This window comes from Rhinopithecus roxellana, chromosome 2 (genome assembly GCF_007565055.1).
Source record: "Rhinopithecus roxellana isolate Shanxi Qingling chromosome 2, ASM756505v1, whole genome shotgun sequence".
Taxonomy (NCBI): Eukaryota; Metazoa; Chordata; class Mammalia; order Primates; family Cercopithecidae; genus Rhinopithecus; species Rhinopithecus roxellana.
Genome location: NC_044550.1, coordinates 15,498,002 through 15,570,090, shown reverse-complemented (window position 1 = coordinate 15,570,090; position 72,089 = coordinate 15,498,002). Strand labels below are relative to the sequence as shown.

At 38.8% G+C, this 72,089-nt stretch overlaps 1 pseudogene; it reads right to left on the bottom strand.

Moving 5' to 3' along the window:
- Positions 1–41,753: 41,753 nt before the first annotated feature.
- On the bottom strand, positions 41,754–42,776 carry LOC104664900 (annotated as a pseudogene).
- Between the last annotated feature and the right edge of the window lie 29,313 nt (positions 42,777–72,089).

Here is a 72,089-nt window from a genome sequence, read left to right as displayed (position 1 = left end):
TGTGATTTGATGAGTTTTTATCATTGAGTCTAAAGTGAACTATTTAGTTATGACTGTAAAGCACTTCACATAATTAAAAAAATAGAAAATTTTCTCCACATGATGGAGAATGAATGAAATGTTTTAACACTTAGTATTACTAAAGTCAAAAGCAGGTTAAGTAAAAGAAGAGGAATTGAATAAAAATTCTTGACTTTCAGCAAAATATATACTAACAGATATATCAGAAGCATATCTTATTGGCCTGTGAAACTAAATTATTTCTACTTATCTCTTTATCATCTCCTTTAAATAAGTATGCCTTCCCAATTTTCCTTACCTTTCTGACCTTCCAGACTGTGTAATTGCATTTTCTTTTCTTTCCTCTTAGTCTCCTACACTCAATTTTTTCTGTCTGCTGCTTTGTCCCTGTATCAGATGGCCTCACTCTCTCCTTTTCCTTAATCCAAGGGTCCTTGCCAGGTCTCCAGCCAAGCTTCCTTCAACTCACACAGCTCTGGCTGCCAAGGCCTCTTCAAGGTGGCTGCTTTCTCTGCCTCCATTGTCTTTCCACTTCCCACTCACAATTGATCATGTTCCAAACTGCTGATATAAACTGCCTCAAATATAATTTTTATAATATTGTTTTCCGGCTTAAGTATCTGTAGTCTATTCTCTATTCCTCAATTTTGACAACTTTTTTTGTCTCCTGCATGGATTTGCTTGTAGCAGCCATGGCTACCCAAAGAGGTATGTGTAAGTGTCCTCTTAGCCAAGAGAAGCAGAGCATAGGAGATGAAGACCAAAAGACTCAGGAAAAGGTGACAGTGACACATTTGTATAAATTGGATGAGTTCCAACTATTTTGTGAAAGTGCATTATGCATGCTTGTTTGTTAAAAATCCATACTCTAGCCTGTTTCAATAAGAAATCCTAATTTGTCAGAAAGTAATAATGTCATTGTTTAGGTTCATAACAGATAAAGAGGGCAAATTTGAAAGTCTGAAACTCTAAAGGTGAATTCAGTCCAAGAAGGTCAGACATATAAATAAAAAATCTTGACCAAAAAACTGGCTTGCTAGGCATAGTAGAAAAACAAAAACAATGTTGCTACACAAGAAGAATTCTAATATATTTAGATTTTTAAAAGCACTTATACCAAAGATATATTAAAGCACAATATCACGCTGCAAAAATGGTGATAGGAAGGTAAAATCCATTATGAGCTAATTGGGAAGACAGCTCAAGACCACAAAAACAAAGCTTTTTAACATTCTTAGAAATGGCTAAAGAACAAGGGAAGAATAGGTCTGCTTTGAGAACAAATGGTCTCTTGTGACATTTGTTGGCAGTGGGAAAACATCTCAGCTTTATCCTTTTTTTCTCTGTCCATAAGATCACAAAACTGACAGTATAAAACCTACTAGCATGCAGAACTCAAAGCCAAGAATAAAAATTCAAGAGAGCATTTAGCACTCTAAAATAAGTGCTAGGATCCTGGTTAGGCAAATTACAGTTCAGGACTTAGAGAAATTGAAAACAATACCATTGAAATAGAAAGCCCCTAAGGGAAAAATTCTAAACATACATGCATGTGACCACCACCCGGGCTTACACAAACAACTTATCTGGAAAACCCCCAGCCGTTTGAGGTTGCGAAAAAGGCGGGAACCAGCCAGAAACTGCCGAATGTTCAACTTTAAATACTAACCAATAATAAGCTTGTAACTACTGTTTCTCTGTGACTTGTTTGTACCTCGCTATAAAAGAAACCCTAAAACAGCAGCCGGGGCCTCTCTGTTTACCTGCCATTGTATAAAGCGGAGAGGTCCGGGTTCGAACTCGTAATAAAGCGACCCGGCTATTTGGCTTTGACTCTGGACTCTGGTGGTCACTTACTGGGGTCTCGCGACTTCGGGCACAACACCATGAAATCTTTCTCTCTCTTAGCTCTTTGGTCATGTAGCATACCTTATATACAACTGAAGAGAAACAGATTGAGCACAGATTTATTGTGATGCCAAGACAAAAAAAAAAAAAAAAAAAAAAAAAAAAACATTGAATGGAAACATCTAATATAATGGTAAATCAATCAGTTGTCAGATAAAATACATCTGCCAGTTTTTCTCATTATTCCTCTGAAGGAGATAGTGGTGAACTGGGTTCCTGAAAGAGGTAAGGTGGAATAGAGCTATAGCATTCTTCCTAAACTCAGAACACACACAGAGAGAAACTATATGATGGCTTGTGACCATTAAGTGTGAAAAGGCATTTCAACCCCATGTCAACTTTTTGGGGATTTATACTAATAATGCATTTATGGACATAAGTCAAATTTTAATACATGCAAAATGTCAGGCCTCTGAGCCCAAGCCAAGCCATCGCATCCTCCATGACTTGCATGTCCGCATCCCCTGTGACTTGCACGTACACGCCTGTGAAGAATCACAAAAGTGCAAATGCACTGCCCCACCTTAACTGATGACATTCCACCACAAAAGAAGTGAAAATGGCCAGTCCTTGCCTTGAGTGATGCCATTACCTTGTGAAATTCCTTTTCCTGGCTCATCCTGGCTCAAAAAGCTCCCCCACTGAGCACCTTGCGACCCCCACTCCTGCCTGCCAGAGAACAACCCCCCTTTGACTGTAATTTTCCTTTACGTACTCAAATCCTATAAAACGGCCCCACCCTTATCTCCCTTTGCTGACTCTCTTTTGGGACTCAGCCCGCCTGCACTCAGGTGATTAAAAAGCTTTATTGCTCGCACAAAGCCTGTTTGGTGGTCTCTTCACACGGACACACATGACACATATAATGTATAATCATCAACTCAGGGTAATATCTATTACATCAAATATTTATCATTTTTTTGTGTTGAGTATTCCAAACCTTTTCTAGCTCTTTCGAAATATACAATAAATTATTGTTAATTATAGTCACCCTACAGTGCTGTTGAATGCTAGAACTTATTCTTTCTTTCTAACTATATTTTTATATCCATTAACCAACCTCTCTACATGCTCCCTTCCCCCTATCCTTCCCAACCTCCATGAGATCAACTTTTTAGCCCCCACATATGAGTGAGAACAAACAATATTTTTCTCTCTGTGCTTGGCTTATATCACTTAACAAAATTTCCTTCAGTTCCACCTATGTTGCTGCAAGTGATAGGATTTCATTTTTTATAATGGAATACTATTCCATTGTGTATCTATACCACATTTGGTGTATCCATTTATTCATTAATGAATTTGTTCCATATTTTGGCTATTGCAAACAGTGCTGCAATAAACACAGAAGTGCAGGTAACTCTTCAACATAGTGATTTCAGTTTCCTTGGATATATACACAGCAGCAGGATTGCTGGATCATATGACAGTTCTATTTTTAGTTTTTTGAGGAACCTCCATACTGTTTTCCATAGTGACTGTATTAATTTACATTCGTACAAAGTTCCCTTTTCTCTACATCCTTGCCAACATTTATTTTTCTCTTTTTGATAATAGCCATTTTTACTGGGGTGAGATGAGATCTCATTGTGGTTTTGAGTTGTATTTCCCTAATGATTAGTGATGTTGAGCATTTTTCATATGTCTTTTGGCCATTTGTATGTCTTCTTTTGAGAAATGCCTATTCAGATTATCTACCCATTTTAAAAATGGATTATTTGATTTTTTGCTATTGATTTGGTTTCTTATATATTCTGGTTATTAATCTCTTGTTGGATGGATAGTTTGCAACTTTTGCTGTGAGACAGGCCTGCAGAGCAGTGTTGAGCTAAGGAAGGGCATGCTGACTCCCACAAGCTAAAGCAAGAAGGGATTTATGCAACTAATATATTGATCCTTAACTCTAAAATATCACAATGAAATTATTTTTTGTCCAATTTCTGATTTACATTCTTTGACAAGGCTTTCTTCCTCATTTTTAACTAGATTTTAAACTACATTTCCTATTAACTACCTCTCTAGGTACTTTTGGTCATCCAGACTTAGTCTAACACATTTTAAAACTTAAAACTTATATCCAAATTCAAATTACCTCTCTCCTTCTGCCAGTATAGGTCTTGTGGCCTTCTGTGCTATATAGAAAGGAAGGGGCAGCCTATTTGTATAACACTTCACTCTCTTTTTTATTTCTAGGTTTGAATGGACTCATTATTGGGGTAGGTAGAGGAATTCTGTAATATTTCAAACATCTTGACTTAGCTTCATGAGGTCATGTAACTCTTCCTCTAGTTCATCAGTGCTCTGGACTGACACTGACAGCTTTTGTGTCTCCTGTATGGCATGTTTCCACTCTCTCTCACATGAGTTGAGTATGAGTACTTCAAAAGAGCCCTCCCTGCAGGGACTTCCTGCTACAGAGCTTCCTAAAGTGAAAGATCATTTTCTTTCATCATCTCAGCTCTGCACCCACCATCCACCCATGCCCTGGCAGTCTTCCCTCTTTGGTGTACTTCTGGTAAGTGAACTTGCACCTAACTACCATCTGCACTATCCATGAAATTTCTAAGAAACTCATACATCTTTGCCAATCTGCCTTTGTCCCTTCCCTTCTCTCTCTAATACTCCTTTTCCCTCATCCAATAGCTACAAAAATAGATCAACCAGGCCACTCTCTAAGCATATGAGATCCAGCCAGGAGATTATTTACCAGATTAATTTTCTTACAAGCGTTCCCAATTACAATCAGCAATTTCTCTTGGACCCACAGCCCATTCTCTTTGCTTTCAAAAGGAATGGGAAGAACCTATCACCTCAAGCACTGCACTCCCTACTGAAGTCCATATTCTAGCATCCTCCCTTTCTCCTCCACAGACATTTTCTTGTGTCTTGTGGGCTGAATGAGGTAGAGGTGCAAAATGGTTTATCAGAGAAAGGTAAACCCTGATAAACCCTAGGGAAATTATGTCAATTTTTCTTCTCCTTGATAAACCCTAGGGAAATGATGTCAATTTTTAGTTACTTGGGGGGTAGCTTTTGATGCAGAAGTTTTTGCTCCTTAGTTCAGCTAAAATCAGGCTTTTGTCACGTGACCAGGAAAGATTAGGCATGCAGACACATCGAAAGGTGAGGAGAGTAGAACTTATTTTTAAAAAAAACTCTCAGTGAAAAAAGAAGAGGTCCTGCTAACATACTCTCACCTCCTAGACTGAATGCCAGGCCACCATACACACTCATGTTTAAAAGAGAAAGAGAGCATGAAGTTTTGGGAAATTTGCAGCCTGACCACATAGTAGAAAATAAAAACCCATTTTCCAGGAAGGAATTCAAGCCAGTTGCAGAAATTTGCATAAGTAATGAGTGTCAGGCCTCTGAGCCCAAGCTAAGCCATCATATCCCCTGTGACCCGCATGTATACATCCAGATGGCCTGAAGTAAGTGAAGAATCACAAAAGAAGTGAAATTTAAATGGCCTGTTCCTCCCTTAACTGATGATATTACCTTGTGAAATTCATTCTCCTGGCTCATCCTGGTTCAAAACCTCCCCCACTGAGCACCTTGTGTCTCCCACCCCTGCCTGCCAGAGAACAACCCCCTTTGACTGTAATTTTCCACTACCTACCCAAATCCTATAAAACGGCCCCACCCCTACCTCCCTTCACTGACTCTTTTCGGACTCAGTCTGCCTGCACCCAGGTGAAACAAATAGCCTTGTTGCTCACACAAAGCCTGTTTGGTGGTCTCTTCACACGGACGCGGGTGACAATTGGTGCTGAAGATCCAGGACAGGAAGACTCCTTTGGGAGACCAGTCCCCTGTCCTCGCCCCCACTCTGTGAGGAGACCCACCCACGACCTCTGGTCCTCAGACCAACCGGCCCAAGGAACATTTCACCAATTTTAAATTGGGTAAGCGGCGTTTTTTACTCTCTTCTCCAACCTCTCTCACTATCTCTCAGCCTCTTTCTCCTTTCAATCTTGGTGCCATCTTTCAATCTCTCCCTTCTCTTAATTTCAGTTCCTTTCCTTTTCTGGTAGAGACAAAGGGGACGCATTTTATCCGTGGACCCAAAACTCCTGCACCAGTCACGGACTCGGGAAAACAGTCTTCCCTTGGTGTTTAATCACGTGAGGACGCCTGCCTGATTATTCACCCACATTTCAGAAGTGTCTGATCACACGGGGACGCCTCCCTTGGTCATTCACCCACATTCCCTTGGTGGCAAGTCAATTGCAGGGACGCCTGCTTTGGCTGTTCACCCACATTGCAGCCCAGGGCTGCTCACCCAACCCCTTCTCTCCGTGTCGCTACCCCCTCTTTTCTCCCCACTTTCCTGGGGGACAAGCACCCTCAACCCCTTCTCTCCATGTCTCTACCCTCTCTTTTCTCTGGACTTGCCTCCTTCACTATAGGCAACCTTCCACCCTCCATTCCTCCTTCTTCTCCCTTAGCCTGTATTTTCAAGAACTTAAAACCTCTTCAACTCACACCTGACCTAAAATGTAAATGCCTTATTTTCTTGTGCAATGCCACTTAACCCCAATACAAACTTGATAATGGCTCCGAATGGCCAGAAAATGGCACTTTTGATTTCTCCATCCTACAAGACCTAAATAATTCTTGCCGTAAAATAGGCAAACGGTCTGAGGTGCCTGATGTCCAGGCATTCTTTTACACATGGGTCCCTCCCTAGTCTCTGTTCCGATGCAGCTTGTCCCAAATCTTCCTTCTTTCCCTCCCACTTGTCCCTTCAGTCCCAACCCCAAACGTCTCTGAGTCTTTTGAATCTTCCTTTTCTACGGACCCTCTGACCTCTCCCCTCCTCCCCAGGCCGAGCGAGGTCGTAATTTTTCCTCAGCCTTCGCTCCCCCATCCTATAATCTTTTTATCACCTCCCCTCCTCACACCTGGTCTGGCTTACAGTTTCGTTCTGTGACTAGCCCTCCCCCACCTGCCCAGCAATTTCCTCTTAAAAAGGTGGCTGAAGCTAAAGGCATAATCAAGGTTAATGCTCCTTTTTCTTTATCCCACCTCTCCCAAATTAGTTAGCGTTTAGGCTCTTTTTCATCAAATATGAAAAACCCAGCCCAGTTCATGGCTTGTTTGGCAGCAACCCTGAGATGCTTTACAGCCCTACACCCTGAAAGGTCAGAAGGCCTTATTATTCTCAATATATATTTTATTTTATTACCCAGTCCACTCCCGACATTAAATAAAGCTCCAAAAATTAAATTCTGGCCCTCAAACCCCAAAACAGGATTTAACCTCGCCTTCAAGGTGTACAATAATAGAAAAAGTTACAATTACTTGCCTCCACTGTGAGAGAAACTCCAGCCACATCTCCAGCACACAGGAACTTCCAAACGCCTAAACTGTAGCAGCCAGGCGTTCCTCCAGGACCACCTCCCCTAGGAACTTGCTTCAAGTGCTGGAAATCTGGCCACTGGGCCAAGGAATGTCCACAGCCTAGGATTCCTCCTAAGCTGTGTCCCATCTGTGCAGGACCCCATGGAAAATCGGACTGTTCAACTCACCCAGCAGCCACTCCCAGAGCCCCTGGAACTCTCTGGCCCAAGGCTCTCTGACCGCCTCCTTCTCAGATCTTCTCGGCTTAGTGGCTGAAAACTGACACTGGCCAATCACCTTGGAAGCCTACAGGACCATCACAGACGCTTTGGGTAACTCTTACAGTGGAGGGCAAGTCTGTCCGCTACTTAATCAATACGGAGGCTACCCACTCCACATTACCTTCTTTTCAAGGGCCTGTTTCCCTTGCCTCCATAACTGTTGTGGGTATGATGGCCAAGCTTCAAAACCCCTTAAAACTCTCCCACTCTGGTGACAACTTGAACAACATTCTTTTATGCACTCTTTTTTAGTTATCCCCACCTGCCCAGCTTCCTTATTAGGCTGAGACATTTTAACCAAATTATCTGCATTTTAACTAAATTATCTGCTTCCCTGGCTATTCCTGGACTACAGCCACATCTCGTTGCCACCCTCCTTCCCAACCCAAAGCCGCCTTTGCATCTTCTTCTCGTATCCCCACACCTTAACCCACAAGTATGGGATACCTCTACTCCCTCCCTGGCAACCGATCATACGCCCTTACCATCCCATTAAAACCTTATCACCCCACTCAACACCAATATCCCATCACACAGCACACTTTAAAAGGATTAAAGCCTGTTATCACTCACCTGCTACAGCATGGGTTTCTAAAACCTATAAATTCTCCTTACAATTTCCCCATTTTACCTGTACAGAAACCAGACAAGTCTTAGAGGTTAGTTCAGGATCTGTGCCTTATCAACCAAGTTGTTTTGCCTGTGCACCTCGTGGTGCCAAGCCCATATACTCTCCTATCCTCAGTACCTCCCTCCACAACCCATTATTCTGTTCTAGATCTCAAACATGCTTTCTTCACTATTCCTTTGCACTTGTCATCCCAGTCTCTCTTTGCTTTCACTTGGACTGACCGTAACACTCATCAGGCTCAGCAAATTACCTGGGCTGTACTGCAACAAAGCTTCACAGACAGTCCCCATTACTTCAGTCAAGCCCAAATTTCTTCCTCATCTGTTACCTATCTCAGCATAATTCTCATAAAAACACACGTGCCCTGCCTGCCGATCATATCTGACTAACCTCCCAAACCCCAATCCCTTTTACAAAACAACAACTCCTTTTAGAGGCCCTAAAAATCACAAACTATGCTCAACTCACTCTCTACAGTTCTCATAACTTCCAAAATCTATTTTCTTCCTCCTACCTGATGCATATACTTTCTGCTCCCCAGCTCCTTCAGCTATACTCACTCTTTGTTGAGTCTCCCACAATTACCATTGTTCCTGGCCCAGACTTCAATCCGACCTCCCACATTATTCCTGATACCACACGTGACCCCCATGACTGTATCTCTCTGATCCACCTGATATTCAATCTATTTCCCCATATTTCCTCCTTTCCTGTTCCTCACCCTGAACACACTTGGTTTATTGATGGCAGTTCCACCAGGCCTAATCACCACTCACCAGCAAAGGCAGGCTATGCTATAGTATCTTCCACACCTATCGTTGAGGCTACCACTCTGCTACCTCCACTACCTCTCAGCAAGCTGAACTCATTGCCTTAACTTGGGCCCTCACTCTTGCAAAGGGACTACACATCAATATTTATACTGACTCTAAATATGCCTTCCATATCCTACACCACCATGCTGTTATATGGGCAGAAAGAAATTTCCTCACTACACAAGGGTCTTCCATTATTAATGCCTCTTAAACTTTTCTCAAAGCCACTTTACTTCCAAAGGAAGCTGGTGTCATTCACTGCAAGGGCCATCAAAAGGCATCAGATCCCATCACTCAGGACAATGCTTATGCTGATAAGGTAGCTGAAAAAGCAGCTAGGGTTCCAACTTCTATCCCTCATGGCAGTTTCTCTCTCCTTCTCATCTGGCCACTCCCACCTACTCCCTCACTGAAACTTCCACCTATCTCTTCCCACACAAGGCAAATTGTTCTTAGATCAAAGAAAATATCTCCTTCCAGTCCCACAGACCCATTCTATTCTGTCGTCATTTCATAACCTCTTCCATGTAGGTTACAAGCCACTAGTCTGCCTCTTAGAACCTCTCATTTCCTTTTCATCATGGAAATCTATCCTCAAGGAAATCACTTCTCAGTGTTCCATCTGCTGTTCTACTAGTCCTCAGGAATTTCACAGGCCCCCCTCCCTTCCCTACACATCAAGCTCGGGGATTTGCCCCCACCCAGGTCTGGCAAATTGACTTTATTCACACGCTTCGAGTCAGAAAACTAAACTATCTCTTGGTCTAGGTAGACACCCAACATTGGATGGGTAGAGGCCTTTCCCACAGGGTCTGAGAAGGCCACCGTGGTCATTTCTTCCTTTCTGTCAGAAATAATTCCTTGGTTTGGCCTTCCCACCTCTATACAGTCTGATAATAGACTGGCTTTTATTAGTCAAATCACCCAAGCAGTTTCTCAGGCTCTTGGTATTCAGGGAAATAGTGGTCTTTTAAAAACACAAGCTCAGCCACCAACTTAAAAAGGACTGGACAATACTTTTACCACTTGCCCTTCTCAGAATTCGGGTCTGTCCTCAGAATGCTACAGGGTACCACCATTTAAGCTCCTGTATAGACGCTCCTTTTTATTAGGCCCCAATCTCATTCCAGACACCAGACCAACCTGGACTGTGCCCCAAAATACTTGTCATCCCTACTATCTTCTGTCTAGTCATACTGCTATTCACCATTCTCAACTACTCATAAATGCCCTGTTCTTGTTTATACTGCCAGTTTATACTCTTTCTCCAAGTTATCACAGCTGATATCTCCTGGTGCTATCCCCAAATCACCACACTTAACTCCCTCTTAAAGTAAATAAATAATCTTTGCTGGCAGGGCTATGCTGAACCTCCTTAAGCACTCTCTAATTGGATGTCCTGGGTCCTCCCAATTCTTAGTCCTTTAATACCTGTTTTTCTCCTTGTCTTATTCCGTTCTTTTTTCAATTCATACAAAACCGTATCCAGGCCATCACCAATAATTCTATATGACAAGTGTTTCTTCTAACAACCCCACAATATCACCCCTTACCACAAAATCTTCCTTCAGCTTAATCTCTCCTACTCTAGGTTCCCATGCTGCCCGAATCCCGCTCAAAACAGCCCTGAGAAACATCGCCCATTATCTCTCCATATCACCCCCCAAAATTTTCACTGCCCCAACACTTTAATACTATTTTGTTTTATTTTTCTTATTAATATAAGAAGACAGGAATGTCAGGCCTCTGAGCCCAAGCTAAGCCATCATATCTCCTGTGACCCGCATGTATACATCCAGATGGCCTGAAGTAAGTGAAGAATCACAAAAGAAGTGAAACTTAAATGGCCTGTTCCTCCCTTAACTGATGATATTACCTTGTGAAATTCATTCTCCTGGCTCATCCTGGTTCAAAACCTACCCCACTGACTACCTTGGGTCCCTCACCCCTGCCCCTCACAGAACAACCCCCTTTGACTGTAATTTTCCACTACCTACCCAAATCCTATAAAACGGCCCCACCCCTACCTTCCTTCACTGACTCTTTTTGGACTTAGCCCACCTGCACCCAGGTGAAATAAACAGTCTTGTTTCTTACACAAAGCCTGTTTGGTGGTCTCTTCACATGGAGGAGTAACAATGAGGAGCTGAATGCTAATAGTCAAGACAATGGGAAAAATGTCTCCAGAGCATGTTAGAGACTTTTACAGCAGCCACTCCCATCACAGGCCCAGAGACCTAGGAGGGAAAAATGGCTTTGTGGACCCAGGGCCTTGTTACTCTGTGAAGCCTCAGAACTTGGTGCCCTGCATCCCAGCCACTCCAGCTACAGCCATGGCTAAAAGGGGCCAAGATACAGCTCAGGCTGTTGCTTCAGATGATGCAAGCCCTAAACCTTGGCAGCTTCCATGTGGTATTGGGCCTGCAGGTGCACTGAAGACAAAAGTTGAGCTTTGGAAGCCTCCACCTAGAGTTGAGAGGAGGTATGGAAATGCCCAGATTCCCAGGCAGAAATCTGCTTCAGGGGAGGAACCCTCACAGAGAACCTCTACTAGGGCAATGCAGAGGGGAAATGTGGGTTGGTACCCCCACACAGAGTCTCCACTGGAGTACTGCCTAGTGGAGCTATAAGAAGAGGGCTACCATCCTCCAGATCCCAGAAAGGTAGATCTACTGACAACTTGCACTGTGCAATTAGAAAAGCTGCAGACACTCAATGCCAGCCTTTGAAAGAAGCTGTACAGGCTGAACCCTGCAGAGCCACAAGGACGGAGCTGCCCAAGGCCTTGGGAGCCCACCCCTTGCATCAATGTGCCCTGGATGTGAAACATAAGAGTCAAAGGAGATTTTGGAGCTTTAAGATTTAACGAGACCCAGCGCAGTGGCTCACACCTGTCATCTCAGCACTTTGGGAGGCTGAGGCGGGCAGATCACCTGAAGTTAGGAGTTCAAGACCAGCCTGGCCAACGTGGTGAAACCCTGTCTCTACTACAAATGCAAAAATTAGCTGGGCAGGGTGGCAGATGCCTGTAATCCTGGCTACTCAGGAGCCTGAGGCAGGAGAATTGTTTTGCCCCAGGAGGCGGAGGTTGCAGTGAGCCGAGATCACGCCATTGCACTCCAGTCTGGGCGACAGAGTGAGACTCATCTCAAAAAAAAAAAAAAAAAAAGATTTAATGAGTGCCTTGCCAGGATTTGGACTTTCATGGGGCAAGTGGCCCCTTTGTTTTGGCCAATTTCTCCCATTTGGAATGAGAACATTTACCCAATGCCTATACGGCCATTGTATCTTGGAAGTAACTGAATTGTTTTTTATTTTACAGGTTCATAGGTGGAAGGGACTTGCCTTGTCTCAGATAAAACTTTCGACTTGCACTTCTGAGTTAATGCTGAAATGAGTTAAGACTTTGGGGAACTGTTCAGAAGGCATGACTGGTTTTGAAATGTGAAAGGAACATGAGATTTGGTAGGGGCCAGTGGTAGAATGATATGGTTACGTTCTACGTCCTCAGTCAAATCTCATTTCAAATTGTAATCCCCACATATTAAGGAAGGGTCCTATGGGAGGTGACTGGATTATGGGGGTGGTTTCCCCCATGCTGTTTTCAGAATAGTGAGTTCTCACAAGCTCTGATAGTTTAAAACAGTTTGGTAGTTCCCCCATTCTTGCGCTCTCTCTCTCTCTCTCTCTCTCTCTCTCTCTCTCTCTCTCTCTCTCTCTCTCTCTCTCTCTCTCAACTGCTGCCATGTAAGATGTGCCTTGCTTCCCCTTCCGCCATGATTGTAAGTTCCCTGAGGCCTCTTCATCTATGCAGAACTATGCAGTTAATTAAACGCCTTCCTTCATAAATTATCCAGTCCCTGGTAGTATCTTTTTTTTTTTTTTTGAGATGAAGTTTTGCTCTTGTTACCCAGGCTGGAGTGCAACGGTGCAGCCTTGGCTCACTGCAACCTCCACTTCCTGGGTTCAAGCAATTCTCCTGCCTCAGCCTCCCAAGTAGCTGGGATTACAGGCACACACCATCACTCCTGGCTAATTTTTTGTATTTAGTAGAGATGGGGTTTCACCACATAGGTCATGCTGGTCTCAAACACCTGACCTCGGGTGATTCACCCGCCTCAGCCTCCCACAGTGCTGGGATTACAAGCATGAGCCACCACAACTGGCCCCCAGATAGTATCTTTATAGTAGTGTGAGAACAGACATTTCTCCCTAAAAGAGAATCAGTGTTTTGCCTAGCACACATCCATGTGAATGACAAAGCTAGGTTTATCCTCTTTGCTATCTTCTTTCCTCTCTGCTACTTAAAGATTCTAAATTGTTAATAGATACCTCCACCTTTAGTCATGGTACTCCCAAGACCCTTATCCTTGACAATAACCAAATCTGGGACTAAATCTTCAGACACTGACAAAATTGAAAAATCAGTATCTAAATTAAAGGGAAAGCTACTTGCTTATATATATAAGAAAAATACAAATAAACTAGGAACATGATTTTATGATATTCTAAGTCTACAATCAGGGCTTCATAGTTGCTTTGCAAACTCTAATAGTAATCCTTGTCTTCATCTTGGTGTTGCAGTATGCAAGTGTGTCTTAAACACTGTTGTGCAACCACTATTATAACAGATGCTCATTCTAACAAAAAGACCAAGAAACCCGGCCCTGACACTATTAGATATCAAAATGACTCACAACCCATTGAATACCAATATACATCTAGTTCAATCACATATCCAGAGATAATGGCTTTTCCCTTAGCTTAGGCTAAGGAGGGAGGGACACTGGAAAATAAACAGGAAAATACAGGAAACAGAGATAGTAAAACTATACTGTGACTCTCAAAACAGCTAAACATCATTACAAGACTAACCACAGTATACAACACAGAAGACATAAGGTCACTTTAACACTTTTAACACAAACTTACACTGGATTCATATGTTTCAACAATAGAAACACCACTCCAGCAACTTGCCTAGTTTATAAATTTGTTAACCAATCCCTGCCCAGACCATTGTAAGTATTCTTTTCAAATTTCTCCCTTTTGAGGAAAAATTTAGTCTTCCTACTGAGACTTTACCAAAGTGATGCTCTCCCTTGCCCAGGAAATTTATGGGATAAACAAGTTTTTCTAGTGTTCTGTTGCATGGGAACTCCAAAGGCTTACAAACTCATGGAATCAGGAATCAAACATTATGGGCCATTGTTATGGCTGAACTGTGTTTCCCGTAATTTGTATGTTGAAGTTCTAACCCCCTAGTACCTCAGAATATGACTGTATTTGGAGATGGACTCTTTAAAGAGATAAGTAAGTTGAAATGAGTTAATTAGAGAGAGTCTTAGTCCAATATGACTGTTGTCCTTATTAGACGATGATATTAGGATACAGATACAAACTAAGGAAAGAGACATAGAAAAGATGAAGATCTACAAACCAAGGAGAGAGGCTCAAAAGAAACCAACCCTGCTGACACCTTGATCTTGGACGTCCAATCTCTATAATTGTAGGAAAATTAATGTCTACTGTTTTTGTGCCATAATCTGTGGTAGTTTGTTATGACAACCCTAGCTAACCAACACAGTCATGTTAAAACTTGTAGCCTCTATCCTAATTCTAATTGGAAAACATCTGAAGTTTCACCCTAGAAGAAGAGTGGGTAGTAATCTGATCTTCAAAATGTTTTCAAAATTTACATTTTGAAAACATTAGTTAGACAGCAAAGTGGAAAACAGATTGGAGAGGTCTAGACTGAATTGTGTAGACCAGTTAGAATACCACTGCAAAAGTCTAGGCAATCAGTAAATGTGTCAGGCTAAAGGTAATGATGGTGGTGGTGATGACGACAAGGATGAGAGTGGAAAGCAGGGAGAAAAGGACAGATTTAAGAAATACAGGATAAAAACCTGAGAGAATTTGGCACCGATCTCCCACAGTGTTTCTTAAGATTTAGATTCTGGTTCATTTAACAGAAAACCAAAATGGCTTAAACAAAATAGAAGTTAATTTCTATTTCATTTAAGTCTGGAGATAGGTAGTACAGAAATCTAGATTTCTTCTATTGAACCTTTGATATGCTTATCTCATTACTCTTCATCCAAGATGGTAGTTCGAGCTCAAGCCACATTACACATAGCAAGCAGGAGGGTAAAAAGAAGAAAAAGTATGTGACCTCTTGTTTAAGAAAACTTGGGAAAATCCCATATATCAGTTCTACTTATATTTTATGAGTTAAAATTTAATCATGTGGCCACATTTAGCTGGGGGAAAAAAAAAACCCTAGGAAATGTTGAATTTTAACTGAATTCATTGTAGCTCCAAATATGATTAAAGGGCTCTCTTTTTTTTTTTTTTTTTTTTTGAGATGCAGTCTCACTTTGTCACCCAGGCTGGAGTGCAGTGGCATGATCTCGGCTCACTGCAAGCTCCACCTCCTGGGTTCACGCCATTCTCCTGCCTCAGCCTCCCAAGTAGCTGGGACTACAGGCACCCGCCACCATGCCCAGCTAATTTTTTGTATTTTTTAGTAGAGATGAGGTTTCACCATGTTAGCCAGGATGGTCTTAATCTCCTGACCTCGTGATCCGCCTGCCTTGGTCTCCCAAAGTGGATTAGAGGTCTCTTGATAGAGAAGAAGAGAAGAATGGATGTTGAGTTTGTCCCTAGTGAAGAAGTCTTTCCACCACAACAATTCTGAGCAAAGCAATAAGTTATTTTTAATTTGGTTCCCTGGTCACTGACTTTTACTGCCATGTAAAGGAAATAGGGGCCAATGAAACACTCAGTTTAAACCAAACACTACAATATGTCAAAGTATATGCCTTATTTTGAGAAGTTAGTAGCATCATTCTTATATAAGGAAGGATATTAACAATAACAATAGATCAAGGGCCTACTAATACCTAAGTCATTGTATTAGTCTGTTTTCATGCTGCTGATAAAGACATGCCCGAGACTGGGCAATTACAAAAGAAAGAGGTTTAATTAGACTCACAGTTCCACATGGCTGGGAAGGCTTCACAATCATGACGGTCGGCAAGGAGGAGCAAGTCACATCTTACATGGATGATGGCAGGCAAAGAGAGAACTTGTGTGGGGATATTTCTGTTCTTAAAACCACCAGATCTGTTGGGGTGATCAGTCCCAACCACCGGCCATGGGTACCCGAAGTCCAGTGGTGACAACGGAATGAGAAAAGACAAGTTAAGAGTAAAAGCAGGTCCAGGAGGCCATCTACTAGAGTGAAGACTGCAGAAGGCCCAGAGCACCGGTTTCCTGAAAATTTACTGAGTACAATATTTTTGATCTAAGAAGCAGATGGTACGGTGTGAAACGGTGAAGGTGGGTGAGCGTGCATCATTCGAAAGATGTATAGCAGTGGTAGTTAGGTGAATTTCCTTTAAGCTCAAAGTGTATGTCTAACTACTATGATCATCTTTAACTTATCAGGCTGCAGTTGGTGGGAGTTGGTTTTACAAGGAGCCAGGATGTCTGGTCACATTCCAATGCTTCAAGGGAGTGTTTCAGCCCAGATCATTCTGTGTAAAGCCACAGAGTAGGTCATGGGGGGCACATGGCTTGGGGGCACAATGGCAATAATGAGGTGTTTCTTCTCAGATGCCCCCTATGGTGTTCCATAGGTGTCCTCCACAGGGATGACTGACTACACTGGCACCCCATAAACCCTTCCACCAGCAAGATCTCATAAAACTTATTGACTATCATCAGAACATCATGCCCCCATGATTCAATTACCTCCCACCAAGTTCCTCCCACAATACATGGAAATTCAAGATGAGATTTGGGTGAGGACACAGCCAAACCATATTATTCCACCCCCGGCCCCTCCCAAATCTCATGTCCTCACATTTCAAAACCAATCATGCCTTCCCAACAGTCCCCCTAAGTCTTAACTCTTTGCAGCATTAACCCAAAAGTCCGCAGTCCAAAATGTCATCTGACACAAGGCAAGACCCTTTCGCCTATGAGCCTGTAAAATCCAAAATAAGTTAGTTACTTCCTAGATACAATGGTGGTACAGGCATTGGGTAAATACAGTCATTCCAAATGGAAGAAATTGGCCAAAACAAAGGGGCTACAGGGCCCATGCAAGCCTGAAATCCAGCAGGGCAGTCAAATCTTAAAACTCCAAAATGATCTCCTTTAACTCTATGTCTCACACCCAGGTCATGGTAATACAAGAGGTGGGTTCTCATGGTGTTGGGCAGCTCAACCCCTGTGGCTTTGCAGGGTACAGCCTCCCTCCCAGCTGCTTTCACCAGCTGGCATTGAGTGCCTGCAGCTTTTCCAGGTGCATTGTGCAAGCTGTCAGTGGATCTATCATTCTGGGGTCTGGAGGATGGTGGCCCTCTTCTCACAGGTCTACTAGGCAGTACCCCAGTAGGGACTCTGTGGGGGCTCTGACCCCACATTTCCCTTCCACACTGCCCTAGCAGAGGTTCTCCCCCTGAGGGCACCACCCCTACAGCAAACTTCTGCTTGTGCACTTGCAGGCTCAACACCATGTGGAAGCTGCCAAGGCTTGAGGCTCGCACCCTCTGAAGCTACATCCCAAGTTCTACATTGGCCTTTTTCAGCCATGACTCGAGCTGGTGGGATGCAGGGCACCAAGTCCCTAGACTGCACACAGCATGGGGACCCTGGGCCCAGCCCATAAACCACTTTTTCTTCTGGGGCCTCTATGGCTGTGATGGGAGGGGCTGCCGGCAAAGGTCTCTGACATGCCCTGGAGACATTTTCTTCTGTCTTGGTGATTAACATTCGACTCCTTGCTTATGCAAATTTCTTTCACCACCTTGAATTCCTCCTCAGAAAATGTGATTTTTTTTTTCTATTGCATTGTCAGGCTGCAAATTTTCCAAAGTTTTATGCTTTGTTTTCCTCTTTAAACTGAATGGCTTTAACAGCACCCAATCACCTCTCGAATGCTTTGCTGTTTAGAAATTTCTTCTGCCAGATACGCTAAATCATCTCTCTCAAGTTCAAAGCTCCACAAATCTCTAGAGCAGGGGCAAAATGCCATCAGTCTCTTTGCTGACACGTAACAAGAGTTACCTTTGCTCCAGTTCCCAACAAGTGCCTCATCTGCATCTGAGACCACCTCAGCCTGGACTTTATTATTCATATCACTATCAGCATTTTTGTCAAAGCCATTCAACAAGTCTCTAGGAAGTTCCAAACTTTCCCACATTTTCCTGTCTTCTTCTGAGCCCTCCAAATTGTTCCAGCCTCTGCCTGTTACCCAGTTCCAAAGTTGTTTTCACATTTTCGGGTATCTTTACAGCAGTGCCCCCACTCAAATGGTGCCAGTTCACTGTACTAGTTGTTTTCACGCTGCTAATAAAGACATATCCAAGACTGGGCGATTTACAAAAGAAAGAGGTTTGATTGGACTCACAGTTCCATCTGGGTGAGGAGGCCTCACAATCATCGTGGAAGGCAAGGAGGAGCAAGTGACATCTTGCATGGATGGCAGCAGGCAAAGAGAGCTTTTACGGAGAGACTCCCATTTTTAAAACCATCAGATCTCAGGAGACTTATTCACTATCACGCGAATAGAACAGGAAAGACCTGGCCCCATGATTCAATTACCTCCCACCAGGTCCCTCCCACAACACATGGAAATTCAAGATGCGATTTGGGTGGGGACACAGCCAAACCAGATCAGTCATCTTTCTTTACTCTATACATAGTCCTTCCTGAACACTTACTTAATGATTTATAATTAAGCAGTACACAAATAATTCAAAAAGCGAGTTAAACTTTTTTTTTTTGTAAAATCCAAATCAAGTACACAGGAACCACATTTGATGTTTAAAAAAATGCATGAGATTAAAACAACACCTTTTCAGAAACAAATGGAATCTCCAAAAGTAAAAGACAATTTCTATAGATAAAGGAACGAATATATAGAGTGAATAAATACCTTTTGAAGTTTGTACAGCAGATCTACGGAATGAATGCACAATGTGGGTTTGATGCTTGTTTCACTGTAATATTAATCTACTAGCACCATTATTTTATTTGCAGGATCTTAAATGTCAAGCTAAAAGTAAAAATTTTTTCTTTTTATATTTTTTCTTCAAAAGTATTTTTAATTTAGTGCTAAAAAGACAGAATGGCATTGATTCTTCGTCTGCATAGAGAACAGCTCACTTCCTTCGAGTAGATTTATTTTGATCTATATAAACACCACACACACACAAAAAAACCCTCACATATGCTCTGCATTTTTATAGCTTCTTTTAAAGCAAACTCTCTCTTCCTGGAAGGTCCCATCCCTTCTTCAGGATATCTCTGTTCCTCCCACTACCTCAAACACAACTGCTATTGTCCTTGTTGCATCCACATCACCCTGTGCATCTATTATAAGCACTTTCCACCCCATAATATAGTTAATAGATGTATGTTCCCCTAATGAGATATAAGTTCCTCTAGGGCAGGAGCACATATATTATGCATCTTTGTAGAAACAGAATCAGCCACGGGATCTGGCACACAGTAGGAGCTCAACAAAAGAATGTTGAAGTCATGAATGTGATAGTAATAGATACTAAATTGTTCTGAATCAATAAATTTTCATTTGGGAAAATAGAGCATTAGGAAAGGATATTTCTTGGGATTTTTTTTCACCTTCAGGTAACATAAAACTGAAAAAAAAAAAAAAACTGGTTTAAATTTAAATTAAAATATGGAAATGAATTAGTTCCCTTAGCTGAAAATTCCAAATGTGAAGCAGCCCTCAGGAGCAATTTGATCACAGACCTGGCTCTGCTTGTCTTTGTACTGCCTTCTTCTCTGTGTCAGCTTTCACCCCATCATGGCCAAAAAATGGTTTCATGGACTTTCAGGAATCACATCTGTATATCCTAACTTCCAGAGGATATGTGAGCTTATCTTTTCCTAATGATTAAGGAAGATAGGATTAAGTTGATTGGTTTAGACCATTTAGGTGCCAACAAGTGGCAATGGCATTATTTACAGCAAATCCTCTTGGCTGAGAAATTCCCTATGCTATTTGGAAATGGGAAGTGGGGAAAGAACTAGTAAGAAATAACAAAAATGCTTTGGGAGGCCAATGTGGGCGGATCACTGGGTCGGGAGATAGAGACCATCCTGGCTAACACGGTGAAACCCCGTCTCTACTAAAAAATACAAAAAAAAAAAAATTAGCCGGGCGCGGTGGCGGGCACCTGTAGTCCCAGCTACTCAGGAGGCTGAGGCAGGAGAATGGCATGAACACGGGAGGCGGAGCTTGCAGTGAGCGGCGATCGCGCCATTGCACTCCAGCCTGGGTGACCGAGCGAAACTCCATCTCAAAAAAAAAAAAAAAAAGACAAAAATGTCTACTACAACTAACAATGACTAAGGTACCTTCCAACTTTCAGGGTTTATATTCCCATTAATCTCACTGATATTATTATTATTAGTTTATGAATTATTTAAAAGTCTATATATGTTACAGAATTGATTTGCATTTTAGAAAGAAAAAATACTTTAAAATTATAATTCTGGAAACTCTAATGCATAATTGATACTTCTCTTCATCTAAATGTAAAGCCTAAGGTGTAATTCACCTATACCAGTGTCCCTTTACAAGAGAAAAATGTTTTTACCCAGACAAAATTATTATTAATTACATCAATAATAGATCAAGCTTTGGGACAAATCATGTGGAACAACAATCCAGTTGTTTTATTAAATGAAAGTTGTAAATTAATCAGGTGCAACTTTGCAGAGGAAAGCTCTTTTAAAAGACATGTAGCATTATTTCCATCCTGTCCTGCAATTGAAGCAGAATTTTTCTAAGAATATATGAAATGCTCATTCATTTTTTTCTGGGTTTTGATGGGAGAAGGTTCAGACTCAAGCAACATAAGCCAGTGAGGAAGGGTGAGAATCCAGAGTATATGAAAACTGACACAAACACACTGAGAGGCCTTGAAGAATAAAACCATGACATCCAAGGCAGAGCGTACAAAGGTTATGGTGATCTTCCTTGGTTCTAAAAGTTGGAAGCAGCAGTAGAGGAAGACCTAGGGATGCTCTGATTCCAGAAACCTGCCCATTTCTAGCTGTGAAAAGTAAAGTAGAGGTTCTTCTTCAAAGACTTTCCTCCCCATCTAATTAGGAATAAATAGTAACATCTCTTAGAAGCAAAATTTATTCAAACACTTGTGCTAACATTCTTAAATATCTGTTAGCCATAATAAAGAAATCAATGTACTTTATGTTCTTAGCTCCCAAAACTTAGCCTAAATATTTGCCCTGGCATGCTTATACTGGTTCAAGCAAGCATTAGGTCATATAGCCTGTTCCTCTTCCTTATTTGAAGGTGTTTTTACCTTTCTCAGTGTTCCACAAGTTACTTCCTCCTTCCTTTGTTCTCCTCTGCCTTTGACTCTTTTAAAAAGTTCTAAGTTACTAGCCAATCGGGACAAATACAGAATGTGAGGTCCTGTTCCTGCCAATGGAAACTGGACACAGCAGTAGTATGGAAGCGTCAGGTTGTAAATGACCCTGTCTCCTTTGTTCGGTTTACTCTCATGGCAAAACTGCTAGCAAGTTCTGCAGAAAGTATAAAAATGGCCTTGCTGAGGAAATTAAATTTGTGTTCAAGTGCTATTTCTTTACGGCGCCAGGGAACAAGCATTTCAAACGTAGCCATACCTTGGCCAAGAACTGGCTAAATCTATTACATGGAGTTAGCTTCTGAAGAAAGGAGGGAAGAAAAGGAAGAGCAGGAAGACAGAAGAAAGGTAGGACTGAGGAAAACAGAATGAAATGGAAGAAGAAAATAAAGGAAATTGAGACAAAAACCTCAAGACTATGGGAAAGATCTAAATAAAAGGTGATGGGTGCAGGTGAGGAGTGCTTTGACTCCTCGACTTTGGAGGATACATAACAATGGCATACTGGGAAATGTTTAACAATGAGATTTCTGAATTAAAAAATAGCTTGATTTTTAGCATTTGCAGATTCCTGTGGCATTAATCCTCTCATTATGGCCAATTTATAAGCCAACAACGTGATAACACTTTGCAGAAATACATGATAATACACAATTATTTGGTATTTTTAGTTTATAGATATAATATATGCAAATAATTTCAAAAACACAGAAAATAGTAAAATAATTAAGAAATGATGAGATTTAAGGATATCTTAACTCTGCTTTAAATACATTTAATAATAAGGTTATGTAATATACATTTTAATAATGGCTATGTATACAACTGGCTCACAAAGCTTGAGAAAAATTAACAATTTAATTATAATCAGCTTTTGCAAGCTAGCTTCTGCATACCACACATGATATGGTCATCCCTGGCAACCAGATACAGAGTTTATTGACAGCCACACATATTTCAAAACTTCTTAAATATGAGGGCAAAGCTATGTTTGTCAAAGTAAAAATTAGTAAAATATTGAAGCAGAAAAGGTCCATTTAAACTTGGTGAAATAAAATCACATTTTTTCTATTGTTTCCCACAAATAATGAAGGAATTATTTTTTTTAAATCCACAAGCAAAAAGATAATGGGAGAGGACCACATACCAGAAAAAATATGTCACCCAAATTTGGTAAGCTGGAAAATAGAGACATGAAAGGCAACTGGTAATAGCAGAGTAGAAAAACAGACCCTAAATACCTACAGAGGGACCATTAGAAATTTGTGTTTCCACCCACACCTGTTTCACAGTCAAGCGCTCTCCTCTCCCTAACTACTTGCAGGAGACAAAAAGGTTGTAGGTAGAGAGAAGAGAGGTAGGGGTGTGGGTGTGTGTGTGTGTGTGTGTGTGTGTGTGTGTGTGTAAAATATAAGAAGGTGCTGCTTAGGAGCTTTTTTTAAGATTATACAAAGAAAAATCAGAGGCTGTCCATTGGAGCCATTATGTTTGAATTACATTTGTGTACCCTTGGAATTCCATGGTCTTTCTATCAACTAGACATCCTTCAAGCTGTAGCAGCTGAGTTTGTCCATGTTTGCTTGCCTCATTATTTCAAAAAACATATTTTAAATGACTGCTGTCAAATGGGAAATTTCCTATGCCCTAGATGAAGCATAAGAGGCACTCTCTTTCAAAAGACACTCAAAAATAAATATAGAAGATATGCAAGTAAGAGAGCAACCATCATATTGTGAGATAATTCTTAATCCAGGGATAAGAACAGAGGCAGTACAAAGAAAATGAATCCGGAAAGTTAACTAGGTGTTGAGTAGAGTGGGGAATGGTGTTTTATCAGATAAATAGATTATATGAAAGCCAAGATGAAAGAATACCTCAAATTCAGGAAATGGCAAGTATATTAATAGATCAGTATGGTTGCGGAGAAAGTGGCAAGAGATGATACAAAGAATACAGGGACCACATTATGACTGACATTAAAGATCATGTTAGGAATTTTGGACTTTATCCTAAAGGAGATCCAAGGTTTAATAGGAAGAAGCCATGATTTACAATTTGTTCTGTACCGCTGGGATCTCAACTTGACACTATTCCACCTGCTCTAGCTGCAGTTAACAGGGTTATGAGTATTTGTATTCCATCACATTCCCCCTATGAAATTTCCTCATAATTCACAAAAAAATTAAAGCATTAAATTCTGTCACAGTGACTTAGTCCAACTAAATTCTATTTAATTTGCTACTGGTTGACTCCCAAAGTACATTGTATAATGTTTACTTATTCTTAAAGCATTTTGCAGAATGCTCATGTACGAAAATTAGAGACCTATCAACAAAGATTATGGAACCAGCAATGTGTTTGGTTGGCAGATAGAATTTTGGTGATTTCATGATTTTTGAAAATAATCCCTTGTTGTTATCATAATCTTATTCACTGACAACTATGGAATTCTTATTCTCGGAGTTCCTATGGAGTGGTGGATTGTAGCTGATCCTCTGGTAATTTGACTTTCAACACTCTAATTTTATGACCTTTCTTGTTATAGATGATACTCCTAAATTTTCTATACAATTTGATTTATGAATATCTAGTATTTGGAATCTTTGTGGAAGAAGCTGAATCTAAAATCAGAGAAACCAGATGCATATGCCTATCCAGAAAAGCCAGAATGGGAATTCAAATTGAGGACAAAGTCATTTACCAAAGTGGAAACCAGATGAATACAGAAATTGGTCAACAGTAAATGAGGAGATTCAGGACAATTCAAATTTAAATTTGTATTTAAGATTTATATTTATGGATAAAAGTGGAACGTGTGTGTGTGTGTAAAACACACAAAGACATAGAGGTAAGAATGAGAATACAAATCCTGTCTTCTCACTATTGTGCTGGTCATATGTTCATTTTAAGGCATCTCCTACAGGTGAGGCCATGCTACATTAACTTTCTCTGGAGCTTCTTTCTTTCTTGGATCGGCTTGCAGGTGTTTGTGCATCAAACCAAATTATGGTCTACATATCATATCATAATGCAATTTCAGTAGATATTTCTTCAAATATGTTTTCAGGCTCTTCATTAGCAAGAGCCATATTTAGCCAAATATATATCTGTGAGTGGGAATGGAAAGCTCTTCTCTAAATTGTCGGTGCAGTATTCTAGCAGAGCACTTTGTCTTTCTAGGGGATGTTGTAACTTTAAGACTAAGAGGGGCTGTTTCTGGACAAAGCAGTTTCTGAAAGTCCTGACCAATCATGATCCATCTCTGATTATCCAAACCTCTGCTCCAGGAGAATCCGTCTGCCATTGTGCATGACCAGCTCATCTTCTGCATCATCCACCTCTCAGTTTTTCCAGCGTTTCCAGGTTTCTTAACTGCCTGACCTTTATTTGCTAGTCCTAATATCTGATCCCATTTTATCCAACAAAACTTTTACTCTTGTAAGAAGCTCTAGACTTAATTCCTGCTAATGTGCCTTACTCTTTCCTGTTCTGCCTTCCCTTTTTCTGCTTTAATTTCCATATTGTGGATGATTGTCAAAGTCCAGTGCAACAGTAAATGCATTACATGAGAAACTTAAAGTCATAGTATGAGTCAGAGAATAAATCTTGAAATAAGAAATCAGGGTAAGAGATGCTGGCTGATGATGAACTCAACCTATTGAAGCTTGAAACCTCAAATAAAAAGGAATATCTCATTGAAGACCTGATCTGAAAAAAATAAATAAATACCAGTAATAGAAAAGAGAATTCAAGAGGAACAAAAGCAAACCTCACAGAGATTCAAGTTGGAGGAACTCAAATTAACATTGTAGATAAAAGATGCCCAATTAAATTTAAATTTCAGATAAACAACATTTCGAATGTAACTAATTTTTATTTGCTAAATCTGCAACCTTAACTGAAATGGGATTTTAATACATCTGCAGAGCAGCATTAAAATCTCATCTCCCCTCTCTTTTAAATGTGCAGGCTTGGGTCAAAGAACAGGGATGAGCCTCTTTCTTCGAGCTACTATAATAGTAGCAAGAGGCTACTATTATACCTCTTGCATTATATTCAGAGGCAAAATTTATAGATGTGACCTATATCAGCAATTAGTTTCAGTCCAATTTAATTTTATTGACCATCAAACCTGCACATGAATGATAACATGACTGACTTACAAAAGAATCCCATACAGAGATGTATAAAATTTAGCAAGCTTGTTTAATATATGACAAACTGAGTCAGAAAGATCTGGCTACATACCTCATTTTCACTTCAGCAAGGTGACCTTGGAAAATTTACAAAAGTTTCCCTGGAGTTTCACATTTGTACAATTAGAATTATTGTATTGTATATATTTTAGGGCTATTAACAGGATTTTAATAATACTACATTTGTAAAGGTGTCAGCACAGAATTTGGTTTCTTGAAGTAGTTAATAAATATGATTAACTAATTAATTCATCTATGTTCAGAAATGCATCAATTGCATAAAAACATACCAGCTATTGACTACTTTTAAACAAAGATTATAAGTGTTTTTCTTCCTACTATTTTTTGAATGGGGAAAATCTTACCAACCATTCCACCATTTAAAGAAATCCTCTAATAAGGTTACCTCAACAGACTTTAAAAACAGGGTATGAGTTCCTGATTCCTGGTATTCTATTCCTCTTGGCATGAGCTCTTCTCTCCTGAATCAGTCACGAATCAGATATCTCTGCTTTTTTATCCTACAATTTATGCAGTGACATTTTCTAATGATAATTGCTTTGTAAGGAGTGAACTGCTTCCCTGCTAAACCTATTTGCTGAAACAGGACAAAGAAAAGATGCCTAGCAATGTCATGAACACCGAAGCCCTCAATAAATAGGATTTTGTATAGGTAAGATTCATTGGCCAGTGCTCTCATAGCCAAAGTTATCTCTGACATTTCCAAATGTCACAGTTAATCCACTCTCAAGAGCAATGCTTTTAAAAGTGCTAGAAGGAAGACCTCCAAAAGTCATGGATAAGCTAGAGGAAGCATAATGATTTTACTTCAGGGTCTCTCAAAAAGAGGTAGCACAGTTATTTAAACATCTATTTTGAAAGCTTGTTATCAACATTCTGAGAATAACCACAAAAATTCAACATATAAAATGTTTAGTGTTATTTAGTGTGAACCTGGAGCTAATAGATTCATGAGTTTGATCCCAACATGACTAAATTAGCTTTACTATGTTCAATGACTGCAGACTACCCCGCACTACACCCCAACCACAGTAGCACATGCTGCAGGCCTACTCTGACAAAGCATCTCAACCCCTTGACTATATAGTTCGCCCCCAAATTGGAAGCTGACCCAATCCAGAACCATTCTGTGAAATTGTATTCATGAATACTGTTTCTTTTCTCAGGCATATATCACAAAACTGGGATGATACAATCATGAATATTTCTGTGGCTATGCTACTATTTCCCTCACTACATACAGAAAGCCTGTCTGTTGTAGGAAGAAAACACACCTGTAGAAATGAAACCAAATATAAGAGGAAAGATAAACTGGAGAAACAAAGCAAGAAAAAACATCGTTCTTTAAATCCATGGCATTTCTAAAGACATTCCCATCCTCTTGGACTTCTTAGTTATGTGCTTGGTTCAATAAATTCTCTTTATAAAATTGGTTTATTTGCATTTCTGCCATTTGCAATAGAACAATATCTTCATCATACAATCTAGCCCACTTAAGCAAAAACAGAATTCACATTTTTACTGTAGTCTTGAAGATTGTTTTGAAGATTCATTCACTATTGTCTTATGATATTCTTAATGACATAAATTAGATAATCTCTTTACAGCATAGTAGTGTTCAATCAGAAAGTTCTATTGCAGTAATCATAAAATACATTTTGCCACTGTCAGATCTAGCAAGCATCCCTTGCCTTTCTGCATGAATTATTATATGACAAGATTCTGAAATGTTACAAGAGAAAAACGTGATTTCACTTTCACATACTCCTTGAATTTGGTGGCTTATAGGAATAATTTCAGAGTTTTGAAATAGTAAGACAAATATCCTCTCTTCCAAAGGTGAAACAATACAATGTTTAGAAAAGTTATTTTAAATCAGTGGAATAGTCGAGCGTGTTGAATACTGGCCCACAAAAGGTATTTTCACACAGCACCTCAAAACGTGACCTTATTTGGAATAAGGGTCTTTGCAGATGCTTTAAGGTAAGGATGTAGAGATGAAATCATCCTGGATTACGGTGGACCCTACACCCAGTGACAGGTGTACTTATAAAAGACAGAAAAAGAGAAGACAGAGACAGAAAGAAGAAGGTCATGTGAAGACAGAAGCAGAGACTGGAGTGATGCAAACCAAGGACTGTCAAGAACTGCCAGGAGCCACCAGAATCCAGGAAGAAGCAAGGAACGATTCTTCCCTCAAGTCTTCAGAGGGAGCACGGCCCTGCCAACACCTTGATTTCAGATTTCTAGCCTCCAGAACTGTGAGAGAACACATTTCTGTCATTTTAAGCCAACAAGTTTGTGGTAATTTGTTATGACAACCCTAGGAAACTAATAGATATAGAAATGTATATTTTCTGTAGTTAATTTGAATGTTCTTTCTGTTGGTTTCCTGGTGGTTATCAAGGTCAGGTTTTAACAATATTCTCAGAAAATCTTCCATAATACATTTTGCCATGTGTGAAAGTTTCTGGGAGTTTTGACCTATTTTTTCCTGGATTATTATTTTTTATTAAATCATTACCCTGTGAGACCATGGACCCACCTGTATGTTGCTACTAAACTGTATTTTTCAACTATGTTGTTATAACTGGCTTTTTCAAGCTCTATATTGAAACAAGATGTCTGCTAAATATCAATTCATACTGCCATTCAGAAAGTATCTGTTAAGTCTTATTGATAACAGTTCCATAAACAATTTCTTTTTCTGCTTCAGATCAGGTTTGTTTTGGAGTCTCTGTGAGTTTTTAAATTCTATTTCCTGTATGAAAATCTCATGACTCCTTTGCTCACTGTGATCTTCATTGGTTTTAGTTTCCCAACCTCAAGGTAAAAAATAAAAATAGCATTGAAAGGATACTTTACAATTTACAAGGCATTTATGCATACAATATGCCATACAATATAAATAAATATAATATAATTCTATCTTTTTTAGAATTTAGTATTTAGAATCTCTAGTTTTTACATAAACTAATAATATAAATAACATTTCTGGGCTTCTTCTTGTGGTTTGATTATCTTATATATCAGTTATCCCCCAGTGCCTACAAAAGCACTTTCTACATAATGAATGGCTATTACATGTTTGTTTAATGAATGAATATATAAATAATATTCTATTGTTACTCTAGAGAGACATGCAGCCTCATATTCAGTACTTCTCTCCCATCATCACATTGTTTGTTATAAATGGCACAAAGAGGAATATCCTCAGTAGAGTTAGGCAACACTGAAGGCTTTAGATTTCCCCAGACCTTCCAAAAAGCGACAAGGTAAACCAAGATTGAGACTTTGCTAACTTCTAGTTTCTTCCCAAGTCATTAAAAAAAATGGTGATTGAGAGTAGAGTTTCCTAACTTGGAGTCTGTAAAAGAACTTTTGGTGTAGAGTCTGCAACAAATTTTCTACAATAATCTATGCTTATTCCTGGGAAGGAATTGTCTTTCACTAGATTTTCAAAAAGGTTATTGATCCAAAAACATATTCATAGGCTTCAGTAATACAAATCAAAGAGAAAACATATAATGTGTGTGTTGAAAACAATTTGTATTGCTGATGAAAAACTATAAAGCTGTGAGGCTGGGCACAGTGTCCTAAACCTGTAATCCCAGCACTTTGGGAGGCCGAGGCTGGTGCATTGCTAGAGATTAGGAGTTTGAGACCAGCCTGGCCAACATGCCGAAACCCTGTCTCTATTAAAAATACAAAAACTAGCCATGAGTGGTGGCGGGTGCCTGTAATCCCAGCTACTAGGAAGGCTGAGGCAGGACAATCACTTGAATTGAATTCAGGGGGTGGAAGTTGCAGTGAGCCTGGGCAGCAGAGCCAGACCCCATCTCAGGGAAAAAAAAAAAAAAAAGAAAAAAAACGAAAAAGTCTAAAGCTGTAAAACAAGTATCTATGGAGTGTGCTGAAATACTCAGCATTGTAGTCATACTCTGTAGAATTATTTTGTTAATAGATGGGCACCCTGTCGTGAAACTGCTGTCAAGATAAGAGTTACCTGTCATATGTTTCCAGTCTCATGGTGAGATATTTATACTACATATAACTATAGATACAAGAAGCCTGATTTGGCCAACATATACCTAAATTAATTTTATAGTCAGATGCTTTATTATGGAACTTCTTGTTCTTTTTTTTTTTTTTTTTTTGAGACGGAGTCTCCCTCAGTCGCCCAGGCTGGAGTGCAGTGGCGCGATCTCTGCTCACTGCAAGCTCCGCCTCCCGGGTTTACACCATTCTCCTGCCTCAGCCTCCGGAGTAGCTGGGACTACAGGCGCCCGCCACCACGCCCGGCTAGTTTTTTGTATTTTTAGTAGAGACTGGGTTTCACCGTGTTAGCCAGGATGGTCTCGATCTCTCCTGACCTCGTGATGCGCCCTTCTCGGCCTTCCAAAGTGCTGGGATTAAAGGCTTGAGCCACCGCGCCCGGCCGGAACTTCTTGTTCTTTAGTCTCCTATTTGTCAGTTTATCTTAGTCTTGATATGATTTTTATTCAGATATGACATTACTTTTAAAGTAAGCATTCATCTCTACTCAAAATTCATATAAAAATATGCAAATTTTCTACTAGACTTAGTTCTAAAAGGTGTGAATTAGCTCTAAAATTATTTATTAAGGATTATATAACCACCAATTCTGGACTTCTTCCTTTTTCTTTTAGCCGCATCTTCTTTTTTCATTAGAGTTTAGATTTGGGTCCAGTCCCCTCCAGGTCTCACCCAAATAACAGGACAAATAGTTTCATCAGAATAAATGAAACAAGAAATCAGGGGGCATATTCTAATCACACTTCCAAGGTCTCTTGCATCCTCCCATATTCTTACACAAAACATAATAAATACATCAGACCATTTCCTGCTTCAGCTGCACTCTGTAGTGAGGACCAAGCCATAGGGGCAGTGTCCACTCTGACCAATGCTAAGAACAACAAATTTGCCCAGTACCTGCCAAAGTATAAACTGACTTCTAATGTAACTGAGTGGAGTCACACAGTTTTGTCAACAAAGTTTCAGGATATGAAATCAATATACAAAAATCACTAGTATGTTAACAATAAAAATAAAATTTTTGAAAGACAAGAAGTCAAATTAAGAGGGGAAAATAAAGACGCATTTTTTAAAATCCTAAAATGAGGGAATTCTTCCACGCCTGTATTTTTTCATCTAAATGCTAATTTGCCCATTATGATTTTTCATACTTGGTTTCTTTCCTTCCTCATCATCCCAAACATAATAGTGTTCATTTTTTTGTAGGAACTTCAGAGAAGACACATGTCATAAGCTTCTACTTTAACCTCACTGTGATAAGCATACGATGGGCATCAAGTCATTTTTTAAATTGAAATGAAGACATTTTTGAATCAAGTTTGAACTTTTCCTCTAAGAAACATAGAAACAAAGCCTTCAAGAATGCATCTAGCAAATAAGTAGTTAAGCATCTGATCTACAAAGGCATAAAATAGCCATAAAAATATATTAATATAATTAATATTTTCTAATGTTTTCCTTTTCAAACTATCAATTAAAGCCTGGGATAAATCAGAGATCAATATCTGTGGTTGTGAAAAACTATATTAGCAAGTGTTCCCTGAAATATTTGAATACTCAAAGCTTTTTCCAGATGTACCTGTCTAACTAGTTTAGTATTTAATGCTTAGCTCATGTTGTAAAATTCATACCTTCATTTCTGAAGCAAGTTATTCAATTATAATTTTTAACTTAGGGATATGTTTCCTCCAGGAATCCTGGAACAAGCAAAGAAGCAAACATGAAATAAAATTTTAAATACTCATAAAGCTATCTCCCAGAGACACTTTATATATATTGTTTTATACTTTTTATAATGCACAATATAGGCATTGTGGATGGAAATGATAAAAATGACAAATTGCCCACATGCAACCTCCCATACTCTCTCCTCATTCTACGTGTGCCAGAGGTTGAAAATAGCAGTGCCCTAAGAAGTAAGATGCTGATCCTTTGAGTTACAACAGGGAAGATCACCCACCAACCATTCAAGAAGCCTGAGATTTGAGTGAGAAATAACACATTAAGCCACTGAGGTTTTCATATTGATTTTTGGCAATAATTAGTCTATTCTGAATAGCATAATAATTTATAATTTGGCTTAACAGATCCTTAAACAGATGTTATTAGCTGAGCAGTCGGATGCTGAGTGGCAAGGAAACTGATATCAGAGGTTGGAAAATAAGCCATGTACATAATGGAAGGTGATTACAGAGAGTAGAAGGGTTGGAGAGCAGCTAACTATTTTAGGAAATAAATAAGCCAGGATGGAATTTGAAAGGGATTACAGGGCCAAGAAATGTAGAACCTCGAAGAATGGGAAATCTGATTCCCTGCTAGAAACTACACAGTAAGACATAAAGTTGTTGAGGAAACAAAGTCCATTAAGATATAGCCTTGTGAACACAGAATAAGGATGTGAATTTTTTAGCTGTGGTTGGACTTTCAATTGCCTGTATTGGAAAGAAGGTGAGTATGAGAATAAAAGTTAAATGGATATTTAGTGACTAGAAGACTGTAGAAATGACAATGCTATGCATTCATCAAAAATTTTATTATCCTTTGAGCACACAGATAAACCATATTGTCAAGTATCCTCGCCTGCATCAAAATGAGGCCTTTAACTGTTTCTCATCAAAGAGAGTGGGCACAGCAGTTAAATCTAAGCATGCCTTCTGTATGATCCTTTTCTCTCTGCCAACTGTATGATGCCAGTGTAACTTCAAAGTCATGTATTGAATACGGAGGAGCTTCATTATAAAAGGAATCTAGATTTCTGAATTACTACATGAAGCGGAAACATTCCTCATACCCCTCCATGAACCCTCCACCCCACCCCACCTACACAAAAATTGATTCACTTTGGACTGTGAAATGAATGCTATGATATGATATGATGTTTAACAAATGTGATGTTGAGATTGTAACAGAAATTAGCATTACTTTCATAACCAACATAAATGAATAAATAGATCATACTATATGTACACTGGAATACCAAAGAGCAGTGTATATGCATGAGTTAAGAATTATAGGTATACACAATATCAATGGTGAATCTCAGAAACATAATGTTCTCGTGATGTAAAAAAATAAGTTTAAGAAGAAGCAAGGGGAAAAAATTAAATTCAGTATGGTAGTTATCTCTGAGGGCAAAGAAAGGGGTAAAAGACTGAGGAGGAAGAGCAGAACAATGTTAAAAGAGGATGATAATGTTTTATTTCTGAAGCTAGGTATTCTTTGTACCATAACTTTTAAGCATATTAAACATATTTTATAAAAATTATTCACTATTCAATTGATATTTGCTTTTAAAAAATTTAAAATCAGTATAGTGAATAGTAACATTTTTGAGATCATCTACAGGGTAAATGAAGAAACAGCTTCCCTCATATTATGGAAATATATACTTATCACTTTAGAAAAAACATTTAGTGACAGCATTAGATAGACTTCAAATGATGCTACATGTCAAATGACCTAGCAGTCAAAATGACATTCTCTGGAAAACTGTTAGACAACTCAAAAAGTGGCTCTAATAATAAAAAACAATTATTAATATCAAATATACAAATAAAGGGTTTGAGTAAAGTTATTTCTTAAAATGTAAGAGAATAACATTTAAATTTATAAACAGATATATTATTTCACATGGTTTGAAATATGCATATTTAGCTATAAAGTAAATATGTAACTAGGTAGTATAATTTTATACTTTTTTGTGATACTCGTATTGATTGAACTTTTTTATAGTATGTATCATTTCTACAAACACCATATAAAGTCACTCTCTAAAAAGTCAGAAAACACTTTGTACCATGAGTGCTCTGAAACAAACTTTTCACTGGAAGTTCCATATCTTTAATTAATAGTTATTGCTGTGTAATAAACCATCACCAAATCTAGTAGCTCTAAACAGGAACTATTTATGATTTCTTCATGAATCTCTGGGTCAGCTGGGTAGTTCTGCTCATCTGAATAGATTTAGCTGAGCTTGCTGGGACTTGCTCAAGTGTCTTCCATCAGCTGGTGGTTCAGCTGGCAGCCAGCACAGCTGGGATGACTTAGCCTAGTTCCAGGATAACAGACTGCCCAGGTGTGTTCTCATGACAGAGGAAAGAGTTTACAAAGGAAGTGAAAGTGCAATGTCTCTTGAGCCCCAGGTTCAAAACAGACATTTTCAATGAATTATTTTAACAAAGGGAAGTCAAAAGTCTGGCCTAGATTCAAGAGATAAAGGAAAAAGACTCTACACCTTGAAGTGAAGAGATGCGAGCATTGCAATAGGATAATCAGGGGAGAGAATTGTGGTCGTTTTGAGCAATTACTCTACCACAGAGTCTAATTCAGAGCACATAAATTGAAGCCAACTCTGTACTAAACCAACCCCAAATCTGCTGCTGCTTCTCTTTAACTTGACTTATTTTGTGTTTCTGAATGCCTTGCTTCTTTAACGTTTCCAGTGAGACATTAATAGTAGACTTCTATAGCTCACAATTCTGGAACCTCATTTCTCATTTATTTAAAATAATATTACTGAACACCATCCTATGTGTTAGGAGTAAAACAGTATATATGACATAGTCCCTGTCCTCAGTGAAATCCCAGATTAGTAGAAGACATAAACACACAAATAATTATGCTTTAAAAATAACATGAGTGTATAATGATAAGGGAATTATGGAAGTCTAGACTAACCCCTAAAATAGCTTGGGGAAAGCAGAGAAAGAAATCAGATAAGATTTCCTGAAAACACGATCCTAAGGTGAGTCTGAATAGCTAGATAGAAAAGGAATATGTGGAGGTCATTCCAGCTGTGGCAGCTGCAAAGCAAAGGCATGGAGATGGAAACTAGTATGGCGGATCGGGGGACCTCAAAGGGAGAGGAAACTATAAGTAATTCAATGTTGTTGGAGTGTAAAGGAAAAGAAAAGAAAAGAAAAGGTGAGAGATGGACTTGGGAGAAGAGAAGAAGATTGGTAGAAGAAAAACTGGAAAATTAAGCTGATTATGCGCTCTCTTATCACTTTCTATCATATCTACTGTAAAACCTACTTGTTCATTATTTTTAATATTCTCTCTCTCTCTCTCTCCCTCTCCTAGAAAGTAACTCAGAAAGGGCAAAGATTTTTGTCTACTTTGTTCATTGATGCATCCCAAGCGCTTTAACATTATGTGATACAGAGTAGACATCCAACAATAATATTCACTTAATAATATTTATTCAATATAGTTGCTGAATAAATGAAGGAATCTTAGCCTGAGTTCCCCAGAAAACAGCGAATTGGGCAAAGCTAATCCACTAATATTTTATTGGATCATTCAATTCTAGGACATTAAAAATGTGGAAGAAAGAAAAGTGAGACAGACAAAGGTGGAAAATAAATGCAAGGTATCAATTACTGAGCTGGCCATAGGTTTAAAGAAAATACAAATTTGTTCCTTATCATGAAGGACTAATCAAGACTGCCTCCATAGAATCATTGTACCTTGGAAGAGTCTGTCAGGTAAAGAACATGTGATGGTTAATTTTGTGTCAATATGACTAGGTTAAGCCCAGACAGCTGGTATAACATTATTTCTGGGTGTCTGTGAGAGGGTTAATTGAAGAGATTAGCATTTGGATCAATAGACTGAGAAAAGAAGATTCACCCTCTCCAAGGTGGGTGGGATGGGCATCCTCCAATTAATTTAAGGCTTGAATAAAACAAAAAGGCAGATGAAAGGAGAATTCGTTCTATGTCTCTTCAGCTGGGACATCCATCTTATCCTGCTCTTAGACATCAAAGCTCCAGGTTGTCAGTACTTCAGACACTGGGACTCACACCAGTGCCCACCCCGTGACTCTACCGCCATCTGCCAAACCCCCATACTCTACCCCTGACTTCCCAGGTCTTCAGACTCAAACTGGGAGTTACACCATCCACTCCCCTGGTTCTTAGGTCTTTGGACTTAAACTGAACTCATATTAATAATTTGCCTTTCCCAGTTCTCCACCTTGCAGACAGCATGTCATAGAATTTCTTGACTTTCATAAATGTGTGAGCCAATTCCCATAATAAATATATATTTATTATAGGATATGAAAAATAGAGAGAGGGGTCCTGATTGGTTCTGTTTCTCTGGACAACTCAGACAAATACAGAAGGAAAGGAAATTTATCTGCCAGTTTCCCATGTCTCGTATCTCTCATTGATCAAAGCTTGTCCAAGGATGTTAATCCTTGTCTAGTGCCTCCAGTCAGCTGCTGAGGAAGCCAGATCTGAGTTCCTGGAATTCAGGGCTTCATCTGAGTCTGTAAGTCATACAAGCAGTTAGAGTCTCCATGGTGTCGTCAGTGGTGCTTTAGTACAAGAGATGCAGAGGCTGCTACTGGAGCAGCAAGCAAGAGGGCAACAGAGCAGATGGAACTTAGCACACCAGAAGAACCAATACAGAACAAATGAGTAAAAAAGCATCACACATAGATAGAAATAAACACAACAGTCCTATTACCTTCTGCCTTTGCCTAAAGTATGCAGGCAAAATGTGATTAAAACATACACACACACTAAATAAATAAATAAATAAATAAATAAATAAATAAATAAATAAATAAATAAATAAATAAAAATTAAATGTAAATACCTTTGACTTTTATTTGACATTCTTAGCTCTGCATTTCCATAGGGAATTCTATTTCACACCCCATCCCCATGCTGGGTGCAGGAGTTCTAACTCCTTCCCCAAAATTCCACATCAGAACAGAAAAATAAAACCAAAATTCCAAGCACCCAACTAACTGAACAGACTCCCTCCCGGCCAAGGGAATCCCAGAGAAACCTTGAAAGCTGAATTTACGACCATGATGGGATGGGAGACTGGACACGCCTCATTATACCCTCCTCCTATCTGAGTCATTAGGTTTTCTTTCCTAAGGACTAAACAAAAACCAGTTTTTTCAATAGACCACTAGTTTATCTTCCCAGGTAGGTAACAAAAATAAAATTAATCCTTCCTTCACCCATCCCCAAGATGCACCTTATCTTATATAAAATGTAGATTTGCTGGGCACTGACTAAAGTCTCAGAAGTACATAATCATTTGTCTCACTGCCACCCATGCCCTCTCTTTAAGGAAATGTATAAATACTAAATCTCCTGAGAACCTCCTTGGAAAAAATGGCCACAGATGCTTCTGTGACTGGAGTTTTTTCCCAGTTGCACCCTCAAGCTGTCTCAATAAACCTCAATGATTTGAGACATGACTTAATCACTTATTTTGGTTGTCTGAACCAAGTGGAAGGCATCAGAACATGCTAGGGCCTTTCTTTCCATTATTATTCCCTCACATTAGCCCTCTCCCTCCTAAGAGAATAGATGTTCCAAAGCCCTGGAATATTGACTTCATTTTCTCTCTCCCAAACATGTATTTCAGACATATTGTAAGAAATATCTGTCATGCCATCCTTGAGTTTCCCATGTTCTAAATACTGTATTAAAAACAATTTTTATTAAATTCTTTGTGTGAAAAAAAGATAAAACAAATAGTTTTCGAAATATCTTGCAATACCTGTTCTATGAAATTTCAAGACACTGAAACTAAGTAAAAATATGTGATATTGATGATAGCTGCCCTTACTTCAAGGATCTATTGTGATCCTCTAAAATAGCATGGTAGGAAACATTCTATAATTTTTAAAACTTTAGAAACTACTAAACCATGTGACCATTTGACTATCTTTTTCATCTCTATAAATCTAGACAAAAGTTAAATTAATTATAACTAATGCTTACTGACTGCTTTAAAGTTTATAAAATGTTTCATATACATTATCTTATTTGGTCCTAATTGTAATCCTGTAACTAGTTACTGTTATTCCATTTTAAACATAAGATAATTTGAAACTGTTTTTAAAATATTACATATAACATTTACTTTTCACAAATAGGTTTTTATTTAAGGAAAGTAATCTGTTCTGAAACACAATAGAATAGAAAAAAAATGGAACAACAGAATAATGTGGTAAGAAGAATTTTAAAGTGGTTCCCATGATCTTTATTGCCCAGTGTTACTTCTGTGACTGTTACAGTAATCTGGCAAAATGGAGATGAGAGGGCATAGACCTAATCAAATTACATGAGCCCTATAAAAGCGAAGTGTTTTCTCTAGCTGGTAGTAGAAGAGGAAGTCCAAGAGATTTGAAGCTGGACACAGGATGGATGCAAAAGGGCTGATTTGAAGATGGAAATGCTGCACACAAATTTGAATATGGAAATGCTGTATTTAAAAAATAACAATTACCTTCCTTCTTAATTCCCACATTTTATTCCTCATTTTTTCTCTAGGTCAATTTCATTAACTAGGTAATTGTGGTATTGTTATTTTACTCTTAGTTAAGTGAAGATTCCCAATTTCATTTGTTTCTAATAGGAAGAAGACAGTTATGCTCACTAGAACATCATAATACTGATAGAGGGAATAATCGTCTTATTCCTAGCTTTATTGATAATATTTCTTACTAAAATTTTGGATGAATTATTTAAGGTAAATGCTAGGCTGAGTTTATAAATATTAAATCACTTACTTTGCATATAATAATATGGAATAAGATATATATAATTACCTACATTTCACAGTTGAGAAAACTGAAGGATAGTGAAAAATATATTCCCACAATGAATTGATTACAAAATTAGTAAGTTGCACATGGTTCTACCTTAAAACTAAGATTTAATAAATAAAATATTAAAAAGATTTAATTATCTCCAAAAAGAAGGTAAATTTGCATAAACTCCATCATGTGGACTTTCAGATGTGAAGGACAGTTGCTCTATTGCTGTTCTCAAAAAGTACTAGCAACTTCTCTCTGGTTCAATGAAGAGACATCAGATTGATGAAGTATTCATACCAGAAATCTGGAAATCTTATATATTAGGTTTTTGTAATTAGACATTACAAAAACCAGCATAAATTTCTCTTTTCATTGTGAGGTATTTCTCATACTTCCTTTTTTCAGAGGAGGGTTATCCATCATCTCAAGCATTTATCCTTTCTTTGTGTTATAAACAATCCAATTATACTCATTTAGTTATTTTTAAAGGAACAGTCATTGTTGACTGGAGTCACACTGTTGTGCTATGAAATACAACATCTTATTCCTTCTATCTAGCTTTATTTTTGTACCCATTAACCATGCCCACTCCTATCCCCCTACCCCCACTACTCTTCCCAGTCCCTAGTAACCATCCTACTCTCTGTCTCCATGAGTTCAATTGTTTCTGTTTTGGATGAATTAAGCAATGTAAATACTAGGCTGAGTTTTATAAATATTAAATGAATTTATTATAGATGTATGGATTTATTTCTGGATTCTCTATTCTGTCCCCTTGGATTATATGTTTGTTTTCAAACCAGTACTATGCTTTTTTATTGCAATATCTCCGTAGTACAATTTGAAATCAGGTAATGTGATTCCTCCAGTTTTGTTCCAAAGCCATGCCCCGGATGGCTTTGGCTATTCTGGGTCTTTTATGCTTTCATAAAATTTTAGGATTATTTTTTCTATTTCTGTGAAGAATGGCATTGGTATTTTAACAGGGATTGCATAGATTCTGTAGATTGCTTTGGGTACTATGAACGTTTAACAATATTGGTTCTTACAATCCATGAACATGGAATACAGTCCCTTTTTTTGTATCTTCCTTAATTTCTTGCATCAATGTTTTATAGTTTTCATTGTAGAGATCTTTCATTTCTTTCGTTAAGTTTATTCCTAGGTGTATTATTTGAGGCAATTATAAATACAGTTACTTTCTTGATTTCTTTTTTATTCTTTTGGGTTTTTTTTAATACTTTAAGTTCTGGGATAATGGTAGAATGTGCAGGCTTGTTACATAGGTATACAAGTGCCATGGTGGTTTGCTGCACTCATCAACCCAACATCTACATTAGATATTTCTCCTAATGCTGTCCCTCCCCTAGACTCCCACCCACCGACAGGCCCCGGTGTGGGATGATCACCTCTCTGTGTCCATATGTTCTCACTGTTCAACTCTCACTTATGAGTGAGAACACGCAGTGTTTGGTTTTCTGTTCCCGTGTTAGTTTGCTGAGAAGGATGGTTTCCATCTTCATCCATATCTCTGCAAAGGACATGAACTCATCCTTTCTTATGGCTGCATAGTATTCCATGGTGTATATGTGCCAAATTTGGTTGTCCAGTCTATCTTTGATGGGCATTTGGATTGGTTCCAAGTCTTTGCTATTGTGAACAGTGCTGCAATAAACATACGTGTGCATGTGTCTTTATAGTAGAGTGATTTTTTTTGAGTGATTATTTTCCTGTTTATTAAAAAAAGATTATACAATTTGGGCTCATAGTAAAAAATTCAAACAGTAGAACAGTGTGTATGTAGAAGGCATTCCCCACTCCCACTACAAGAGTTTGGGTATCATTCTAGAAGTGTTTTGTCAATACATAAGCGTTTTTCATTTAAACACACACACACACACGGGATGCCATATTCTTCTATAATTTGTGTTTTTTTAAAAAAATTAAAAAATTCTATAATTTGTGTTTTTTAAGCACATTCAGAGTTCCATCATTCTTTTTGTTTTTTTTTGTTTGTTTGTTTGTTTGTTTTGAGACAGAGTCTCGCTCTGTCTCCCAGGCTGGAGTGCAGTGGCGCGATCTCTGCTCACTGCAAGCTCCGCCTCCCGGGTTCAGGCCATTCTCCTGCCTCAGCCTCCCCAGAAGCTGGGACTACAGGCACCCACCACCACGCCCGGCTAGTTTTTTGTATTTTTAGTAGAGACTGGGTTTCACTGTGTTAGCCAGGATGGTCTGGATCCCTCCTGACCTCGTGATCTGCCCTTCTCGGCCTCCCAAAGTGCTGGGATTAAAGGCTTGAGCCACCGCGCCCGGCCGGAACTTCTTGTTCTTTAGTCTCCTATTTGTCAGTTTATTTTTTTGTATTTTTAGTAGAGAGGGGGTTTCACCATGTTCGCCAGGATGGTCTCGATCTCGTGACCTCGTGATCCACCCGCCTCGGCCTCCCAAAGTGCTGGGATTACAGGCGTGAGCCACCGCACCTGGCCATCGTTCTTTTTTTTTTTTTTTTTTTTTTTTTTTTTTTTTTTTTTTTTGAGACAGTGTTTTGCTCTTGTTGCCCAGGCTGGAGTGCAATGGCGCCATCTCAGCCCACTGCAACCTCTGCCTCCTGGATTCAAGCGATTCTCCTCCCTCAGCCTCCCAAGTAGCTGGGATTAACAGGCATGCGCCACCATGCCCAGCTAATTTTGTATTCTTAATAGAGAGGGGGTTTCTCCATATTGGTCAGGCTAGTCCCAAACTCCTGACCTCAGGTGATCTGCCCACCTCAGCCTCCCAAAGTGCTGGGATTACAGGCATGAGCCACTGTGCCCGGCCTCCATCATTCTTTTCCAAGACCAGAAAATTTATTTAACCAACTGTCTAAGGATGGACATTGTGATTGATCCCACTATTTTATATGTAACTTTCTTTACATATTGAACATTGAAGGGGAGTGGGTGAGTCCTAGGAAACATTCTCTCCTAAAAGTTTACATTTTTCACTGACTAGAAGTGACCAAAATAGATTATACTGATGAGAAAAGACTTTTGAAAGCAGTACGGTCAGGTTGGCAGGTGAGTGGCCTCAAGAACTTAGGATTTCATTGCTACTAAAAGAACAAGCTATGACAGTTCTGAAGCAACGATTTAGTCAAATACTGATGCTGTCTCAGATGAGTAACTGCAAATCACTTCAAAAGGTAGAAGGGTAGCTTAAATGTGAAAAAGGTTACTGCCACTTCATGTAGGGAAAATAACAAGTATTTGCAAATAGCAAAATAAAAAGAAAGAAATGGTTTCAGTACAAGCTCTTATACTCACTTGGTATCAAAACAGTCCAAAATAAATCTAGAAGCACGGCAAGTTATAGCTGTGTTAATGATGAAATGTGATATTTACTGTTTAAATTCAGCAGCTGGAAGAATCCCCTTACAAGGAAGATAGCAAATACGTTTATATCCAGACTGCATTACTCTTTGGAAAGATATGACCAATCAGATTTTGGGTATTATTGTTAAAATCTTTTCCTTCACCTCTGCATCATGGTGGTTAACTAAAGCTTTTATTTTCTGGGCACATTCTTCTCCATGTAACAGGAAAAACAGTGAACCTTCAGTGAAAGTAGGCTGCACAGCTAAATGGCCTTCTGTTTTGAGGCAGTTATTTATATTCTGAAATAGTGTAAGTACTCAAACAAGAATCTCCTTTGCTACGTGGCTGTCATAAAGGGAAAGGAATGACGAATCCACTTGGGCATGAAGAAGTCCTTCTGTCATGGCTGGATTTTCAGACAAATTCAAAAGCAGTTTCAAAACTTGCACCTTCGTGTTTCCATTTCCAGTAAGTAACACCTGGAACAGGTCTGTAATGTAACTGTGAAGCATGTGCTGGTGGTCATTGGTAACAGTCATGTTTGTCAACAATCTCAGTCCGGCCAGCTGCACAGCAGAGTTCAGAGGACCAGAGAAGACATCCTCACAGACTTGATTGATGTATATCTTTATCTTGATTTGATTTTCAACATTCACACTCAGGTTATTTAGTGCATTTAAAGCTTTCTCTTTAATACTCTGGTTGGAATGGTTGATTTTGTTTCCAACAATTGGAATACCACCCAATTCACGAATAATAGCTTGGTTAACTGAAAAGGCTGCATTGTTACCCAAAGTAATCAAAGCTCTTTCAATAATTACGGGATCCTCAGTCGACTCCAGCAGGTAAAGGAGTTTCTGAAGTTGTGCAGCATTTAAAACATTATCATATGAACCATCAGTTAAGTCTTCTGCAGACTTGGAAGGGCGCATCCCGAGCTCGCCGTCGTCCCGCCGCCGACCCCGGGTCAGTCTGTAAATGCAGCAGCAGGCGCCCGCGCGGAGGAGCAGGCCCGCCGCCACCCAGCCCGCTCCCCGGGGGCCACCCATTCTGCCGCCGCTGCAGAGCCGCAGCGCTGGGCCAGGGCCGGAGGCTCCTGGGGGCCAGCGCGGAGGTCTCCAGCTCACGCAGGCCCAGCCGACACAACAAACCGCGGGCGACCTGGATGTGGAGAAAGGAAAATCAGTAGAGTGATTTATAATCCTTTGGGTATATACCCAGTAATGGGATTGTTGGGTCAAATGGTATTTCTAGTTCTAGATCCTTAAGGAATTGCTACACTGTCTTAAACAATGGTTGAACTAATTTACACTCCCACTAACAGCGTAAAAGCATTCGTATTTCTCCATATCCTCTCCACTATCTGTTGTTTCCTAACTTTTTAATGATCGCCATTCTAACTGGCATGAGATGGTATCTCATGTGGTTTTGATTTGCATTTCTCTAATGACCAGTGATGATGAGCTTCTTTTCATATGTTTGTTAGCCACATAAATGTCTTCTTTTGAGAGGTGTCTGTTCATATCCTTCACCCACTTTTTGATGGGGTTGTTTGTTTCTTTCTTGTAAATTGGTTTAATTTCCTTGTAGATTCTGGATATTAGCCCTTCCTCAGATGGATAGATTGCAAAAATTCTCTCCCATTCTGTAGGCTGCCTGTTCACTCTGACCATAGTTTATTTAGCTGTAGAGAAGCTCTTTGGTTTAATTAGATCCTATTTATCAATTTTGGCTTTAGTTGCCATTGCTTTTGGTGTTTTAGTCATGAAGCCTTTGCCCATGCCTATGTCCTGAATTGCCTAGATTTTCTTCTAGGGTTTTTATGGTTTTAAGTCTTACGTCTAAGTCTTTAGTCCACCTTGAGTTAATTTTTGAATAAAGTATAAGGAATGGGTCCAGTTTCAGTTTTCTGCATAGGACTAGCCTGTTTTCCCAACACCATTTATTAAATAGGGAATCCTTTCCCCATTGCTTGTTTTTGTCAGGTTTGTCAAAGGTCAGATGGTTGCAGATGTGTGGTGTTATTTTTAAGGCCTCTGTTCTATTCCATTGGTCTATATATCTATTTTGGTACCAATATCATGCTGTTTTGGTTACTGTAGCCTTGTAATATAGTTTGAAGTCAGGTAATGTGATGTCTCCAGCTTTTTTCTTTTTTCATAGGATTGTCTTGGCTATGTGAGCTCTTTTTTGGTTCCATATGAAATTTAAAGTAGTTTTTTCCAATTCTGTGAAGAAAGTCAATGGTAGCTTAATGGGGATAGCATTGAATCTATAAAATAATTTGGGCAGTGTGGTCATTTTCATGATATTGTTTCTTCCTATCCATGAGCATGGAATGTTTTTCCATTTGTTTGTGTCCTCTCTTATTTCCTTGAGCAATGGTTTGTAGTTCTCCTTGCAGAGGTCCTTCACATCCCTTGTAAGTTGTATTTCTAGGTATTTAGTTCTCTTTGTAGCAGTTGTGAATGGGAGCTCGCTCATGATTTGGCTCTGTGTTTGTCTATTATTGGTGTATAGGAATGCTTGTGATTTTTGCACATTGATTTTGAATCTTGACAATTGGCTGAAGTTGCTTATCAGCTTAAGGAGATTTTGGGCTGAGACGATGGGGTTTTCTAAATACACAATCATGTCATCTGCAAACACAGACCATTTGACTTCCTCTCTTCCTATTTGAATACCCTTTATTTCTTTCCCTTGCCTGATTGCCCTCCCAGAACTTCCAATACTATGTTGAATAGGAGTGGTGAGAGGGCATCCTTGTCTTGTGCCGGTTTTCAAAGGGAATGTTTCCAGTTTTTGCCCATTCAGTATGATATTGGCTGCGGGTTTGTCATAAACAGCTCTTATTATTTTGAGATATGTTCCATCAATACCTAGTCTATTGAGAGTTTTTAGCATAAAGGGATGTTGAATTTTGTCAAAGGCCTTTTCTGCATTGATATAATCATGTGGTTTTTGTCATTGGTTCTGTTTATGTGATGGATTATGTTTATTGATTTGCATGTGTTGAACCAGCCTTGCATCTCAGGGATGAAGATAACCTGACCATGGTGGATGAGCTTTTTGATGTGCTGCTACATTCAGTTTGCCAGTGTTTTATTGAGGATTTTTGTGTCAATGTTCATCAGGGATGTTGGCCTCAAATTTTCTTTTCTTCTTGTGTCTCTGCCAGGGTTTTTTTTAATCAGGATGATGCTGGCCTCATAAAATGAGTTAGGGAGGATTCCCTCTTTTTCTATTGATTGGAATAGTTTCAGAAGGAATGGTATCAGCTCCTCTTTGTACCTCTGGTAGAATTAGGCTGTGAATTTGTGTGGTTCTGGACTTTTTTTGGTTGGTAAACTATTAATTACTCCATCAGTTTCAGAACTTGTTATTGGTCTATTCAGGGATTTGACTTCTTCCTGGTTTAGACTTGAGAGGGTTTATGTGTCCAGGAATTTATCCATTTCTTCTAGATTTTCTAGTTTGTTTGCATAGAGGATTTTATAGTATTCTTTGATGGTAGTTTGTATTTCTGTGGGATCAGTGGTGATATCCTCTTTATCATTTTTTATTGCATCTATTTGATTCTTCTCTCTTTTCTTCTTTATTTGTCTGGCTAGTGGCCTATTTTGTTGATCTTTTCAAAAAAACAGCTCCTGGATTCTTTGATTTTTTGAAGCAATATCTCTGTAGTACAATTTGAAATCAGGTAATGTGATTCCTCCAGTTTTGTTCTTTATGCTAAGATGGCTTTGGCTACTCTGGGTCTTTTATGCTTCCATATAAATTTTAAGATTATTTTTTCTGTTTCTGTGAAGAATGGCAAGTCTCTATCTTGCTCAGTTCCAGTCTGATCTTAGTTATTTCTTGCCTTGTACTAGTTTTGCATTTGTTTGCTCTTGCCTCTCTAATTCTTTTAATTGTGATGTTAGAGTGTCAATTTTAGATCTTCCCTGCTTTCTCTTGTGGGCATTTAGTGCTATAAATTTCCCTCTAAACACTGCTTTAAATGTGTTCCAGAGATTCTGGTATGTTGTGTCTTTGTTCTCATTGGTTTCAAAGAACTTATTTATTTCTGCCTTAATTTCCTTATTTACCCAGTAGTCATTCAGGAGCAGGTTGTTCAGTTTCCATGTAGTTGTGCAAATCTGAGTGAGTTTCTTAATCCTGAGTCCTAATTTGATTGCACTGTGTTCCGAGACTGTTTGTTATGATTTCTTTTCTTTTGCATTTGTTGGGGAGTGTTTTACTTCCAATTATGTGGTGAATTTTAGAATAAGCACGATGTGGTGCTTAGAAGAATGTACACTCTGTTGATTTGGGATGGAGAGTTCTGTAGACTTCTATTAGGTCCACTTGGTCCAGACCTGAGTTCAAGTCCTGAATATCCTTGTTAATTTTTTATCTTGTTGATCTGTCTAATATTGACAGCGGGGTATATAAAATCTCCCACTATTGTAGTGTGGGAGTCTAAATCTCTCTGTAGGTCTCTAAGAACTTGCCTTATAAATCTGGGTGCTTCTGTGTTGGGTGCATATATATTTAGGACAGTTAGCTCTTCTTGTTGCATTGATCCCTTTACCATTATGTAATGCCCTTCTTTGTCTCTTTCGATCTTTGTTGGCTTAAAGTCTGTTTTATCAGAGCCTAGGATTGCAACCTAGGCTTTTTTTTTTTCTTTCTATTTGCTTGGTAAATGTTCCTCCATCCCTTTATTTTGAGCCTATGTGTGTATTTGCACATGAGATGGGTCTCCTGAATACAGCATACCGATGGTCTTTACTCTTTATCCAATTTGCCAGTCTGTGTCTTTTAATTGGGGCATTTAGCCTGTTTACATTAAGGATTAATTAATATTGTTATATGTGAATTTGATTCTGTCATTATGATGCAAGCTGGTTATTTTGCCCATTAGTTGATGCAGTTTCTTCATAGCATTGATGGTCTTTACAGTTCGGTATGTTTTTGCAGTGGCTGGTACCGGTTGTTCCTTTCCATATTTAGTGCTTCCTTCAGGAGCTCTTATAAGGCAGGTCTGGTGGTGAAAAAATCTCTCAGCATTTGCTTGTCTGTAAAGGTTTTTATTTCTCCTTTGCTTATGAAGCTTAGTTTGGCTGGATATGAAATTCTGGATTGAAAATTCTTTTTTTTAAGAATGTTGAATATTGGCCCCCAGTCTCTTCTGGCTTGAAGGGTTTCTGCAGAGAGATATGCTGATGGGTTTCCCTTTGTGGGTAACCAGACCTTTCTCTCTGGCTGTCCTTAACATTTTTTCCTTCATTTCAACCTTGGTGAATCTGACGACTATGTGTCTTGGGGTTGCTCTTCTCAAGGAGTATCTTTGTGGTATTCTCTGTATTTGCTGAATTTGAATGTTGGCCTGTCTTGCTAGGTTGGGGAAGTTCTCCTAGGTAATATCCTGAAGAGTGTTTTCCAACATGGTACCATTCTCCCTGTCACTTTCAGGTACACCAGACAAACATAGATTTGGTCTTTTCACATAGCCCCATATTTCTTGGAGGCTTTGTTTGTTCCTTTCCATTCTTTTTTCTCTAATCTTGTCTTCACACTTTATTTCATTAAGCAGATCTTTAATCTCTTATATCCTTTCTTTTGCTTGCAATTCAGTGGTTGATACTTGTGTATGCTTCATGAAGTTCTCATGCTTTGTTTTTCAGCTCCATCAGGTCATTTATGTTCTTTTCTAAACTGGTTATTCTAGTTAGCAATTCCTCTAACCCTTTTTCAAGGTTCTTAGCTTCCTTTCATTGGGTTAGAACATGCTTCCTTAGATTGGAGGAGTTCGTTATTACCCACCTTCTAAAGCCTACTTCTGTTAATTCATGAAACTCATTCTCCTTCCAGTTTTGTTCCCTTGCTGGGAAGGAGCTGAAATCCTTTGGGGGAGAAGAGGCATTCTGGTTTTTGGAATTTTCAGCCTTTTTGTGCTGGTTTCTCCCCATCTTCATGGATTTATCTACCTTTGGTGTTTGATGTTGGTGACCTTCGGATTGGGTTTCTGTATCTGGACATCCTTTTTGTTGATGTTGATGCTATTCCTTTCTGTTTGTTAGTTTTCCTTCTAACAGCCAGGCCCCTCTGCTGCGAGTCTGCTGGAGTTTGCTGGAGGTCCACTCCAAACCCTGTTTGCCTGGGTATCACCAGCAGAGGCTGCAGAACAGCAAAGATTGCTGCCTGTTCCTTCCTCTGGAAGCTTCGTACTAGAGGGGCACTGCCAGATGCCAGCCAGAGCTCTCCTGTATGTGGGGTCTATCAGTCCCTGCTTGGAGGTGTCTCCCAGTCAGGAGACATGGGGATCAGGGACCCACTTGAGGAGGCAGTCTGTCCCTTATCAGAGCTCGAACATTGTGCTGGGAGAGTCGTTGCTTTCTTCAGAGCCATCAGGCAGGGACATTTATGTCTGCTGAAGCTGTGCCCACAGCTGCCCCTTTCCCAGGTGCTCTCTTCTTGGGAGATGGGGGCTTTATCTATAAGGCCCTGACTGGGGCTGCTGACTTTCTTTCAGAGATGCCCTACCCAGAGAGGAGGAAACTAAAAAGGGCAGTCTGGCTACAGCAGCTTTGCTGAGCTGTGGTGGGCTCCACCCAGTTTGAACTTCCTGGCAGCTTTGTTTACACTGTGAGGTGAAAACCACCTACTCAGGCCTCAGTAATAGTGGACGTCCTTCTTCCCACCAAACTCTAGCATCCCAGGTTGACTTCAGACTGCTGTGCTGGCAGAAAGAATTTCAAGCCAGTAGATCTAAGCTTGCTGGGCTCCATGGGGGTGGGCTCCTCTGAGCTAAACCACTTGGCTCCCTGGCTTCAGCCCCCTTTTCCAGGGGTGTGAACGGTTCTGTCTCACTGGCATTCCAAGCACCCCTGAGGTATGAAAAAAAAAAACTCCTGCAGCTAGCTCAATGTCTGCCCAAACTGCCACCCAGTTTTGTGCTTGAAACCCAGGGCCCGGGTGGCATAGGCACCGGAGGGAATCTCCTGGTCTGTGGGTTGCAAAGACATGGGAAAAGTATAGTATCTGGGCCTGAGTGTGTCATTCCTCATGGCACAGTCCCTCAAGGCTTCACTTGACTAGGGGAGGGAGTTCCCCAACCCCTTGCACTTCCTGGGTGAGGCAACACCACACCCTGTTTCGGCTCACCCTCCATGAGCTACACCCACTGTCTAACCAGTCCAAGTGAGATGAACAGGGTACCTCAGTTGGAAATGTAGGAATCACCCACCTTCAGCATTGACCTCACTGGGAGCTACAGACCAGAGCTGTTCCTATTTGGCCATCTTGCCAGCTATCTCTTGATTTCTTTTTCAGGTTGTTTGCTGTTGGCATATATAAATGCTGCCAATTTTATTTTATTTATTTTTGTTTATTTATTTTTTGTGTGTGACAGAGTCTCACTCTGTCTTCCACGCTGGAGTGCAGTGTCATGACCTCAGCTTGCTAACCTTCGCCTCCTAGGTTCAAGCAGTTCTCCTGCCTCAGTATCCTGAGTAGCTGGGACTACAGGCACATGCCACCTCGCCTGGCTAATTGTGTATGTGTATGTGTGTGTGCGCGTGTGTGTGTATTTTTAGTAAAGATGGGGTTTCACCATGTTAGCCAGAATGGTCTTAATCTCCTGACCTCATGGTCTGCTTGCCTCAGCCTTCCAAGATTTTTTTGTATGTTATTATTTTTTATGCTGCAACTTTACTGCATTTATTTATTAGTTGTAATAGCTTTTTAGTGAAGTCTTTAGGTTTCTCCAAATATAAGATCATACTATTTGCAAACAAAGATAATTTGACTCTTTCTTTTCTAATTTGGATATTCTTTATTTCTTTCTCTTGTCTGATTACTCTAGCCAGAACTTCTAGTACTATGTTAAATAATAGAGGTAAAAGTGGGTATCCTTATTACATTCCAGAACTTATGGGAAATACCTTCAGTTTTTTCCATATTCAGTATGCTACTAGCTGTTGGTCTTTCACATATAGCTTTTATTGTTTTGAGGTATGTTCCTTCAATGCCCTCTTTCTTGAGGGTTTTGATCATTAAGGGATGCTGAATTTTATCAAATGCTTTTTCAGCATCATTTGATATGGCCAATGGTTTTTGTCCTTCATTCTGTTGGTATGATCTATCTTGTTGACTGATACATGTAAATTGAACTATCCTGGTATCTCTGTGGTATATCTCACTTTGGTCATGATGAATGATCTTTGTAATGTATTGTTGAATTAAGTTTGCTACTATTTTGTTGAGGATTTTTGTATCAGTTTCATCAAGGATATTGGCATATGGTTTTCTTTTTTTAATGTGTCTTTATATGGTTTTGGTATCATGGTAATATTGACCTTGTAGAATGAGTTTGGAAGTATTCCTTCCACCTCTATTTTCCAGAATAGTTTGAATATGATAGGCACTAGTTCTTCTTTAAGTGTCTGGTAAAATTCAACAGTGAATCCATTGGGTCCCAGGTTTTTCCTTTCCTGGAGACATTTTATCATGACTTCAATCTCATTACTTAGTATTGGTCTATTCAGGTTTGAGATTTCCTTCATGGTTCAAGCTTTGTAAGTTGTATGTGTCTAGGGATTTATCCATTTTTTCTAGGTTTTCAAGCTTATTGGCATACAGTTGCTCATAGTAATCTCTAATGATCCATTTAATTTTTGCAATATCAGTTGTGTCTTTAATTCCTCTATAATTTTTTTTGAGTCTTCTGGTTTTCTTCTTAGTCTAACTAAAAGTTTGTCAATTTTGTTTACCATTTCAAATAGCCAGCTCTTCATTTCATCAACTTTTGTATTGTTTTTTGTGTCAAACTTATGTATTTCTTCTCTGATTTCTTATTTCTTTTCTTCTACTATTTTTGGATTCAGTTTGCTCTTGCTTTTCTAGTTCTTTAAGATGCATCATTAGGTTGTTTATTTGAAGATTTTCTACTTTGATGTAGGTGCTTATTGCTATAAACATTGCTTTTAGTATTGCTTTTGCTGTATCCCATAGGTTTTGGTATATTATGTTTCTACTTTAATTTGTTTCAAGAATAGTTTTTTTTAATTTCTTTCTTAATTTCTTCATTGGCCCATTGGTCATTCAGAAGCATATTGTTTGATTTTCATATGTTTTCAAAATCCCTAAATTTTCAAACTTCCAAAGTTACTCTTGTTATTGATTTTCAGTTTTTTTTTCATTGTGGTCAGAGAAAGTACTTAATATGATTTCAATTTTATGAATGTTTTAATACTTGATTTTGGCCTAACATATGGTCTATCCTAGAGAATGACTGATGTATTGAGGAGAATGTGTATTCTGCAGCTGTTGCATGAAATGAACTGTAAATATCTCTTAAGTCCATTTGGTCTATAGTTCAGCTTAAATCACATGTTTCTTTGTTGATTTTCTGTCCAATATTGAAAGTGGAGTGTTGAAGTCTCAAGCTAGTAATGAACAAACTCTCTCTCTCTCTCATTCTCTTTCTCTGTCTCTGTCTCTCTCACTTTAATAATATTTCCTTTATATATCAGGGTGATCTAGCATTGGGTGTATATGTATTTACAATTGTTATGTCCTCTTGCTGAATTAACCCATGTATTACTCCTTTGTCTCTTTTTATAGTTTTTGTCTTGAAATATATTTTTTCTGACATAACTATAGCTACTCATGCCTGGTTTTGGTTTCCATTGTATGGAATATCTTTTTTCTTCCTTTTATTTTTGGTCTTGCATATTGATTGATGCAAGTGATCTTGATTGATCACTTCAAGATCACTTTATAGGTGAAGTGTATTTCTTGTAGGCAACAGATCATTAAGTCTTATTGTTTTTATCCATTCAGCCACTGTCTTTTGATTGGAGAGTTTAGTCCATTTACATTCAATGTAGTTATGGATAAGTAAGGGCTTACTGCTGCCATTTTGTTGTGTCCTGGTTGTTTTGTGGTTTCCTTCCTTCTTTCCTTCCTTATCTTCCTTTTTGTAAAGGTTATTTTCTCAGGTGATATGTTTTAATTTCTTGCTTTTTATTTTGTGGGTGTCTCTTATAGGTGTTTGGATTTTTTTGACTCGAGAGTACCATGAAGCTTACAATTAACATCTTATGATCAATTGTGTTAGACTGACAACAGTTTAACACTTATTGCATAAACAAACAAATCAACTAACAAACCAGCAAAGAGAAAACTAGTAAAAATCTACACTTTAACTTATCCTCCCTGCTTTTTAACTTTTTCTTGTTTCTATTTGTATCTTTATTGTTCTGTGTCTTGAAAAGTTGTTGTAGTTATTATTTTTTATTGATACATCTTTTAGTCTTTCTACTTAAGAGTAATTACACACTACAGTTATAGTGTTATAATATTCTTAGTGTATGTGTACTATTACCAGTGGGCTTTTTACCTTCAGATATCATATTGCTCATTAACATGTTTTTTCTTTCAGATTGAAGAACTCTGTTTAGCATTTCTTGTAGGAGAGATCTGGTGTTGATGAAGTCCCTCAGCTTTTGTTTATCTGGGTAAGGCTTTATTTCTCCTTCATGTTTGAAGGATATTTTTGCTGGATGTACTTTTTTTGGTGGAGCGGTGAAGGGATCTCGCTCTGTCAGCCAGACTGCAGTGCAGTGGTGCAGTCTTGGCTCACTGCAACCTCTGCCTACTGGGTTCAAGCAATTCTCCTGCCTTAGTCTCCTGAGTAGCTGGAATTACAGGTGCCCATCGCCACACTCGGCTATTTTTTGTATTTTTAGGAGAGATGGGGTTTCACCATGTTGGCCAGTCTGGTCTCAAACTCCTGAATTCAGATGATCCACCCACCTTGGCCTCCCAAACTGCTGAGATCTCAGGCATGAGCCACCATGCCTGGTCTACTAAATTAGGATAAAAGGATTGTTTTCTCTTCAGCATTTTAAATATATTATGCCACTCTCTCCTGGCCTTTAAGGTTTCCACTGAGAAGCCTGCTGCCAGCTGTATTGGAGTGCCTTTGTATGTTATTTGTTTTTTTCTCTTGCTGCTTTTAAAATCCTTTATTTATCTTTGATCTTAGGAAGTTTGATTATTAAATGTCTTGATGTAGTCTTAGGTTAAATCTGCTTTGTGTACTATAACCTTCTTATGCTTGAATATTGATAATATTTCTCTAGATTTGGTAAGTTCTCTGTTATTAGCCACTCGGATACACTTTCTACCCTGATCTCTCTCCCTTTCTACTCCCTCTATATGACCAATGACTCTTAGATTTGCCTTTTTGAATCTATTTCCTTTATTTTGTAGGTGTACTTTATTCTTATTTTGTCTCTTCTGACTGTGTATTTTCAAATAAACGTGTCTTCAAGATCACTATTTCTTACGTTTGATCAACTCTGCTTTTGAAATACTGTGATACATTTTTAGTATGTCATTGGAATTTTTCAGCTCCAGAACATCTGCTTGATTTTTAAAAATTGTTTCAATGTCTTTGTTAAATTTATCTGATAGGATTCTGTTTGTTTCATTTTTTTTTTCTTTTCATGTTTTTTGTTTTCTTTTTTTGTCTTGCAAATCTGTGACAGGAGTCTGAATTCCTTTACTGTGCTATCTTGAATTTTGTTGAGCTTGCTCAAAAGAGCTATTTTGGATTCTCTGTCTGAAAGGTCATATATCTCCATCACTCTGGGATTGGTCACTGGTGAATTATTTAGTTTATTTGGTGAGGTCATGTTTTCCTAGATGGTCTTGCTGCTTGTGGATGTTTGTTGATGTCTGGGCATTGAAGAGTTAGATATTGATTGTAGTCTTCACAGTCTGGGCTTGTTTATGCCCATCCTCCTTGAGAAGGCTTTCCAAGTATTAAAAAGGGAATTGAGTGTTGTGATCTAAGTCTTTGGTCCCTGCAGCTGTATCTGCATTATAAGGCACCGCAAGCCCAGTAATAATATAACTCTTGCAGAACCACCTTGGTGGTCTTGATTAAGATCTGAGATAATTCTCTGGATTACCAAGCAGAGTTTCTTGTTCTCTTACCTTATTGTCTCCCAAACAAATGTTGTCTTTCTCTCTCTGCTAAGGTGCCTGGAGCTGGGAGAAGGGTGGCATGAGCACCCCTGTGACCACCACCTCTGGGACTCTGCTGTGTCAGAACTGAAGCTAGCTCATCACTTGGTCTCACCCAGGCCCATGTGTTAACTCAAGGCCCAAGGGCTTTTCAGTCAGACTTGTGTCCTTCCCTTCAGGATAGTGAGCTCTCCCTGGCCTACAACAGGTCCAGAAACACCATCTGGGAGTCAGGGCCTCCAGGCAGAAACATTAGAAATCTACCTAGGTGCTCTATTTCACATAACTGAGCTGGTAACCAAGCCATGAGACAAAGTCCTTCCCACTCTTCACTTTCCTTTCCTCAAGCAGGAGTTTCTCCCTGTGGCCACCATTGCCGCAGGCCCATAGTGAGTACTGTGTGGCTACTGCCAATGTTCACTCAAGGCCCAAGGGCTCATCAGTCAACTTTTGGTAAATGCTGCAAGGCCTGGGTCTCTCCATTCAGGGCAGCGGGCTTTCTTCTGGCCCAAGGCAGTCCAGAAATTCCATCCCAGAGCCAAGGCTTGGAAGTGGGGACCCTAGAAGCCTGCTTGGTGCTCTACCTCACTAAGGTGAGCTGGTACTCAAGCCAGAAGACAAAGTTCCCTTCACTCTTCCCTCTTCTTTCTTCAAGCAGGAGTCTCCCCCCATAGCCAGCACAGCTGGGAATGCACTGAGTCACACTCGATACCAACACATCCCTTGGTCTCACTTAAGGCCTGCTGTGAGAACTGTCTGGAAACCACTGATGTTTATTTAAGGCCCAAGCATTTTTGAGTCAGCAGGTAATGAATCCTGCCAGAACTGTGTTCTTCCCTTCAAAGCAGAAGCTTCCCCTCTTGGTCAGGGTGTGTCTAGAAATGCTGACCAGGAGGTAGGGCCTGGAATCAGGACCCCAGGACACTTCCCAATGCCCTATTCTACTGTGACTGAGCTAGCATCCACAATGCAAGACAAAGTCCTCTTTACTCTCTCCTCTCCTCTCCTCTCCTCGAGCAGAAGGTAGGAGTGTCTCCTGGAACTTCAAGCTGTGCTTGCTGGGGTTAGGGGAGAGATGACACAAGCATTCCTTTATCTGCATCAGCTGGTGTCTCATTAGGTCACATGCACCCCAAGTTCATTGGCTGTGAGCCCCGTAGCACTAGGACTTGCCCAGGAATTTAAGTCATTGTGGTGTAGACTGCCTTTCAGGTTTATTTAGAACTCCAGAGCCCTTTAGCCTGTGGTGGGGCGGAGGGTTAGCTGGAATTCAGATTGTGACCACTGGGATGAGTGATTCCCCTCTGGGAAGGGCTGATCTAAAAGCTGCCTACTTGGGCACCAGATAAATTCAGCCCTGTTTTGCTTTCTGCTATGACAGGCAGCACTGAGTTTCAATGCAAAGTCCCACAATCACTGTGTTCTCCTTCCTCCAGGCACACAGATTCTCTCTCTGCACCATGTGACCACTGCCAGGTAATGGGGGAGGGGTGGTGTCAGCAATCCAAGACTGTCATTTTCTGCCCTCTTCAGTGGCTCTTTCCTTGCTGTGATGTTAACACCAGGTACTGTGATGGCTCACCTGAATTTCAGTTCTTATGAAGGTGCTTTCTTGCGTGAATTGTTTTTTAATTTGATGTTCTTACTGAAGGATGACCACTGGAAGGCTCTATTTGGTCATCTTGCTTGGCCTTCTCCCTTCATGCTTCCTTTTAATTAATATCATAATATATATTTACATTCACTATATTTGCATGCAATAAAATGCCCTTATAAACATACTGTTTGATGTGTTTTGACAAAATTGTATATCTATGTAACCATCATAACAAAAAGATATCTCATAACTTTTAGAAGTCAACATCTTCTCTTCCAATACCAGGCAACAACTGATGTAAAATCTATAAATATATGCCTGTAATCCCAGCACTTTGGGAGGCTGAGGTGGGCGGATCACGAGGTCAGGAGATCAAGACCATCCTGGTTAACACAGTGAAACCCTGTCTCTACTAAAAATACAAAAAAATAAGCCGGGCATGGTGGTGGGTGCCTGTAGTCCCAGCTACTCAGGAGGCTGAGGCAGGAGAATGGCAAGAACCCGGGAGGCAGAGCTTGCAGTGAGCTGAGATCATGCCACTGCCCTCTAGCCTGGGTGACAGAGCAAGACTCTGTCAAGAAAAAAAAAAATAATCTACAGATAGTTTGCCTTTCCTAGAATTTTATGTGATTAGAATTATATAGAATGTTTTTCATTGTGTCTGCCTTGTTTCATGCAGCATAATACTTTCAATATTTATCAATATTACTGAAAGTATCAGTATATCCTTCCTTTATATTGCTGAGTAGAATTCCATTGCATGGACATTTGCTTGTCCATTCACCTGTTGATAAACACTTGTATAATATCTAGATTTTTATTATTATGAATAAGTTGCTATGTACATTCATGCATAGTGATTTTATGTAGGCAACGTGTTTTTCTTTTTGGTAAATATCTAAAAATGAGATTTCTGGTTTGTTTAAAATAGGACTACTTACATTTTCTACTTCTCTTTTGGTAAGTCTCATCAATTTATGTCTTTAAAGGAATTTGTTTGTTTTATCTGTTTTGTTGAATTTATTAAGATAATGTTGTTTATAGTACCCCCTTATTATTTTTAGTATCTATAGGATCTGTAGTGAGCTCCCTTACTTTATACCTTATATAAGTAGTCTGTTTCTTCTCTCCATTTTTTAATCAGTCTAGCTAGAGGTTTATAGATTTTATTAATCTTTTTTAAGAGCCTCCTTTTTATTTCTTTGGTTTCATCATTTGTTTTTAACTCATTGATTTTCTCTTACCTTTATTATTTTCTTTCTTATATTTGCTTTGGCTTTAATCATCTATTTTCCAGTTTTCAAGATAGAAGCTTAGATCAATGATTTGATGTTTTCATTTCTTTTTTTTTATTTTAGTGACTAATTTTGTTTTTTTTATATTTTTACATTTTTATTTATGATTAACATAATAATTATACATATTTATGGGGTACAATGTGATATCTTGATACACGTATAAATTTTGTGATGGATAAAATCAGGGTAATTGCCATACCCATCACCTTTAACATTTATCATTTCTTTGTGATGAAAATATTCAAAAACCTCTATTCTATTTTGTAATATATGAAACATAATTATTAACTGCAGTCATTCTACTATGCAATAGACAACCGGAACATATTCCGCCTATCTAATTGTAGCTTTGTCAGTTACTCTGCCTGGGAAACACTAGAAAAACTAACATAAAAAAGATAAAAACAATTTAGTAACTCAACCAAATATGAAATTAACATGCAAAATCAATGAACTACTTATACACCAATAATAACCAGTTAAAATATATAATGAAAGTAAAAATATAAAGTAACAACAAAAGTCATAAAATAAGAATAAACTTGAAAACTGACTAATACCTATACAAAAAACACTTTAAAACCTTCAGGAAGACACGAAAGTAGGTATCAATACAAACAAATGAATGGACATCTCTTATTCTTGCATACAACCACAACATCATCAAAATGTTAGTTCTCTCTAAAACAATTTATAAATTAAATTCAATCTCAGCAAAAATAACAAAAAGAGTTCTTGTAGCTAGAATGTTCATGCTAAAGTTTATAGGAATAATGCAATATACATGTAAAATTATCTAGAAAAACACTAAAATGAAAGAATTATGAGAGTGACGTAGACCTTGAAGATGTTAAAACACGTAAGAACTAGCTTGCAGCACCTACAGTAAAATGCTGTGATACTGGAATGACACAGCATAATAATGTGCTCACAAATTTGGCTTGTTTTTGTTTTTTTGTTTTTGTTTTTGAGATAGGGTCTTGCTCTGTCATCCAAGCTGGAGTGCAGTGTCATGATCTCAGCTCCTTGCAACCTCTGCCACCCAAGTTCAAGTGATCCACCTGCTTCAGCCTCCTTAGTAACTTGGGCAGCAGGTGTGCACCACCACACCTGGCTAATTTTGTTGTATTTTTTGTAGAGACAGGGTTTTGTCATGTTGCCCAGGCTGGTCTCAAACTCCTGAGCTCAAGCGATCCAGCCACCTCAGCCTCCCAAAGTGTTGGGATTACAGGTGTGAGCCACCATGCCCAGCCTAGATTTTGGTTTTGACATACCATTTCTAACTAAATAAACCGGATCTCAGAGAAATGGCCAATTTCATATCTAGGACACAAAAGGTGTAAGGTGAGCCTGGAACATCCATTCCATGTGCCACGAAGTAAAGAAATGCTTATGAAGTAACCAGGACATGTTGAAAGAATGCAAGAACCAGCTTGAATGCCAAGTCATAATATAATAATTAATAAATATCAAAGCAGAATTCAAGCTCAGATATGAGACTGCAGAACTTGAGCTGTGTGTGTGTATGTGTGTGTGTTGGTGAGAGATCAAATATTTATTTTCCATAAAAATATAATAGATAATGCTTAAAAATGAAAATAAAATATGAAATAGTAGCCATATAAGCATTTTATTTAAAAGTTCAATGATTAATATGAAAGATATCAGCTAAAAGTGTTTAACTGATTTTAGACATTGAAAAATAGTGGGGAACAAGAACTATGGTTTGGTCAAAAGTTTTATAGAACTATTTGACACTTTAGGCCGGGCTCAGTGGCTCAGGCCTGTAATCCCAACACTTTGGGAGGCCAAGGAAGGCAGATCGTGAGGTCAGGAGATCGAGACCATCCTGGTTAACACGGTGAAACCTCATCTCTACCAAAAATGCAAAAACAATAGCTGGGCGTGGTGGCGGGCGCCTGTAGTCCCAGATACTCGGGAGGCTGAAGTAGGAGAACAGCATAAACCCAGGAGGCAGAGCTGGCAGTGAGCTGAGATTGCACCACTATACTCCAGCCTGGGCAACAGAGCGAGACTATGTCTCAACAACAACAACAACAACAAAAAGAACTATTTGACACTTTAAACTTTATGAATGTATAATTTTAATATGAGTACAAACATATTTTTATGTTTTAAAAAATTTGTATAGATTTATGAGGCACCAGTATAATTTTGTTACATGCATAGATTACATTGCAGTAAGTCAGGGCTTTTAGGCATCCATTACCCAAATAACATGTATTGTACCCATTAAGTAATCTCTTGTCATCCACCACCCTCCCCCACCTCATCCTTCTAAGTCTCCATTGTCTATTATCTCACACTCGACGTCCATGTGTACACATTATTTAGCTCCCACTTATAAGTGAGAACATGTGATATTTGGCTTTCAGTGTTTGACTTCTTTTATCAAATGGCCTCCAGTGCCATCTGTGTTGTTGCAAAAGACAGGATTTCACTTTTTTTAATGGCTGAATGGTATTCCATTGTGTATATATACTACATTTTCTGTATCTAGTCTTCCATTGATGGACACTTAGGTTGGTTCCATATCTTTGTTATTGCAAATAGTGCTGTGATAAACAGGTATCTTTTTGATGTAATGATTTCTTTCCTTTGGATAGATACACATTAATGGGCTGCTGGGTCAATGGTAGTTCTATTTTTAGTTCTTTGAGAAATCTCCATATTGTTTTCCATGGAGGTTGTACTAAGTTACAATCCCACTGGCAGTTTCTAGGAGTTCCATTTTCTCCACATCCTCCTCAATATGTTACTTTTTTGTCTTTTTAATGATATCCATTCTGACTAGTGTAAGATGATGTTTCACTGTGGTTTTAATTTGTATTTATCTGATGATTAATCATGTTGAGCACTTACTTTAAGTCAAAATCTTTCCTTGACTCCATTTATATTACACTTAACATTTCACTCTTAAAGCAAGTTGTGGCTTGCTTTACACCCATAGCTTGTTGAGTTCAGTCTTTCCTCTTAAATTCACTTCTATAATTTTTCTGAAAAAAGTAATTTTTCTTCAGAGATCAAAATTACAAAGAGTTTGGAATATCACAGTATGCCATATCATTCCAGTTAATAGGCACTGCTATAAAGCACAAGCTTCCTTCGATTCTGTCAACTCCTATTGAGAGACAGGACTAGCTGGAATTTCCTAGGCCGACTAAGAATCCCTAAGGGTAGCTGGGAAGGTGACTGCATCCACCTTTAAACATGGGACTTGTAACTTAGCCCACACCCGACCAAACAGAGAGCTCACTAAATTGATCATTAGGCAAACACAGGAGGTAAAGAAATGGCCAATCATCTATTGCCTGAGAGCACATCAGAAGGGACAAGGATCAGGACCCAGGCATTGGAGCCGGCAACAGCACCCCCGCCCCACCAATATAGGAGCTCTGTTTTCATTCTATTTCACTCTATTAAATCTTGCAACCGCACTCTTCTGGTCCGTGTTTTGTTACGGCTGGAGCTTTCGCTGGCAGTCCACCACTGCTGTTCGCTGCTGTGGCAGACCCACCACTGACTTCCATCCCTGTGGATCCAGCAGGGTGTCCACTGTGCTCCTGATCCAGCAAGGCGCCCATTGCCACTCCCTATCTGGCTAAAGGCTTTGTTCCTGCACAGCAAAGTGCCTGGGTTCATCCTAATTGAGCTGAACACTAGTCACTGGGTTCCACAGTTCTCTTCCGTGACCCATGGCTTCTAATAGAGCTATAACACTCACCGCATGGCCCAAGATTCCATTCCTTGGAATCTGTGAGGCCAAGAACCCTGCGTCAGAGAACACGAGGCTTGCCACCATCTTGGAAGTGGCCTGTCGCCATTTTGGAAGGGGCCTTGCCACCATCTTGGGAGCTCTGGGAGCAAGGACCTCCCAGGTAACACTATATTCCCTCTTACTTAGAGAACTGCAAGTTGTTCAGCATTTTTCACATATTTGTTGGCCACCTATATGTCTTATTTTGAGAAGTATCTGTTCATGTCTTTCGACCATTTTTTAAATGGGTTTATTTGGTTTGTGCTTGTTGTATTGCTCTCAGGTACTATGTTCACTACCAGGGTAATGAGATCATTTGTACACCAAACCCCAGTGACATATGATTTACCCATGTAACAAACTGCATGTCTACTCACTGAATCTAAAATAAAAGTTGAAATAAATTAAAATGTCCTATATGTTCTTCATGAACATATTTTAATCCATTTAATTTTGTTTAAGATAAAATTATAACTTCAGATACTGTTTCTTCCACTGCTTTAAAAATGTATGCTTTCATATTATTTTTTCTTGTTTAAAAAACAAACTGTTAGCTGCTCCTTCTGCAAAATACTTATCCACACTTCTTCATGTAGATAAATTTTATCTACTGTTTGGCTCTTAGCTTAGATGTCACTTAGATATCACTTCCCTCTTAGATAACACTTAGAAAGCCCTCCCTGACACCCTCATTTAATCCGTGAACACTTTTTCTTCCATCATGGCGATTATCACACCATTACATTAGACAGTAAATACTTTAGTGTGAAACACTAAAATGTTGGCTCTATAAGGGCACAGGTTGGCATGTTCATGGCTGTATAATTTAGCTTGTATTACATGCCTGGCATATTTCAAATGCTCCATAGGTATCTGAAGTGAATTAAAAAATAAAAAATAAAAAATAAAAATAAAAAAACAGGTCCCAAAGTCTTCCACAGAAAGAATGTATTATGGAATGTTTTACCCTAAGATGTTATACATATTAAAATAAAAGTCACTCGAAGAAAATATAAATAATGCATAGATAATAGGCAGATGGATGGAAATTTGACAGTAGGATGATTTTCTCAGTGAATCCTAAATACTTGAAAGTCAAAATGAAGCATCTGGGCTCCAACAGGGGTTTGTAGACTACTACCCATGGCCAAATCTACTTCAATGCCTGTTTTTGTAAATAAAGTTTTATTGAAATGTAGCCCATTAGTCTACAGATTCTCTATGGCTTCAACTCTACAAAGGGAGAGTTGAGTATTTGCCACAGAAACCACATGGCCTGAAAGTATGAAATATTTACTATCTGGTCCTTTAAAAAAAGAAATTGCCGGCCGGGCGTGGTGTCTCAGGCCTGTAATCCCAGCACTTTGGGAGGCTGAGGCAGGCAGATCACAAGGTCAGGAGACCGAGACCATCCTGGCTAACACGGTGAAACCCCGTCTCTACTAAAAATACAAAAAAATTAGCCAGGCGTCGGGGCTGAGGCAGCAGAATGGAGTGAACCCTGGAGGCAGAGCTTGCAGTGAGCCGAGATCGCGCCACTGCACTCCAGCCTGGGCGACAGAGCCAGACTCCGTCTCAAAAAAAAGAAAAGAAATTGCCATTCTACTCCAACAAAAAGTTCCTTATTGCCAAAGACCAAACCTGCCTGAACTATTAGTACCATTTAATATTCCACATTTAATGTACTCATGTTTGTCATTTTGCTCCCTAAATTTTTACATTTTCACTTCACCAAATGAGAATCGTTAGAGATATTAAGAAGGGAATTAAATAAACAGCAATGACATCGTTCAGTACAAATAGAACTAGTAAAGAGAATCTTGAGAAAACAACAAATTTTAAAATGCAAATTATATGCAAATTCAAGAATGCTAATGAAGTAATCTCAGTTGTCAAAGTAGAATTTAATTAAGGATTAACAGGTGACCCTAAAAAGTTTACAGGTTCATAATTAGGACTTTAGGAATTTTTATATCATTATTATATTCTCTGCTTTCTTATTCTTGTATGTGGCAATCATACATATGAATGAGCTCTAATATTTTTATGTAGATTTTTACCTGATTATGAAAGTAATATTTTATTATTTTTATGTCTGCTGCAGAATATTTGCTTCTACTTAAAAGGTCTGGGCTAGACTTTTATTGTCCCCTTGGCATTATCTGCAAGTCAGATTCTCCCACTAAGCAAGCTCTCAGGAGACAACTTAATGTTCCAAGACTCTCTTTAGGCCTGAGTAACAGAGGAACACGGCATATGATTCAATTAATGATTATCTTTTCTAAAAAATAAAGCAGTAAAAGTAATATAAAACATATTAGTTATTAATATGCACTGACATATCTAAATATGAATGGGATTTACAAACATCTAAGTAGAATTAAATAACAATCATCATAATTTAGAATAATTGATAAAAATAGAAAAGAATAACAATACCAGAAAAGTATATTGACAAGATTATACATATTACTAATAATTAGGTTAGACAACTAATCAGTATCTATGACTCACTTCAGTTCACAAAGACATCATGAGAAGTCTCTCTTAAATCTTGTGTACACGATAGAAGGTATCTAATATCATGTTCGCCCTCTTGAGCAGTCCAAAAATGTGGAGATATGACAAATGGAAGACATATGACAAACAGAAGAGTAATAAACCTCACTCTATATATTAGTGATTCTGCAGGATTTTCACATAGTATTGAACAGCAGAAAACTCCACTTGAATATTAAACAGGCATCTCCAATTTAACACACCTTTATTAGTCAGGGTTCTCTAGAGGGACAGAACTAATAAGATAGATGTATCTATGAAGGGGTGTTATTATGGAGAGCTGACTCACACAGTCACACGGTGAAGTCCCACAATAGGCCATCTGCAAGTTGAGAAGAAAGAAAGCCAGTCCAAGTTCCAAAACCTCAAAAGTAGGGAGGTCAACAGTGCAGCTTTCAGTCTGTGGCTGGAGACTGAAGGCCCGAGAGCCCCAGGCAAATTACTGGTGTAAGAGTCAAAAAGCTGAAGAACTTGGAGTCGGATGTTTCAGAGCAGGAAGCATCTAGCACGGGAGAAAGATGAAGTCTGGAAGACTAAGCAAGTCCTCTTCCACATTTTTCTGCCTGCTTTATTCTAGCTGATTAGATTGTGCTCACCCACATTGAGGGTGGGTCTGCCTCTCTCAGTGCACTGACTCAAATTTTTTTTGTTGTTGTTTTGTTTTGTTTTTTGAGATGGAGTTTTGCTCTTGTCGCCCAGGCTGGAGTGCAGTGGCTCAGTCTCGGCTCACTATAACCTCTGCCTCCCAGGTTCAAGCAATTCTCCTGCCTCAGCCTCCTGAGTAGCTGGGATTATAGGCACCTGCCATCATGGCTGGCTAATTTTTGTATTTTTAGTAGAGATGGGGTTTCACCATGTTGGTCAGGCTGGTCTCAAACTCCTGACCTCAAGTGATCCTCCCACCTCAGCCTCCCAAAGTGCTGGGAAAACAGGCATCAGCCATGGCACTCAGCCCACTGACTCAAATGTTAATCACCTTTGGCAACACCCTCACAGACACACCCAGGCACAATACTTTGCATCCTTCAGTCCAGTCAAGTTGACATTCAGTATTAACCATCACAATGCCCAAAACTGATCTCCTAATTCTTCCCCTCAAACTGTTTTTCCCACATGATTGTCCATCTCAGTCAATGGCAACTTCAATGTTCAGGCTACTCAGGCCGAACACCCTGAGTCATCCTGGACTCCATTCCCTACCCTTTAGTCAATCTAACCTGGCAGATTTCCATACAAAACATATCCAGGACTGACTGACTACTTCCTACCATCTCCACCACTGTGTCGACGAAAAGAGTCGAACTCTGTGAAATATTTAAAGAGATTTATTCTAAGCCAAATATGAGTGACCATGGTCTGTGACACAGCCCTCAGGAAGTCCTGAGAACATGTGCCCAAGGTGGTCGAGACGCAATTTGGTTTTATACATTTTGAGAGGCATGAGACATCAAATACATTTAAGAAACACAGTGGTTTGGTCCAGAAAGGCGGAATAACTCAAAGTGGGGGCTTCTAGGCTATAGGTGAATTTAAACATTTTGTGGTTGACAATTGGTTGAGTTTGTCTAAAGACCTGGGATAGATAGAAACAATGGAATGTTCAGGTTAAGATAAAGATTGTAGAGATCAAAATTCTTAGTCTTAGAGTGACTGCCCTTAGAGGCTATAGGTGACAAATGTTTCCTATTCAGATCTTAGTTAATCTGTTTAGGATTGGGAGGGTCTGGAAGAAAAAGATCTAGCTATGTTAATAGAGATTCTTCACAGATGCAAATTTTCCCCCACAAAGAATAGCTTTACAGGGTCATTTCAAAATATGGCAAAGAAACATGTTTTGGTGTAAAATATTTGGATTTTCTTCTTTGTCTCATAATGTTATGCCAGAGTCAGTTTGGAAAGTAAATCATGATATATAGGATTAAATAAAATGCATCTGATGAGAATGTATCATTTGTAGGGCATGACTCCCCAGATCCCTTCTTAGATAAGAATTTGGGCAAGATAAAAAAAATCAGAGTTTAGTCCTCAACTGGAACCCTTGCAGGTGCTACCATCTTTGATTATTGTACTAGCCTTCTGTCTGGTCTCATTGTTTCCACTCTTCCATGCTAAAGTTCTCTCTTCACATAGACTTAACATATGCATTTAAAATAAAGTCAGAGTATAAAATCCTTTGTATAAAATCCTTCAGTGCCTTTCCATCTCATTCAGAGTAAAAATCAAAGTGTTTTATATTTGTCTGCCCTCTCCTCAACATCTCTCTGCTCATATCTCCTACTACTGTCCTCCTATTCTACTTCAGCCACACTGGCGTATTCCTTGTTGCCTTGTTTCTTAAACACACTATGCACATTCTACTATGCACAACAAAACTGTTCCTTTGCTACTCCCTCCCAGGGACTTTCTTCCTTTAGATAGCCACGTAGCCCACTGCTTCACATTCTTCATATCTTTGCTCAACTACAGTTGGCTCTTGTCATTCCTGTCAGTAATGCTATCGAATATGTTATATTCAATAGAGCCTATAATAGTGCCTGAAACATTGAAGGGGCTCAAAACATAATTGTTATGAATGATATTGTTTAGAGGGAAGAAGGGAGTTTTCTATTAACTGTTCAGAAGCAGAAGATGTCACCCGGGAGGATTGCAACTCAGCATTCAGCATAGACTGAATCAGGAAACCTAGAGAAGTAGGTACTGTTTCCCAGACAGAACTCTTAAAGAGGCACTAAGGGAAGAATTGCCAAGATTAATTACATCTTACCAACAAAACAATTTTTATTATCAGACAAAAATATTCAAGGGAGAAAAAAAGATTGTCATAATCTGCACCCATACATCCATATACTATCAAGGCCAGAGACAGAAAGCTGGGGCTCCCCCATAATGTAACAGCTCCTGATTTTATGCAATTTCTACAGTATATGACGGAGAGCTGGGGCAAAGTGGAAAGAGAAAGATAAAACCCCTGTGTAAAGCACAAGACAACGAATAAGCTGATGGCTTATTTAAGTTTTTGATGAAGTTTAGGCATCCCCAACTAGGAAAGACTTGGATTCAGGTGGAGAGAAGATTATTTACTCTATTTTAAGATGCATGTTTTCTCTACATCTTAGAATCTGTGCATCTTAATATGCACATCACAGACCCTTAAGGTGCATCTTAGAGTCTGTGATGATTAATTTCAGGTGTAAACTTGTCTGGATTAAGGAATACCTAGAAAGCTGGTAAAACATTATTTCTGGGTATGTCTTGGAGAGTGTTGGCAGAGGAGATTGGTGTGTGAGTATGTGGACTGAGTGGGAAAGATCTGCCCTTCTATTCTATCTGGGCCCCCAGACGACTGCATGTGGGCAAGCATCATCCAATCGACTAGAGGCCCAAATAGAATACAAAGGTCAGAGAAAAGACAATTCTTTCCCTCTATCTCTCTCTCTCTCCCCTCTTCCCCTGCAGCTGGAATGCTCTTCTTCTCTTTCTCTTGGACATCAGCACTCCAGGCTCTCCAGCCTCTGGAATCAAGAACTTATACCAGCTGCCCCCTGGAGTGGTCACACCCTCCGCCTCTGATTATCAAATACACCATCAGCTTCCCTAGTTCTAAGGCCTTTGGACTTGGAATGAGCCATGCAACCAGCGTCCCAGGATCTCCAGCTTGCAAATGGCATGTCGTGGGAATTCTGGGTCTCCCTAATCATGTAAGCCAATTATCCTAATAAATCCCCTCTCATCCTTCTGTCTTTCTATCTCTCTATCTCCTATTGGTTCCGTTTCTCTGTAGAACCCTGAATAATAGACACTAGAATCTTACCTTTATGTCATCATTTTTTCTCTTACATAGTAAATAATGATCTGTCTTAGAACCACTGGTGTCTTAGACTCAGTGAAATATGTTTAAGTCAAATTTGGAAGTATCAGCCAGGGTCAGCCAGATGAATTGTGCTAACAGAAGCTTTTGTCAGAGGTTCACTGAGGCCCTCACTTGGGTATCTCGTCTGAATAAAAGCAGAGGCTTTCTTCTTCAGGGCAAGAGTTTTTAAGTCTATCTGAAAAAGGAGCCATCTCCTTGAGCATATGCAGGCCAAATTCCCTAAGTCCTCTGCTTCCTTGCAGCCTGAGACCAGAATAAACATTTTGGTAGCAGGTCTTAAAGAAGCCATCCTCCCAGGGTTAACAAGAATTCTGGACATAAATTGAGTTATATTTAAGCATTAATCAGGCTGCACTTTCACTCACTTCCTTGTAACCGAAAGTCATGTAGCTCTAGATACTGACCATTTGCATCCCTATTGTTCCTATAGATAAAATTTCTGACATTAGTCATAAGGTTTTTGTTTAAGATAGATAGGATCTCCACATTAGAATCATAAGACCTTTGTTTAAGCATTGTTTAAGCAGATCCTGACTTTCAGTGGCACAACTGACACCAACCAGTTCAAAGACCCTCCACAACAGAACTGAGTCAGCATGAGACTACAGTTTTTTCATCTCCCTGCCCCATGACTTCACCCTGCCCTCTTCAGCCAGTCAATGATCTCCACATTTAGGTCCACTCAGAAACTCTTAAAAGCCTTAGTCACAAACTCCATTGAGAAATGAATTTGAGGTTTCTTCTTTTCTCTTTGTTCAGTGGCCCCACAATTAAACCTCTTTCTCTGCTGCAACCTGGCATTTTGACATATTGACTTGCTGCACACATCTACCAAGTTTCTAACACCACCAAGAATAATAATTTCCAGACACCCCACGTTTGTTAAATATTCAGCAACTAAAGCTCGTTGGCATGTGAATGTCATCTTGGTTCCTTCTCATCATTCAAATTCACATATTAGAGAGATTATTTAATCATTACTTCATTGACATTTTATATTTATTTTTAGAGATGAAGTCTCGCTTTGTGACCCAGGTTGGAGTGCAGTGGCATGATCATAGCTCACTGAAATCTCAAACTCCTGTGGTCCAAGGATCCTGCAGCTTCAGGCTCTCAAGTAGCTTGGATTTTATGTATAGGCAACTTTGCTCAGAGACTTTATTAACATTTTAACCAGCATTCCTTACCAAGGTCTTTTGAAGACTACAGAAATGTATCCAGGAGGGTGCTCCAGTGTCAATGTCAAGATCATGAAATAGAACCTTCCAGTGTACATCCTCTTGCAGAATCATTCATTTGAACAACTATTCACACACTAAAATACTTACATAAGAATTAGAGAAACCAGGTGAGAGATGACAGCACCTGGGTATAGAACAGAAATAAGAAATGCATTCAAAGTAAGATCAGTAATACCTTCCATATCTAGTATCTTAAATATTTATCTTCTATATTTAGAATATTCTGAGCTGTTAATTTTTAGTTTTGGATTATAATACTCCCAGATTTAATAGAAAAATGTCACCTATTAAAAGCAATGGGACTTATACAAATTTTGCCTTTAATAAGATGCTGAAATAGTATCCCACACAGACTAGTAGTATCTGTTTTCAGAAAACACCATTTTTATGAGCATTAGGACAAATAGCTAATACATGTGGGGCTTAAAACCTAGATGGTAGGTTGAAAGGTGCAGCAAACCACCATGGCACAGGGTGTATATGTAACAAATCTACAAGTTCTGCACTTGTATCCTAAAACTTAAAGTAAAATTGAAAAAAAAAAAAAAAAAAGGAAGAAAATCTCATCGTTACTCTGGTGTCTCTCAATATTTTCAAAACTGCTTTAAATGGAACCTCACTGGGAAAGCAGCTGCAAAAGCAACAACCCTGAGAGTTCATGAGCCTGGGCAAGCTGAGCAGAATCCGTGGGGAACTGTCCTCTCCCAGCCTAACGCTGCCCTCCTGTATTTTGGCAGAGTACTCAAGCACAGCAGCAATTAAGAGATGATTGAAGAGGCTGGATACAAAAGTCAAAATCCTGGGTACTAAATGTAGGTACAGCTGTCACCATTGCAGAACATGAAATGAGGAAATAGGGAGGAAACAGGATGTCCTACAGAATATTCAGAGGGCACTTTACACTCAGATAATTTGCTGTCAAAGGATAACAGCTTCATCTTCTCAACAAATGCTCTAAATGGTAATGAAGGCTACCAATTGTAAATGAATGCTGACATTATAACTTATTTGAGTTATCTAATGTTGTTCATCAGATATTCAGTTGAGGCATTTTTTTCAGCCTAGGTTGGATGATGCATCTTATCAGAGCCTCTAGAGTGAAGCAACAAAGCTTATTAGGAAAAAATGCCTCATGAATAAACAAAAGAATCCAAACTGAAGTATGTTTTCATTTGGTGGTTATTCTACAATGTTTTGTAAAATAGCTCATCCTCCACCATATAGCAATTTATTCCATTTAAAAATTGATGTGGATATTCTTTTTCAGGAGCAATGTAAAAATAAATATTGAAAGACAAAAATGAGGATCGCTAAAGTTTTTCTCTTTCTTATCCCCTCCCCAAACCTCTCTTACCATGTATGGAGAGACTAATGTCTTGTGTGTGGGTCTTTTTTTTTAATAAGACCATTTGCCATTTATTTGATGACCCACTTCTTTCCCCTATTTCATTCCTTTTGAAATTGTTATAAGAAAGCAATTTCTTACTATTCACTTGAGGAAATTAGTTTGAGATCAAAACAGTTCTGAGGTCTGACCATGCAGTTCAGGTTTCCTATCATGGCCTTTCAAGATAATGTCCACATAAGTCCACACAACCAATTAGATGGCAATCTTTTTCCTCGTTTTTCAGTAAAAGCCAAGACCTCTGATTCACTAGTTATGGAATTCTTCCTTGAATGTCAGTGATGCAAAAATCCTATAGTACTTACTATGACACTTCTATTAACATAGTGGTAACAAACACTGTTTCTAAACTTTCCTATTCAGGAAAATAAGACTGTCTTCTAAATAAATTCTCTCTCAAAGCCTTCAACATTCTAATCCAATTAAGAAATAATACAGCAAATTATCCCTACTAACGCCCAAGTCTGGCACTTCAATTTTCTTTCCACCTCCTTCAGCCCTCCACTGCCATTTTCAAACTTACTAATAGAATACTGTCAAGTTAGGGTTCTTAGCTTGGTAATATGCAGAAGGGCTTTGGCTCCTTAGAGATCATTTGGAAACTTTATAATAAACATACACAGATGTACACGGTATGTTCGTGTATTTGTGTGTGGTTGTGTTTTTAATATATAATATTTAAATTCTATGTTTGATAAACTATCATTTAATTTCATTCTTTAGAAAATATAAATTAATTGGCTTTTGTGTAAGGAATTGTATTTCACAAGATTTTCAAGCACCACTAATGTATTCTGCAAACCGATTAAAACCTGACCAAATCCGACTATGGTCATTGGTAATTCTATATCCTGTTTAACAGGCACAGTTTTATCGTCAGTTATGTGGTCCTGGTGCCAAGAAAACCTATTTGTAGATATATAACTGGACCAACAGGAGACCTACATAAGTGTATAATTTTACAAAACTTCAGCCACCAGAGTCACTTGTAACTGTCCATCGATAAACAAATATAGCCCTTTAAACAATGACATTGTAACTTTCCAGCTAGCACCTCACAGAGCTGAATAATGATATTTCATTGCTATAAGCATTTTTCAGCAAGTTAGCTTCTAAAGCCAAGCTGGGTTTTGAAAGGCTTTTTTTAATGCAATGGCATTTTTGAGCTCCTAAGCATCAATAATTTTGAGTGCAATTAACTGGAGATTGCACAAGATTTTGGGGAAAATGTGCAAATAGGAGAAAGTAATGTATTTACTTTCAAGCACAGGAACTAATTCCAGCTTGAAGGAGTAATACAGTCCAAAATACAAAACAAACACACACAAAAAAACCACTAATGAATAAGACATGAAATAATGACTAGATGAATTTAATGACTCTTTACTGAGTGACATTTGAAAAACAATTGATCAACTCTCTATTTCACTTTGATTGAATAAATATAGATTGTGTTTTTATTAAGGAAAAGCACCATAATCACATCACTCCAAATTATAATTAAGTGATTGGTTATCTAATTAGAAGTTCATATGTCTCCTATTTTTAACAAATCTTCAAGTCTTCATTTAATGCAGTATGCATCCTGTACCTTTGGAAAACAATCACCCAGTGTTAAAAAAAAAAAAAAAAATGCTTAACTCTTTTCACTGTCTCTGAACAAGGAGCTGAAAATCCAAGCTTCTCTTCATGTTCTGCTACCTGCAGTCTGGATAAACTTACAGCTATTAAATTTTTACAAGCTAGTATGTGCTCATATGTACAATAGGGATAATTTTGCCTTTCACAGAGTTTTGGTTAATATAAAATAAAATAATGAAAATGTGTTTGAAAATAAATACAACTTGCTATGTCAAGGAAAATTATTATTTGTTATAATTATATGCATAATTTTACTTAACACATAATTATAATTATTGCATAATAATTATTATAGTTATAATTATATAATTAATTATATGTAATAAATTGCATACAACTCTTCGAATATATGCCTAAGTGTCATTCAAATTCATTATTATCTAAAGCAAATGTCAAATTTTGCCTCAGCCACTAGAGTGAAATAGATACATCCTGGATCTTCCACCTAAAGTCTTGCTAGTCAAAGGAGAAGAGGAGTAGATTTAGGTACATTACTATTATGTTTTTTAAAGGTATTTTCACCTTCAAAATTAGATGACAAGGTGTATAAATATAAATTTTATATGATTTATTTAATATTAACTAAATAATCACAGGTAGACAGAAAGACCACTTAGGAACCCCAAGTCTGTGACTTTCAAATAAGGATCAACATCTTGACTGCATCGCTTCCTTCATTTCACTTATCCTTTTAGTCAATGACCAAATATCCTAGATATACCTTAGATATGTCTATCTCTCTTTATCCATTTGAACATTGCTACTATTCCTATTCCCATTCAGTATACTATCACACAATGAGGTAGAGATACTCAACCATTACAAAGTAAGAAAACCAACATTTCCCGAATTTTGTTACAGTCTCCCATCAATTCTAAAAGCATGAATTAAAAATCCTATAATTGCAGAGCACTGTACTAGTTTGACTCAATTAAAGTTGTTTAGAATGATTCGTCTTCTTCAGATTATCATATCAACTCTTTACCCATGCGTAAACCCATACCAAGTTGTATTTCAAGATTACGCAGGATATTAAAACTTAATAAA